The sequence below is a fragment of the Tiliqua scincoides genome, chromosome 5 (assembly GCF_035046505.1).
Source record: "Tiliqua scincoides isolate rTilSci1 chromosome 5, rTilSci1.hap2, whole genome shotgun sequence".
NCBI lineage: Eukaryota > Metazoa > Chordata > Lepidosauria > Squamata > Scincidae > Tiliqua > Tiliqua scincoides.
In genome coordinates this window covers 99,412,270-99,484,358 of record NC_089825.1, presented here as the reverse complement: position 1 = coordinate 99,484,358, position 72,089 = coordinate 99,412,270, and the positions used below count along the sequence as shown (strand labels likewise).

Sequence of the window (72,089 nt, the reverse complement as noted above, 5' to 3'; positions counted from 1 at the left end):
AGATCAGGCCTGGGAGGAGGCAGTATTGGCAGAGGAGACCTCTGCCATAACCTAATCCCTCTCCCGACCTGCCCAGCATTACATGGGGCTTGCCAGATTTGTGATAGCTAAATAGCTGGCACGGATCGAAGAAGCCCAAAAGGGTAGGCTGGGTCTTTACTTGGGCTAAGGGGACATGTAACCCCTTAGCCTGTGGAGACCTCCAGGAACCTCCTAAATTGCTTTGGGATTGGGATGCCCCTGTGCCAACATTCCAAGAGGAATTTTATAAAAGAAGTTTGATGCTTCCTGCAAATCATCCTTTGTTTGGTTCTAGAAGATTTCCAGTTGCTCCTTTTCTTGTATGTTGTGCACTTTATTTTGTTTGTGTAGTGGGTTCCCATCAGCAATATATTTGTTCTTCCATCCACCTAATTCCCACGGGGGGGACATACCATTCTTAAAATAATGAGATCACTGATATTGTTTGCACTAAAATCTAAACCTGTATTGTCAATAATTAAATCCCATCTGCCACAGCCCTAAGGAGGAGTTCATAAGTTAAGAAAATACATATAATTGATCATAAGAGATTTGTATCTCCTGGGGAAGGGAACTCATTTAATATATAACATGAATACTCAACTAGAACAACAACAGGTAACAGGTACCCCGTTAGATATTTGTAATAGTTAAATGAATGAGAAACTTGAAACAAATGGACTTGATAAAGAACAATCTGGAATCTACATCTCTCGTGTGACAGGCTGACGACGTAAGGAAGAACATGGTGCAATAGATTGGTGCAATAGCAAACAATAGATTTCTACCAGATCAAGGGAAGCTCAAAGTAGATCAAAATTGCCAATAGTCAGTAAAAACAATAATAGAGCTGGTGGGGTTGGGAGAAAAAACAAAAAAACAGTTGTCTCATCGTTTCTGCTCAGCAAAGGCCTTCACACCCATTTTTTTCCTGCTGAGATGGAGGGAGTGTTGTCTGAGATTAAGGTAGAACCTCCTTTTTTGCTTTCAGAAAAGCTATTTCCTCCCCTATAAGCAACTGCTGATTCACAAGAAAATGCTCTCTTAATAGATTATAACTAGCGTATCTAACTCAGATTCGCCCAGTGTGTTGTGCTGGGTTAGGATTTGATCCTTGATTATCCTTTTATTTGTATTATATTTGTGTTATTTATGCCCATAAAGGTTTTGAATTTGAATTTTGAATCTAACAAATGAAGCATAAGAAACAAAATTAGCCTTCCTAAATCTGCTGCTACAAAAAGTGGTGATGGCTACGAATTTGATGGGTTTACAAGGGGAAGAGACCATTTCATGGAGACCTGTTGATTGCTGCCAATCATGATAGCTTAGTGGAAGCTCTCAGTTGAGAGGCCACTGGATACCACATGCTTTTGCTTTGACACCTTGCTTCTGGGTTCCCCAGATGCCTTTGACTGGTCACTGCAAAAGATGCTGCTAGACTAACGGAGGCACTCTGATTATTTAGGGATTTCCTGGTAGTGCAATGACCCTATTGTGACATCACACTCTGACATCATAGTCCCATAGTCCCTATGTCAGCCCCTAACTGACATAGACCAACTGTCAGTTGATCAGAACATTGCCCTCACCAGACCACAAAGACCAGAGCTTGTGATTTACTGTTCAGATTTGCTGTGAGTGAATGTTGTTAGTTGTTAACAGGGAATTCAGAGAGGTTATTGCAAGTGGGGATAAGAATATCCCCTGGGGGCCGGGGATAAGAATAGGCCCTCAGTTTGGCTGTACTTGTCGTAAAAGGCGATTAAACAGCCACCGGGTAGATGGGACTGGATAGCCTGGGAAGGCAGCTCATCTGAGAGAAGGAAAACTCTGATCCCAAACCTCCACTGCCTTGTGGCTACATCCAGTTATGGAAAAGGCTTCAGGAGTCAACCTCAAGGCAAAATCCAGAGCCGGAGTCCCTCAGGCAGTTCATGGCTGAACACAGTCACGTTCTGGCAACTCCTGCGACACCGCTGGAACCAACCGTATTGGCTTCTGCCTTTCCATTGGATCATTTCAGCGATGTGGAGAGGGGGGATTTGCTGCATGGATAACAGCCTATCCTCCATACCTACTTTACCCAGGCTTCGCACACTGGAGAGGCCACTCTGTTCCAGAACCACCATGCAGAGCGTGACACCATAGTCTTCCGAGACTGAAGGAAGCCAACAAGTATTGCAAGTGATCCTTCAAGATCATTCAGGATAATGACATTGTTAGAGCTGACTCAATCAATCAGTCCCACACAAAGCAATGTTGAGTTGGTGAGGACTTTAATACAACAAGAAAGCTTCAGGCTTTGTAACACAGCTTGTACTACAGTTCAGGAAACCAAAAGCTAATAAGGAGGTGAGTTAGATAGAAGAAGAGAAGCTACCAACAAGTTATCACCAACTAACAAGATAGGTTACAGGCAGCAAACTGTACCCTTTGCAGCTATACCCTGGTGTGTCTCTATTCACCTGCTGTTACTTCTCCCAAGAAATCTCAAGATGACTGCAAAGAGCTCAAACGAACCTCTCCAAACTGGGTGAGTCATTCACATTGGGGGGGGGGGGGATCAAAATTCTATATGTACACTGATGGGGTCCAAACAGGCGCTGACTATGGAAGAAAAATAATTGGGGGTCAAAGTGGATATCTCAATGACAAAATTGATCGTGTGCAAGGGATGCTGTGAAGAAAGCACATTCCATGCTAGAGATTCATTAGGAAAAGGTTTCAAAACTATACTGCCAGTATTGCAATACCCTTAGGTATGGTACAGCCATACTCAGAATGCTGTATACTGTTCTGGTCTCCACATCTCAGAAAGGATAATTGTAGACTTGGAGAGGATGCAGAAAAAGGCAAATAAAATCATCAAGGGGCTGGAGCACCCTGCCTCTGAGGAAACTAAAGACTAAACTAAAGTCTCTTGATTTAGAAGAAAAGAGACCCTGCATGGAGGGGAACATGCCTGGGGTTTTTAAATTATGCTGACTGTCAAGGAAGAAGAGGGGACTCCCCAAGGGGCTTCAGGAGAAGAAGGGGCTCCCCAAGGTACTGCAGGGTGACCCAGGGAAGCTGTGCCTAGTGGTTAGCATGCTCATTCCCTACCTTTTCCCTTTTTGGACTCACAGCTAAATGGGGAAAAGCCTTGGTAGAATATGTCTGATTCCACCAGCCCAGACTATCAGACAAGGAAGAGGGGGACTTTCTGGCCAATACCCCCCTCCTAGAGAATGCTAGAGAATGTTAGTTGTTAACAGGAAATTCAGAGAGATTATTGCAAGTTATTCAGGATGATGAAACAGTTAGAGCCAACTCAGTTGATCAGTTCCACAAAAAGCAAAGTTGAGTTGGTGAAGACTTTAATACAAGAAAGTTTCAGACTTTGTTATACAGCCTGCACTACAGTACAGGAAACTAACAGCTAACAAGGAGGTTAATTAGATAGAAGAAGAGAAGCAGGCAAGAAGTTATAACCAAATAACAAGCGAGGTTACAGGCAACAAACTAACTGTAGTTAGATGTAAACAGGGAATTCAGAGAGGTTATAAAATAAATAGCAGACAAGAAATAAAATCATATTCTGGCATTTGCTGCTACAGAAAATGGTGATGGGTATCTGTTTAATGGCTTTAAAAGGGGACAATTTCATGGAGAAGGCCTAGCAATGGCTACTCATCATGACAGCCAAGTGGAACCTCTCAGTTCCGAGGCCACTGAATACACTTGCTGTTGCCTTGACACCTTGTTTCTGGGATTCCCAGATGCCTTTGACTGGTCACTGTGCAAAATGGAGTGCTGGATCAGTGGTTCCCAGAGTCCTCCCAGGACTTTGGGAACCCTGTAAGTATTTGCTGGACAGGAGAGGGGGAGAAGCAGGAGGCAGCAGCACAATCAGGATGAGGAAAGGATTTCAGGATTTCCAACTTACCTGGGGGTTGCTATGGTTCTCTGGAGGGTCTGGAGAGCCAGCGACCCCCTCTGCAACCTCCCTGGGGCTTCAAAGACCTGTAAAAAAGGGGGGGAAAAACCACTTCCTGTTTTGATTGCGAAACCAAGTGCATTTTTTTTCTGTTTTTTCAGGAGCCTGAAGCCTTAGGGGGGGCTGCAGAGAGGGTCACAGGTTACCCGGACCCTCCAGAGAGCCATAGCGATCCCCAAGTAACTTGAAAAAGCCCTCCACTCCCCGATTGTGCTGCTGCTGATTTCTGAGTCATTCCTTTTCTGGTTTCCCTGATGGGTCTTAACCCACCAGTTTGGGAACCAATGTGCTAGACTAATAATTATGCACTCTGATTATGCAGGGGTTTCCTGGCAGTGTGATGTCACAAGAGGGTCATCACACTATGACTTCATAGTCTCTTGTTCCAACTGTCAGAACATTGCCCTCACCAGACCAGAAAAACCAGATCAGACCAGACTAGTAAGTGCTTCTTAATTACCTGAATTTTTGCATTTTTCATCTTTACTATTATAAAGAGAGTTAGTGAGAGGAAGAGGGAGGGATGACGAATTAGTGATCTTATTGGTTATTGTGTAAAGGTATTAGTAATAATGTTGGTTCTGATGATCAGAGAGGGTGCATTTTTCTTATTCTCTTCCTCCTATCTATACTGATTGAAAGGTGATAACATATTGAAAGATCTAAGAAGGATTTAGTAGTCTCTGCTACTTCAGGCAATCTTAGGAAGTTGTCTCTGGCCAGCCAGGGGAGGTTACCTGAGAAATTACCTGATACTCAGGACCAGATTGAATGCTTCAAGTCAGCCAACCTTTTCCTTTGTGGGCATCTTCAAAATCCCACCAGATGAGGCATGGCAGCGGCAAAAGAGACTTCTTTGCTATGATGGGCCCCCCATTTTCTTGAGTAGTGAGAAGATTTGATGGCAAATCTGCTCTCACTCAGTTTATTTTGAAGGAGAGAGCACAGGAGATTTTGTGGCACAAAAGTCACAAATCCTGTAAGTATCTGCAAGGAAGATCAGGGTCCCCCCCCCCCAAGTAGTTTACCATCAAAATTGGGAGGGGGGCTGTCTCGAATTTGCAATTGCTTCCAGTTCTATCATCTCCAGGAAGAGAGGCCCCAATGATAGGTTGGTAACTGCTGGGCCTGCCACTGCCAGGACCACAAGGAATCGTACACTAACCATGAGGTCAAGATTGGACAAAGCCTCACCAAGTGCCTTTCACACTCCTTTTTGGGTCTCACGCTCCATTTGTAACAAAACTTCTGAATGCGATTTCAGGAACATTAACAGTGGAGCAGTAATTCAATTTGGAGGAGAAGTGACTGACAAGAAACCAGGGAATGGTGACATTTGGAGGAAAGAAAAATGCGGGGGGTGGGGAGGCTGAGCGACCCTATTGGACTCCACTGGGTGCCACCTCTCATCTTCTCTGTCTTCTCCTTGCTCTCTCTCAGGCAGTGATGAAAGATGCCCTGCTCAGATCCGAGTCTGTACTCACCTTCCTGGCTGAGAGGATCATCACATATGAATGAAGGTGAAATATCTCTTTTATAGAGACTGGGGAGTGGCTCATTATTTTCAGCTTTATACCAGGCCTTTCAATCAAAATTATCCCCCTGGCAGCTTATAATAGAACAAAGCAAGCCAAGAACTTTGAGTCCTCTGACCAATGACAGAGGCCAGAGCTTGCTGCTCTGTTGCATCCCCCTTACCAGTCACTGGGCAACTGGAAGTTAGGGCAGAGTTCTTTTCAGGCGGTGGGGTGTGTGTGAGTTGCCTGCAGTTGCAACATTCTCAGGCCAATGGTTGTGGGGCAGCTGACCTGGCCTGTACCATGATATTCATCCTGGGGGGACTGAGCGCAGTTTCTCAGGGGCCCTTAGTCCCTAGTGAACATCTCTTCACAGCAAATAGACATTCTCCTAATGGAGTGAATGATGAACCAGGGTAGCAATTCTTCGTTCTGCAGGCAAGGAAACAGAACAGTTCAAGCCATGGGAAAAGACACAGAGGAACTTGGTATTCTGTATGAAAGGAAGGGATGTCTCATTGCCTTGGTTTCTACACAGGCAGTTCAACAAGTAGCAGTAGCAATAGTGAAAAGAGTTTGGAAATGTTGATTTTGAGAGGGGCAAGAGAGGACCATTTAATTCCCCCACCCCTGAGCATCTAACTTTCCTCCCTTTTCATCTGCACCAGGGAATCCTCAGCTGTGGAAGAAGCTCCACTGCTGATCTAACCACTTGTTGGTGTTGGAGCCCAAAGTTCTCAGCCAAGGAGCAGCCTTCCAGCAGGTGAGGTTTCACAATCTCCTGCTCACTGCCAGATGCACAAGTGCCTGGATTGCGCTCCCTCTTCACACAATGTCCTCATTTTCTTTCCACCCAGACTTCCCTTGAATGGAAACAGAGCTTGCACTCCTCTGACCCACTCTAAGGATGCTCCTTCCTGTCCTCTCAAGGCCTGAGGGTGACCTTAGTCAGGACAACTGTCATCGGCACTGCAACAAATACTCCTGCTGGCCAGGTGGCATTTGTGCCCCAGACAGAGAAGGAAGAGGCTACGGAAAGCAGCCGTAGGATGGCCTCCTCTTTGGAACATTCAGCATCCTGCTGCAGGGCTGGTTGGAGCAGGACCCCATGATAGAACACCTCCTGGGAACTGACAAGGTAAGCTCATAGAGGAGAACCTGTGGCAAATGTGCCTTCCCTTTCTAGCAGGGATGCAGAAAGCCTCCCCAGGGAACACTGCCTTTCTGCATGTCATCAGCAGAATCATCTACTTTGCTCCTCTGTCTTGGCAGGTAAATTAAAGATGCAGGAACACCATCATGCCACATCTCTTGCCTTCTACTGTTGAGTGACTGTAAGCTCAATCTCCAGGCCCATGAAGAACTGCTTGAACAGAGAAAGACAGCTGGAGATTGCAAGACTCTGCACACAGGTTATTAAGATATTCAAAGAGAAGGGTTCACCCTCACCTTCTAGTCTTCTGCTCCTGCCTGGGATTGCAGAGGGGGCCGACCACCTTTAGCCTTTACTTCCCACTGTTATCCAGATCCAAACCAGGGGGCTCTATGCATGCCATTTACCCAGTGAAGTCAACAGAAGCTTCCTGCCCCGGACATGGAACATGCACAGGGAGGCCCTGATTGAAACTGCAATAGAATTTAGGCTTCAAACCTTCCTTCACTTTCACTGCAACCCTTATCTCAGTCGTCCTCAGACCATGTGGTCTTTATAGAAGAGAAAGATACCAATATATAAGGACCAATAAAATGGTCAAAGTTGTGTCTAATTGGGTCCAGATACCAATGTCTTTAATCACTGTCTCCCAAAATGACAGCTGTGCCTAGAACAAATACGACCCTTTCTGGAACAAAAGGCAAGTACAGAAATAGCCATTTACCATTTCCTATGGGAACCTCAGCACAACCCATCAAATCCAGCCTCCTCCATTTGTCTGCTGACCACCCTCCTAGCTCCTTTCCTAAATCAAATTTTAGAAACTTATAAGTAACACTTCTTTTCTATTCTCTTCTCCCCAGATGACATTATATTTAAAGATACTGATGAACAAGAAGAAGGAGGTGTGAGTCAACATCCAAAACCTGACTGCCATACCCCAGATGTCCCAGCTGGAGTAATATGAAGACTTTAAGTCTGCCAACTAGCAAGTAGGCAATGAGGATTTTTCTGAAACCAGGGAAGAATTGGGAGTTCCCACAGCCTGAGCATGGCAAGCTCAGGCATTGTTTTCCCTCTGCCGAAGAAACCAACTTCTCCCCCAAAGTAAGGCAAAAAACTAAAAAGAACATTGAATGAACTGGAGAACAACTTAAAAAAAACAGCAGGGAAATATTCAGAAAGAGTGAGGAAAAGCAAAACAGAATACAGTGATAGAAAAAGACAGATGGACAGAAAAACACACAGGGCTCTGGGAATAAAAGCAGGAGAGAGAGAGAGAGAGAGAGAAAGAGAGAGAGAGAGCATTTATAGGTGAATATATGGTAGGAAACTAAGACCTTGATCCTATGAAACATGAACAAAAGTACTTCTGTTTAGCTTAGTCTGAAAGGCACCCTGCTGGCCCCCATGAGGCTGCAAGGCTGTGGTACAAAGATTTTAACTAAATAAATACATAACAAGAAGGTATAAAGGGGATGCAGGTGGTAGGAGATTGAAGAAGGATTGATACAGAGGCAATCTGTGGCCAACTTGAACCTGAACATGTGAGAGAGAATAAAAGAGAGGTTGGAAGTGGGAAGTTGAAACAGTACTGAAGAAGGAAGGGGGGGAGAGAAAAGAATAGTAAAGAGTTAAGCAGTGGGAAGCAGAAGCAAAATTGAAGAAAAGGGCCAAAAGGAGAAATAAGAGAGACGTAAGCAGTGGCCAAAATGAGCCTGAGAATGTAAAAAAGAAAACATGGGACAAAGGTGAGCTAACAGATGGGAAAGAAAAAAAAGAATAAGACACAAGTAAGCAGTGGTCAATTAGAGCCTAATAATGTAAGAAGGAATGAAAGAGAGATAAGCATAGACATACTAAGTATATAATGCAAGAAAGAATAAAGTGCAGCTCAGTGTAGCCAACAAAGCCTGAAAACAGAGAGGGAAAAGGGAATTTTCAGTAGTTAGGAAAAAAAAAAAAGAAGAGTAACATATAGATATAGTTGTGGAGGTCAATCAGAACCTGATAGTGTAAGAAAGACAAGAAAAGAGACCTAAGTGCAGCCACATTGAGTGAGTCTGCTAATGATGAGGAAAAAAGGTGGAATAACGGGGAGTCTAGTGGGAAGCATCCAAAAGGAATCCAAGCATCCAAGTCACACATAAGTGGGGTCAAATTGATAAAGTACTGATAAAGTGACAAAGAAAGGGAGGAAGAAAAGAGCTTATTGCAGCCAAATTGTTGGCAATATAGAAAAGAAAAAGTTGGAATACAGAAGAACTCAGTTGGGGAGGGGAGAATAATACAAAGGAAATTTTAAAAAAAATTAAGGTATAAAAGAGAGCACATTGTGTCCCCCCTGAGCCTGATAATGTAGCAAGGCAAAAAAGACAGAAGAGCTCATTGATGGGAAAGAAAAAATGGAATAAGAGATAGGAAAACAGTAGTCAGTTTTAGCCTGGTGATGTAAGAATGAAAGGAAAGAATAAAGGGAGTTTAGTGTGCCCAAACCGAGCCCAATAATGTAGGAAAGAAACAAGGAATGAGGGAGAGCTCAGTTGTGAAGGAACAAGACACAGATGAGAAGTTGCCAAAATAAGACCAGTCATGCAAGACTGAAAAGAATTAGAGGCACTAGTAGTCAAATAGAGTCTCATAATGTAAAAAAAGAAAGGAATAAAAGAGATGAGTGTGACCCAGTTGAGCCTAATAATATAAGAAACAAGAAGGGAATAGAAGGGAGCTAAGAATGAATAAATGTGAGCTGGATAATGCAGGAAAAAGTAGAGCAATATTGGAGAGCTCAATAAGAAATAAAAGAATAAGACTTGTATAAGAAGTGGCCAAAATGAACCTCATAATATAAGAAAGAAAAGAAGGAATAAAAGGGAGCTAAGGGGGCCCAAAATGAATCTGATAATGTAGGAAAAAATGTGGGAGGAATAAGAGAGAGCTGAGTGGAGGGAAAAAAGAAAGAGGGCTAAGACAGAGGTACTGTTAAGTGGTACTTAGTGGCCAAATGGAGGGTTATAATTGAGGAATAAGAAAGAGCCATGTGTGGCCAAACCGAGCCTTATAACGAAAAGAAAGTATAAAAGAGCTAAGTGTGTCCAAATTGAGCTGGACAAAGTGGTGGGGGAGAAGAAGAGTGGAATAAAGGAGAGAGCAGTGGGAAGGAAAAACAGGAATAAGGCACAGGTAAGTAGTGGCAACATAAAGCCTGATATTGAAAGAAAAGCAGAAATAAAAGAGAGCTTTGTGTGGAGTACTTCAGCCTGATAAGGTGGGGGATTGGGGGGGGGGTAATAAGTGAGAACTCCATGGGAAAGAAAAAAAGCAATGAGGCAAAGGTAAGTAGTTACCAAGTGGAGCCTGATAACATATGATAGAAAAGAATGAATAAAATAGAGCCATGTGTGACCAAAATGAGACTGATAATGTGAAAAAGAAAATAAGGTAAAAAGGAGAGCTAAGTATAGCAAATTGACAGTGCAATCCAGAAATAAACCTTACTGAGTTTAAGGAGACTTACTCCTAGGTAAGCATGCATAGGATTGCAGCCTGAGCCTGATAATTTGGGAGGGGGGAAGCAGCAATACAGAGAGTTCAATGAGGGCACAATCCTAACAAGGTCTACTCAGAAGTAAGTTTTATTTTGTTCAATGGGGCTTACTCTGAGGAAAATGTGGTTAGGCCTGAGAAAGAATAAGAAGAAATCAGACACAGGTAAGTTTTGCTCAAAAGAGCAAAAAAAGATAAGACAGAAAGGAAGGAATAAAAGAGACCCACATGTGACCTAATTGAGCCTGATAGTGAAGGATAAAAAAGAAGAAATAATAGAGAACTTGGTGTGCTGAGAGCTCAAGGGTGAAAAACAAGGAATATGGCTGAGATCTTGAGGAAGAAAAAAGGAATAAGGCACAGATAGTAAGTGAATAAGTAAGAGAGCAAAGTGTAGCTGGAAGAAAAAGGAGGAATAAAGGAGAGCTCAGAGGTGGGAAAGGAAAAAAATGGAGTAAGATACAGGTAAGCAGTGGGCAAACTGGGTGTGTTTGGAGTGTTTGGAACAGGGCTGCTGTCCCGGGGACCTGGATTGTGTCTGGGCTCTGGTGCAGCACCTTCACTTCCTGTGTGCCAGGCCTTCCCCCTGCCCAAATCTGAGTCTGTTCACTCCCAATTTACAGTCCCTGGTTACAGCTCCTGCTCCAGTAAAATCAGGGAGTTTCGCCACTCATCCTCCACGACTGCTGCCAAGCCCAGTTCAGCCATTCTCCTCTTCACTCTGGCGCACAGCCCATTTTGAAAACTCCAAGGCTTATACTTTAGCTTTGCCCCTCTGGCCACCTCTCCCTCATGGCTCCCACAGAAGCAGTGGGCAGAGAATTAATGTGTTGCAGCTCCCATGTAGAGTCCCTGTCCCCTCCTGGGGAAGACCGGGTTGCCTGGAGTCGGGGCTGCTGTCTCAGGGACCTGGAGTTGAGTCTGGGCTGTGGCACAGCCCCTTCCCCTCCCGTGTATCTGGCCTTCCCTTCGAAGGGACTCAGGGTGGTTACTCTCCTATTCCAGACCCTAGTTACTTGTTCTGCAGTACCAAACTAAGGGACTTTCGCTGCACATCCTAAAGGTCAGGCCGGCAGCTGCCCAAACTTCCCAGTCCAAATCAGAAAGGCCATTTTCCTGTTTGTTTTGGCATGCTACCCATTTTGGCACACAGAGCCGTTACATTAAGCGCTGCCACTCCCATAACCTTTCTGCTCTGACTCCATAAAAAGCTCTGGGGATTGAATAAAAGGGTTGGAGCTTCATCTTGTTCCTTGTAGAGGCCCTTTCCCACCTAGGCAAAACCTGGTTGCCTGGGGTCAGGGCTGCTGTCCCATGGACCTGGAGTTGAGTCTGGGCTCTGGCGCAGCCCCTTCCCCTCTCGTGCGCTGGGCCTTCCCTGTGACAGGACCGAGAGTGATTACTCTCCAATTCCAGACCCTAGTTACTTGTTCTGCAACCCAGAAAGGCCATCTTCTTCTTTGTTCTGCCACACAACCCATCTTGGCACTCAGAATCATGAGATTAGCCCTGCCACTCTAAACAACTTTCTCCTCTGGTTCCATCAATACCTCTGGGGTTTGAATTTCATGTTTGTAGCTTCCTCCTGTTCGTTATAGAGGCCCTTTCCCCTCTAAGGAAGTCCTGGTTGCCTGGGGTCGGGGCTGCTGTCCCAGGGACCTGGAGTTGAGTCTGGGCTCTGCGCAGCCCCTTCCCTTCTCGTGCACTGGGCCTTCTTTCTGACAGGACTGAGAGTGGTTACTCTCCAATACCAGACCCTAGTTACTTGTTCTGCACTAGCAAAGTAAGGGACTTTCATGGCACATCCTAATAACCAGGCAGCCAGCCGCCCAAACTACCCACTGCAATGCAGAAAGGCCATCTTCTTTTTGTTCTGCCATGCAACCCATTTTGGCACTCAGAGCCATTAGATTAAGCCCTGCCACTCCCAAAAACTTTCTCCTCTAACTCCATCAAAAGCTCTGGGGACTGAATAAAAAGATTGGAGCTCCCTCCTGTTCCTTATTGAGGCCCTTTCCCCACCTAGGCAAGACCTGGTTGCCCGGTGTCGGGGCTGCTGTCCCAGGGACCTGGAGCTGAGTCTGGGCTCTGGCGCAGCCCCTACCCCTCTCTTGTGCCAGGCCTTACCTCTGAAAGAACTGAAGGTGGTTACTCTCCTATTCCAGAACCTAGTTACTTGATCTGCAGTAGCAAAATAAGGGACTTTCGCTGCACATCCTAAAGGTCAGGCAGGCAGCTGCCCAAACTGCCCAGTCCAACACAGAAAGGCCATCTTCTTCTTTGTTCTGCCATGCAACCCATCTTGGCACTCAGAATCATGATGGTTTCACACACACACACCCCGATGGTTATCGTGTTCTCTTCCCATTTGCTGGCAGTGGTTGCAGTTCCTCATCTCTCTCTCCCTCTCTTTCTCTCTCTCAGCTCCTGCAAAAGCAATGGGGAGAGATTTACTGTGTTGGAGCTCTCCCCCCCTCAGGTCTTTTTAGGGCACAATCCTAACCCCTTATGTCAGTGCTTTCCAGCCCTGGCATAGTGGTGCCAATGGGGTGTGTGCTGCATCATGCAGCTGGGTGTCACTCACGGAGGCCTCCTCAAAGTAAGGGAATGTTTGTTCCCTTACCTCAGAGCTGCATTGCCCTTATGTCAGTGATGGAAAGCATAAGGGGTTAGGATTGCGCCCTTAGAGTCTCTTTCACCTCCTGGGAAAAACCTGGTTTCCTGGTTGCCTTTCCCCCCTCAAGGCTGAGGCTGGTCACTTGCCTTTCTCACAGTCCCTGCTCTTGTCCGGGTGCTTTGCCACACATCCTGCTCTCCAGCCATCCGCCCAGCTCATTTAACCCTCAGAGCCCTATGCCAAAGTCCCGACCTCTCACTTCTTGCTCCCTGAAAAGCAATGCAGAGTGAATTAAAGTGTTGGAGCTCCCTCCTGTTCCTGATATTAGCCTATCCCCTCCTGGGGAAGACCTGGTGACCTCAGATTGGGACTACTATCCCAGGGACCTGGTCTTGCCTCTTAACTCTGGTGCATCCTTCTCCCCTCTTGTGCTTCAGGCCTTTATAAACAAGTAGGAATAAAAGAGAGAGGGAACTGTTATCAAACAATGCATGAAATCTCAGGTGTGTGGAAGGTGGTATGAGGTAGACATGATGGAGAAAGAAAGAAATGGAACAAGACACTGGTATGTAGTGACCACAAATCACAAAAAGAAGGAATACAAAAGAACTAAGTGTGACCATATGGAGCTCAATAATAGAAGCAACAACATACAGAATACAAAATTGAAAGTGTGTCTAAACTGAGTAGGTGAAAAAAGCAGAGGAATTGAGGACAGCATAGTGGGACGTTGAAAAGCAGAATATGACACTGGTCTGTAGTGGCCAAACGGAGCCTGATAATGTGTGGCCAAATTGAGCCTGATGTGGTGGGAGGGAAGGTGGAATAAGGGAGAGCTTACTGGAAAGGAGATAAAAGGAACAGGACATATGTAAGTAGTGACCAAAGAGAGCCTGAAAATGTAAGAAAGAAGACAATTGAGTAGCACTGTGGCCAGATTGAGCCTGATAACATGAATCAAATAGAAGGAATAGTGGGGAGCTTGGTGGTAAAGAAAGAAAATGGAATAAGACACTGGTAAGCATTGGCCCCACTGAGCCTTGTAGTATAAGAAGAGTTAAAAAAAAAAAAAAAAGGAAGTCTGGCAATATTGAGGCTGGAAATAAAAGAAAGGAAAGAAGGAATAAAAAAGATATAGGAGATGGCCAATTTTAACCATATACAGGTCCAATCTTGTTATACCTGGATTTTTTATACAAGGATTTGACTCAACACAAATGGCCCCTGCAAATGAGAAGGAATGTGCTGATCCCTGGAGAAGGGGAAAAATGCTCCCCTTTAAAATGCTTTTCTTACTCTTGTAGAGATTTTTATCTCAATATGATGAGAAGGGCCCTTTAAATTAAAGGAAAACAGTCCTTTACAATAGTTAGAGAGAGGGCAGCCAGCTGACAAACCATCAATCATTCTCTCTCCAAGTGACCCCCTCCCTTCCCCCTGAACACCTGAAAGAAAGGCAATCCTTTCTAAGGGCCTGGAGAGAGACTGATTGTTGAATTGTTGTCTTAATGACTCTATCTTAACATCACAAAGTTCAGCAAGGCTGTTTTTCAATCAGGGGAGCAAAGGGACTTTGTTTTTAAACTGATTTGCTATAGTACAATTTTTGCCATTCACTTGAGTTCTCTGAAAGGAGCCCTCTGGAATAATGAGGCTCAACATGTAAAGTAAGAAAAAAGAGGAGGAAAATGGGATCTCTCTGTGGGAAGGAAGAAAAGGAAAAAGGGAGAGAGCCTCATAATGTAAAAAGAAGAGAGGAATGAAAGAGACATAAGTGTGGAGAAATGGAGCCTCATAACATAGGAGAAAATGTGGAATGAGGGAGAGCTCAGTGGGAAGTAAAAGAAATAAGACCCAGGTAAGTGGTGACCTAATAATTGAGGCTGAAAAGAAAAGGAGGAATAAAAGAGAGCCAAATGTGACAAATTTGAGCCTGATCAATGGGGGTGGGGGTGAGTTGGAATCCGGAAAGCTCAGTGGGAAGGAAAAAAGGGGAATGAGGCACAGGTAATTCATGGCCCAAGAGAGTTTGACAATGAAAGCATGAAAACCAGGAATAAAACAGAGCTCACTGGTGGGAGAGGAAAAAAGTATAAAGGAGAGAGGATTATGGCCAAAATAGAGATTGCTAATATGACAATGAGGGAGAAAGAAGAGCTCAGTGTGGCCACTTTGACTCTGATAATGTAGGAAAAATGGAATAAGACACAAGGAAAGAGTGACCAAATTAAGCCTGTTAATGAAAGACAGAAGAACAAAGATAGAGCCATGTGGCACCAGACTGAGCCTGCTAATGTCAGAAAGAAAATGCTGAGAGCTCAGTGTGGCCAAATTTAATTCACCACAATGTGAAGAGAAATAAAAGAGAATGATGGTGGTTAATTCAGGGGGGCTGTTGGAAAGGAGTGGAGAAAGGGAATGAAAGGGTCAAGCGGTTGAAGAGTGTGATCACAGAAGAGAAATGGAATAAGAAAGAGGTGGTGAGAAACGGAATGGAAGAAATAAAACGGAGGTAGATACTCAGAAACTGCAGCGAAGGAAGGGGTGTTGGGGACAAACTGAGGCATAGGTCAGAAAGACAATAAAACATCTCAGACCTGTTTGCAATCTGAGGCAGAGACAGGAGAGTGAAATAGGGAGGAAAAGGCAGTGAGGACATTTTTTATATGCAGAGGAACTTTCACAGATCTTCAAATCAACATTTTCAACTCTTTCCAAACAAAAAGAGGAAGGTGGAAAAGAGAAGTAATAAACAAGTGCAGTATAAGAACAGAGCACTGTGGAAATGACTATATTGTGTTGCATTTTCAAAATTTCCTCCATCTTGCTGGGATGCTGTTGTTTTGATGGAGTCCTTGCGGCAATTGTGGGAAGGAGTTTGTGTCTGTTTAGACTCTGGCACTTTTCTTGGACAGAGGAAAACACAGCCAGGCTTGCAAGTTCTTCTTATTCTTGCCTTAAGTGCCCCAATTCTCCCTTGCCTGCAGCACAACTTTCTTATAGGGTGGCCTATAAGCTCCAGCTGGACAACATCAAGGATGGCAGTCTGAGTAGTCTCTGGTTGCTTCCACCCTCACCTCTTTCCTGGAAAGGTCCACGTAAAAGAGACAAGCAAGAGAAAATGTAGAGCACGTCTATGTGACCAAAGTCCGTATGGTTTCATTGGCCCATCCAGTCCAATTCAAGAAAGGCGTGGAGGGGACTATAAAAGTCCAGTTCTTCCCATTTGATTTGGAATCAATTCAACACAGACTTGTACAGATACAATATCATATTCTGCAGAGTCATTATTCCTGCAAGGGCAACTCTTGTGACATCACACAATCTTCTTGCTTCTCAAGTTGGCCTTCTATTAAAGTTACCAACAGTGTTGCCAGATGCAATGGACAAATGTACTTTGGATTCAAATGGAAGATTCTTTTATTAAATCTGAATAAAAATATTCATTTTTTCATTGCCTGTTGTCTTATTAGATGGTTTGTACCTTTGCATCACAGAACACTAAGCGTGCAATCCTAACCAACTTTCCAGCACTGGCATAGCTGTGCCAGTGGGGCATGTGCTGCATCCTGCAGTTGGGGGCACTCACGGAGGCCTCTACAAGGTAAGGCAATGTTTGTTCCCTTACCTCAGAGTTTCATTGCTACAAAGTTGGTTAGGATTGCGAAAAGATGCAATCCTAGGTCCCCCTTTGGCTGGTGCAAGTCCCTTATGCCAGCCCAGGAGGGCTGCAAAGATGCTATAAGGCACGTTTGCACCTCCTTGAGTGTCAGCTAGGCCAGCGTGCAGAGGTACGCTGGTCCATGGAGGCTGAATTCAGCCTCCGCGCAAACGGAGGGGCTGAGCCTTGCGTCTGTGTCTGGGGTGGGTGGGGAGGAGGTGGGAGGGAGGCATTCTGGGGCAGGTGGAGGGCAGTCCCATGGGCAGGTTCAAGGTTAATATTTCCTTCTGAGTGAGAGATAGCAGGACTCAATCCTTGAATGTGTGAGTATTAAGGGAAAGAGTGTGTCTCGGCTTGTACCAAGGAAAATACCAAAACAGCTATGTTGCCCCTCCCTCTCCTAAACACCAGGAAAAAAAAAATGGAATGTTAACCACACCTCTGAGTTTCTTTTATTGCATGGGATTTGCCTTGAAGACGAACTATTTCATTGAGGAAAGATGGGGGGAGGGTAAGAGCACACGTCAACAGGTGCACTCGGGGTTGGTAGATGCAAGTACCTTGTGGGTGAAGATACTGTGGATACACATTCCAAAAGGCAGTCCCTTAAGTTAATGGACAATCGACAGGACAAAACGTTGCTGGCTAAGCCACAGGAAGGATACAGACATAAAGCTTAGTTAGCTTTTTCTGGAGCATATGAACAAAGCTGCAAGGGGAAATCACTTTTTGTTGTCTGAGAGAAATGCAGAATCCTTATTTAAGCCATGGAGTTGAGGACCAAACTAGATGGGGTTCAACAGATACATGAACAGACACTTAACTGTGTGTATGTTTAGTGAAAAGCAACAATGGGGACTAGGAACTTGACTAGAACAGTGGAGGGTGGAAGGGTGCCTTAACTCATTTCCCCTGACTCATTTTTCCTATCAAAATTGCCTCTGCTCCACTGCTTTTCTCCCTTTAGGGCAAAATGTACAATAAATTATCCAATAGCATTTTAATTTCCCTAATTTATTCACAACTATTTATTTATACACTTATATCCCACCTTACTGAGCAAGGTGGCTTATTTCCTAGTGAATGACAATAAATAAGCTTCATGATTCTATCATATCTGCCCCTTACTAGTAACTACCAGTTGCCACAAAACTGAAAAGGTGGCAGAGAATGAAGAAATCAAAGTGTTCTGGGATTTTAGAATACATTTGCCAAACAACACACCAGTTGTGACCATCACTGATAAGAAGAATAAGAAAGTCAGAACAGTAGACAATGCAATACCTGGTAACAGTTGAGTAGAAAATAAAGAACTGGAGAAAATTGCCAAATATTAAAGACTTGCAAATGGAAATTGAAAGACTGTGGCACAAGAAAGCAATGGAGATCCTCCATTTTTCTGTGTGTTTCCACTTGTTAAAAGGTGGGGCCTGCCTTTGAGTGGGGCCCAACTCAAACCCCAGCTATCTATTTGATATTTTTCTCAATATAGGTATATTTATTTACCATCTTTTCCTCAATATAGATATTTGATTAATCAACATGAGAGGCTACGTGCCTTGCAAATATGTTTAAAATGATTTTATTCTGTGTCTGTAGAGGACAGAAATGACCCAGTACAAGTTTAGGTTAAAGTGGATGAGGATATTTACTTTAGGCATGTGTACTAATGGTGTAGTCGTAGCAATCCTACAAAACCAGGATAATACCGATCTGTGACTCCAAGGCTGCAGTCTTATTCAGTGTTTCTCAAACTGTTGGTCAGGACCCATTACGTGAGTCGCAAACCAATTTTGGATGGGTCCCCATTCATTTCAATGTGCATTTTATTTTTAATATATCAGACTTTATGCTACCATGGTATGTATGTTGGGGAAATGTTTCAGAACTGTACTTTTAACAAGATACTATGTATATGCTTTTAACAGTGATAGTCAATGGGTCTTACTCAAAGTAAGTGTGGATAGATTTACAGCTTCTGGGATGTTTGGGGAAAATAGAACAGTTAAAATAGAAAACAGAAACATTGCAGAGGTTAGGAATAACCCCATCATGCTACATACCGTTGGATGCTGAATTTCTATCTGAATGCAGTGGAAAAAAATGGGGTAAGGTATCTCCTTTCCATCAAATGTTATGGCCAAAAAACAGGAATCCCAAAAATGCATGAAGCCCTATGGAAAGTGAAATTGAGCCATCTTGCATGTTTACTCTTGACTTGGTGAACTTGCCTTAGTTCTTTCAAAAGGGCAGACTGAGAGGAATCCAAAGACACCAGGATGGTTCCTATCCAATGAAAACAACCCCCAAAAAACACCTAAGAAGGAAGTCCCTCCCTCCAAGCAGACAAATGTATTGAGCCCTATGGAAAGCAAAAGTAAGCCACATGTCATGTTTACTCACAAGTAAGCAACCGTGCCTTGGCTGCTGGTCAAGTCAGGCAAAGGGGAATGCAAGGCTAGCTACATGGTCCCAATCCGATGAAAGTGGAGCTCAACAAATGCTCCAGAAGGCAGCACCCCCCCAACCCCAAAATAATGGAACAGAGGCGTCACCTGGTAAGGTCAATTTTTATTTGTTTTTCAACTTGTAAAGCCAGGTGGGTCCTGATAGTGATATGCTTGAAATATTAAAACTTACACTGAACTGGGCACTGGGGAGGGCTGGAAATCTCACTATTGGGGGAGGGGATGTTATAGCAGACAGGCTACAGAGAATATTCACTTGGTGAAACAGGGCTGGCTTCCCCTTATTTAATTATTTGTTTTTCTTTAATTTTATTTTTAATTTTTTTTTTATTTTGCTTTATCATGCAACTTCCAGTCATGACAGCACTTCTGGTGGGTCCCGGACAGATTGTCATTCTAAAAAGTGGGTCCCAGTGTTAAAAGTTTGAGAATCACTGCCTTAACTCAAAACAGGTCAATGAGACACCCTCGGGGGGTGGGGGGTGGGTGACACCCAAGTGACCAAAATTCTAGAAATCATGACTTTGAGGAATAATACCATCATGTTATATAGCATTTGATGCAGAATTTCATGCGTTGCTTGTGGGGAAATATTCACTGCATTTATTTTCTGGCCATTATTATTATTCATTTCATGTCATGACCATTATTATCTCTCAGTCTCACCTACCTCACAGGGTTGTGCGGACAAAATAAGGAGAGGAACCATGCACACCACCCTGAGCTGCTTAGAGGAAAAGTGGTATAAAAATGTGAAGGAAGGAATGAATGAATGAGTGAATGAATGATGTTTTATGGGGTGACGACAATTGATGGGTCCTGGGTGTCAAATGACCTGCTTGTTAGGGCTCCTTTTTGTGTCAGGTTAAAGGGGGTGGAGACTCATAACTTAAGTCAATGATGGCAAAAGCCGATTGTCAGAGAATGCAGGACACCTTGCTAGGTTTGCCAAGGAAGAGAAGGGAGGAAAGGTAGCAAAGCAGGACTCTAAGGCTGCAGTCTTATTCAGTGTTGCTCAAACTGTTGGTCAGGACCCATTAGGTGAGTTGCGACGCAATTTCGAATGGGTCCCCATTCATTTCAATGTGCATTCTATTTTTAACATATTAGACTTTAGGTTACCATGGTATGTAAGTTGGGGAAATGTTTCAGATCTGTAATTTTAAAAGCATGTATATGCTTTTAACAGTGATAGTCAATGGGTCTTACTCGAGGTAAGTGTGGATAGATTTAGAGCTTCTGGGATGTTTGGGGAAAATAATCAGTTAAAATACATTTGGATAATAACTTTAGGTATATGTACTAATGGCTTGTTTCAGCATTCCTACAAGACTTGTACAATACCAACTGTGACTGTAAGGCTGCAATCCTATATACACTTTCCTGGCAGTAAGCCCAATTCAACCTAGTGAGACTTATTTCTGAGTAGTCATGTATACGATTGCGCTGCAGGGGTAAAATCCTTTGGTCAACCTGCACTGCTAGGACTCACATTGCAGCATTGCAGGACACATTCTGGCTGCCACAAATGGAGACGCAAGTAAGTTTTTGACAGGGTTGGGTATTGGGCAGAGAGGAGGAGGGCACTTCAGGGGAGGAACAGGGAGGGAAGGGGTTGATCTGGTGGGAGTCATGCATGTCAAATCCTATCCCCTAGTTTTCAAGCTTCCCCACCCTCTGGCTCTCCTCAGGCTGATACAAGTTATAGAGCTGGCATAGGTAAAAGGAGACCCCTAGGATGTCAGGGGGCCTGTACAGAGGTAAGGAGAAAGTATACTCCTTTACATCTCAAAGGCCTCTCCATCCTGCCCCCACCATAGCATGCAGTGCATGCCTCCAGGAATGCTCTCGTGTTCAGGAATGTTCCCAAGCAAAAGAAGAGGTGACCTTGCTGAAGGATTTTAGCCCTACCTGCTTAAATCTGCTATTCCACACAATGGCCTCATCATGGATGGTAAACTTTTGACTTGGAGAAAACTTTCCAGTTCGGCTCTTAAGGAAGGATTGATTGGGGAAAGTGACCCAGTCGATGACATCAAGTCCAGAAGACAGTTCCTCTTTGGCAAACCAGACTTCATGGCCAGCACCATTGTTAAAGTGGACATTGTTCAAAAAAGAGTGCATCTAGATTGGACAAAAATAAAAAACACCTGATACCTTCAATATATATTGCGCACTGTGTTACCAAACCCCTGGTCAGAAAAGGCACCTGTAAACCTGAGATGTTCAAGTTAAAAGAACTTTTTTCATTTATTGAAAAGTATTAGAATACGCTTGGCAGATCTTCCTCATCTTCCTCTCCTCTTAGCTCACCATCATATCCAACTTGTCCACGTCTATGGGCCCAATGCAAACTTTGCAGCACTGATGCAACTATGCCAATGGGGCCTGCTCTGCATCCTGCATTGTGAGGGTAGTCACAGAGGCCTTGTCAAGGTCAGGGAACAATTGTTCCTTTACTTGGGGCTATGTTGCAGCTCATTGGTGCTGGAAACTTGCCTGCTTACACCTTAGGAGCCTCTCCTTGCTTCTGCTTTCCGGTTGTAAAGAGAGCCTCCTCAGGTGGAAGCAGGCGGGACAGCTGTGGCACTTTTCCATGGGTTACAAAGGGGCAGTTCTGTCTCACCTGTGGTTTGAATCACACGTTCCTGTTATATTCCACTTTACTTACATTTTGGAACTTAAGGCTTCAACCCTATGTGGTTTCCTAGGAGTCAACCCCATGGAACGCAATGGGCTTACATCTGAGTAGACATGCATATGCTTGGGCTGTAAAGCAATGTGCATGGGATATCCAAGAGGTCTGTCATCAAAGTCCTGCAAGCTTCAGATCTGCTTAGCTTTAGCAATATGCCCCCCCCCATGTGCCTGGGAACATGATTTCACCCACACCACCCACTCAATCCACAGCAAGTTTACATAGAAGTGATTTCCACTGTGCTCCAATTATCTTCCTAGTACGTGTGCTTGGGATTGCACCATACATAACCATTTCAATACAGTGAGGAATGTACCTGCCAGGGTTCAATGTTCAAAGGTTTGCCTGTGTCTCTGTTCAGCATTGTTTTCAGCCTGGACGTATATATGGCATCCCACTGAGGGGATGTGATCCAAACCTTCCCTATAAGACGTTTACGTATAAATTCAGCTACGTATAAAACTACTGCCAATGGTTTCAGAGTCTGAGAGTCCCCGTCAACAATAACAACGTTGGCTGTAGTGAATAAAAGTGTGGAGCGTATCCTGTACATGTTTTGCAATAATGCATTTTGACTGGTATCAGAATTAATATCCTTGAAAATGACAGTCCTTTCTAAGAATGCAACACAAATGCTGTTCCGGGTCAGCAATGGTGTCAGCCTCTGCAGGAAGCCTTCTCCACTATCATCGTCTGAAACAATAAGACCAATCCATGTCCATTGGAAATGCAGCAGTAGCTGGATTATGCCGGTGTGCAGAGTACCTTCCCTTATTGCCATCCAGTATAGAGAAGGGAAATTATTTTTTGTGGCTGGTTTCTCATACGTGCCATAAGTAGTCTAATGGGGGAAAACATGGCTCAGAACACCTTAGAAAATTAAACACCGTTTTCCAAACCGAAGTATTTATTACAATCCAGACTTTTGCTTATCAATGATATGCTAAGTATACTGAACAATGTATCCTTGTATACATTCCCTTCAATAAATTACAGTAAGTCTGCAATCGTTTGCACACTTTCCTGGGAGGAAGCCCCATAGACAGTGGTTTAGCTAAGGGGGTACAGGGGGTAGCAGTTGCACTGGGCATCAATCTTTAGCGGGACAACAAGCTGAGCTTGACACTAGTGACCAAAATTGTGAAAATGTTGGTATGTATGAATAATACCATCATGTTATATATCATTGGAAAGGTAATTTAATGCAGAATGCAATGAAACAAAATGGCCTTGAAATATCTGCATTCTATCAAAAGTTGTGGCCAATTAACCAGAAAATAAAAACAACTGCCTTATGGAACAAAAAGTGGATTTTCTAACTCAAAACTGACCTATGACACTAATTGTTCTGAGAGCCAATGACATGTTATTATGTTACTGACAGCTCATGCAAGAGGTCAAACAGTCGCCCTCACACTAAGAGCGGTTGTGTCGGGCCAGTGCGGGCTCCAACAAATCTCCGGAGGGCCAGAGGCTCATTGGAGACTGAGGGTTCCCTGAGGGCTGCACTGAGAGGCTCGAGGGCCACATGTGGCGCCAGGGCCGGGGTTTGGGCAACCCTGGTTTCGATTAAAGTGGATTAAGATATTTAACATTATGCATGTGTACTAATGGTGTATTTGTAGCATTCCTACAAGACCTGAACAATATTGGTGGGGGTGGGCCATGGGCAGTGAAGAAGATAATGGGACACTTCAGGGAAGGAGCCGGGGTGTGTCAGGGAAGGAAGGGGTTGATCTGATGGCAGTCATGCATTTCGGATCGTATTCCCTATTTTTCAACCTGCTCCACTGTCTGGGTCTCTTTGGGCTTATACCAATTATATAGCTGGCATAGGCATGAGGAGACCCATAAGCTGTCAGCGGCCTATGCAGAGGCAAGTGAAAAATATGTTCCCTTACATTTCAAAGGTCTCTCAGTCATGCCTCCACCACTGTATGCAGTGCATGACTCCAGGTATGTTCAGTTGTTCAGGAATGCTTGGGTGGTGTGGGTAAAATCATGTTCCCAGGCAAATGAGGAGGTCACCTTGCTGAAGGATTTTAGCCCAACCTGCTTAAATCTGCTATTCCACACAATGGCATCATCGTGGATGGTAAACTCTTGACTTGGAGACATCTTTCCAACTTGAATCTTAAGGAAGGATTTATTGGGGAAAGTGACCCTGTTGATGACATCAAGTCCAGATGACAATTTCTCCTGGGCAAACCAGACTTCATGGCCAGCACCATTGTTAAAGTGGACATTTTTCAGAAAAGCGTGCATCTAGATTGGACAAAAATGGAAAATAAAAAACAGTTCATACATTCTTATTGTAACACTTGTATTGTATCAAATCCGGTAAAAAAAAAGGTACCTGTAAACCTGAGATGTACAAGTTAAAAGTTACAAGAACATTTTATTCATTCATTAAAAACATAATAGGCTTGGTAGATCTTCCTCTCAGCTCACCATCATATCCAACATTTCCATATCTATGGGCCCAATCCTATCCAACTTTCTGGCACTGATGCAGCTAAGCCAATGGGGCATGCACTACATCCTGCAGTTTGGGGGTAGTCACAGAGGCCTAGGGGCTACACTGCAGCTGCATTGGTGATAGAAAGCTGAATTGGTTGAGCCTTATTGAAGTATATAATTTGTTCCCCTACTCAAAGGTTTCCAGGGAGCTTTGTATTAACAATGCTAGTGGCTGGTTTGCACAATTAAATAAATATTTATATTCCACCTTTCTTTCATTTTGCAACTTAAAGCATTGCATCTGGGATACCCAGTTTGTCTGTCTTCAAAGTCCTGCAAGATCCAGATCTGCTTAGCTTCTGCAGTGTGTCCACCCCAAGTGCCCAGGGACATGATTTCACCTGCACCACCCATTGCATCCACAGCAATTTCATTTAGAAGAAATTTTCATTCTGCTCAGTAGCAAGTTTCTTCCTAGTAGCAGTATCATACATAACCATATCAATACAGTGAGGAATATACCTGCCACGGATCAATGTTCACCAGTTTGGATGTGTCTCTGTTCAGCATTGTTTTTGGTCTGGACATATATATGGCATTTAAAGCATGTGCTACAGCATAGAGACCATTGTAAATACGGTAGCTCACATCACTCATCTCCATCTCAAGTACAGTCTGAGGCAGGCTCTCCAGTTTCTCCTCTCCGGTACAGCGTTTACAAGTTTTAACTTCCCCATCATGGCAACACCTGAATGCATATTTGTAGAAAAAGCAGAGAAAACGTGTGAGTGACTTATCAGGCTTTAGAGTCTGAAGGAAGTCCTGGAATCCTGGCACGGGCCTTGTGGAGGTTGTTAAAGACAAAGTCCCATGGAATGTTTTTGCACAGCAGTCCTCAATATCGCTGGCGAAATCCCACTGAGGTGGTGTGATCCAAACCTTCCCTATAACAGCTCTTTGTTTAAATTCAGCAGTATGTAAAATGACTACCAATAGCAACAGAGTCTGAGTGTCCCCGTTAACAACAACGACATTGGTTGTCATGGACAAAAGTTTGGAGTGTATACTTAATATATTGTGCTTGACTGTATTTTTATTGGTGTCGAAATTAAGGTCCTTGGCAACGACAGTCCTTTCTAAGAAGGCAACACAAATGCTCTTCCGGGCCAGCAGCGGTGTCAGCCTCTGCAGGAAGCCTTCTCCACTATCATCATCTGAAACAATGAGACCAATCCATGTCCATTGGAAATGCAGCAGTAGCTGGACTATGCCGGTGTGCAGAGTACCTTCCCTTATTGCCATCCAGTATATAAAAGGAAAATTATTTCTTGTGACTGGTATTTCGTATGTTCCATAGGTAATCTAGCAGAGGGAAACATGGCTCATAACAGGTTTGAAAATTAACCACTGTTTTCCATACCAAAGTGTTTATTACAGTCCAGACTTTTGCTTATCGATGATACTTTAAGCATACTGAACAATGTGTCTTTGGACATTTCCACCTAGAATTTATAGCAAGTCTGCAACACTAAACATGCTTTCCTGGGAGTAAGCCCCATTGAGCATAGGGAGACTTGTAGACATGCATAGGGTTGTACTCTGAATTAGTTACATTTGCTTTCAACATGTCCACAAGCCATCACTTAATGTCCTGAAATGGGTAATGTATTTGATTCAGACCAAGCTATTGTTTTGACTGAGCTTCAAGTTTCCATTTTTTTAAAAGATTAAAATCACTTCTATGGTTTGTATCCCCAGAATATGAGACATGACTAAGCAGTATTGAAATCAGTGCGATAGGATTGGCTTGCTTAAGCTTAAGAACAGTGTATATAACTGGCTGCATTTATGACACATTTTCTGGGGATACAAGCCTGGGAGCTATACACTAAAAAGCATATTTAGGGAAGGAGGTCTGGCTCAGAGGTAGAGCTGCTGCCTTGTATGCCTGAAGATCTGGGGACACCAGTTCAAAACAACCAGAACTATCTGAGAGCTGTCGACATGCTGATAACGAGTGGACGATCAGTGGCAGGGAGGAGTTCCTATAAAGTTGGATGGGAGGCGAAGCGGCCAGAGGGAGGCCTGACTGGGAAGGAATTCAGCTGTAATGAGGCTTTCTTTTAATGAGGCTTTCTTTGTAATGAGGCTATCCTTCTATAAAAATTCTGACGGAGGTTTAGAAAACCTTACTATGCAAACTGCCTTGAATTAAAGTCTGAGGAGAAATCTGATGGCCAAGAAAGGCGGCATATAAATACCATTATTATTATTATTATTATTATTATTATTATTATTATTATTATTATTATTATTATTTTGAGCTGAAGGTCTCTCTGCCCACACCTGGGTTGCTGGTCAGTCATTTTATGTCCTCCTATACAACTGAGATCTCAAGAACCTCCTCAAATGGTCACTTCTTTTGAAAAAAACAATTTACTTATTGCATTGCATTGCCCCTTTGCAATTCTTTTCAAGCTAAAAAAAGGGCATTCACTGATAAAGTCCCAAATAATATACAAAGTGAAGAGCGGTTTTATGCCACCCATTCATGCATCTGAATGTACATACCTGTGGAAACTTGTAGCGACTAAGAATGTTGGCTATTTGGATGACATACTCTACCGTGAATCCCCCAATGACAGACAAGACATCACCTTTCTTACCACACTTGTAATTGGGCTCATTCCTTTGCTGTTTGAAAAGTAGATCCAGGATGGACTTATATGTGGCCATTCCTTCAAAAAAGTTGTCATAGATTTTAAAGCCCAAGGTCATGTTGGGCAAGAGGTTGGGATTCCTGTTGATCTCATGAATGGCAAAAATGAAGGCCAGGACATGCTGATAATGTTTGTACTGCATTCTGAAATTAGATTGACATTGAGGCAGAAATAAAGTCTATCATAAGAACATAAGAGCATACGAAGAGCCCTGCTGGATCAGGCCATAGACCCATCAAGTCCAGCTTCCTGTATCTCACAGTGGCCTACCAGATGCCTCAGGGAGCACACAAGACACACCCGCCTTGGGTGCCCTTTGGGGACAAAGGCGGATTACAAGTCCAATAAATAATAAATAATAATAATAAATAAGACAACAGGAGACCTGCATCTTGGTGCCCTCCCTTGTATCTCATGTGCATCACATGTACGTGTACAGTAATTCCATCTGCAATAGCATTTTCTTGAGGGTTTTACTACAGTGTTGTTCATCCTGGGCATGACTGACAGCTGTTGTCATTGTGAGCAGTGCATTCTGGCCAATCAGTGTCAAGAACAATGTCGTTTTTAGTGCTGAATCACACAGCACTCGATTTTAGGGGACAATGACTCCCCTGCTATTGGATATACACTTCTACAGTGAAAAGCTCATTCCAAGTACAATTAGAAAAGGAAACAAAACTAAATAGGTGTAAGAAAGAGGGGTGCAGGAATGGAGTTGTTCATCTGAGCAGAACAAAAATGTTTAGGTAAGGGAACATTTCTTCCTTTGTCCTGAAGTAAGTCTTAACTGCTACAATGCACCTACTGTGCCTATGATTTTGCTGGTGCAAGTCCAAGTGGACATATGTAGGTAGTCTGTGGCCAGGAAAGGGGTAGGATATAAACAGAGCTGCTTTCAATGCTCTCCGCTCCCTTCCTGGCCATGGCACAGCCCCATCCCCAAACTGTTCTTCCCAACAAGCTGCACCTGTTGAAATATCACCCCAATGCTGTTGTTTGATCCCTAGTCTTCATATTTCAAATAGCATGATGGGTACCAAACAAGAAATAACTTACGTGAAATTGACTCCCTCCATTGCTGGTAGTCTCTGAAAATTGATTGCAGTGTGTACAGGACATATAAGAGATAAGACCCCACCAATGACAGCATCACCTAGCCTAGTATCCCCATAGCTTTCTTCAAATTCACATTTACTGGGCACATCCTCCCAACAGACAAGTGAAGGGAGAAGCAGCAGCAAGAAGAGCAAAAACAACCACAGGGCTGCAAATGCATGTCTAACCCAGTTGCATCTGAATGTCTGCATCCTGAACTACAGTTCCAGCTACAATGATATATCTATGGCAGGCACCTCGCTAGAGCCTCACTCTGGAGCCACATGGAAGCAGCATATGTGCCCACAGAGATTCCTCCTAAAAGTATTTCTCCAAAGAAGAGATGCTTGGTGATCTCTGTTCCACCATGGGGCACTGATACAGTTCAGGATATATCCAACTCCTTTTGAAATATGGATGTATTTCTTACCAACTGCACAAGGAAGGAAATGACAGTATTCTGGATAATTACAGAGTACCTAAACATCTCCCTGATTGTCTTTGTGAAATGAAAAACATATATGTTTATGAAGATCAAACGGTATGCAATTTTACGGAGCGCAGTCTGTACTTAGATCATGGTGAGATGTGAGATGTGTGTTGCCTTTGCTGTGATTCGAGTTCAGATTTCACCCCACATTACAGATCAGCTACTCTATGGTAAATAAAACTGTTAAGGGAATGTTACACAGGTGGGCCAAATCATATTATACATGGTGTACACATAAAACATGGTGTTTTTTTCAATAGCAGTGGGGCAACATTTAACAAAGCAGAATAATGGTGGAGGGTGGGGTGGGGGCTTTAGGATTTTAGGACATATGGTTACACTTCCCATCATGCCCCTATGTGAAAATTTAAACAGAAAGAAGCACCAAATGGTTTGTCAAGGCAAACATCGTTCTGTTTCAAATCGTGCAGCAGTTCCCAAACTGTGAGTCTGAAACCCACCAGTGGGACATGACCCCATTTTTGTTCGGTTGCAAAACTAACAGGGCAGATTGTTCATCAAGGGTTAAACAAACTGCAAATTGGGGGGGGGTACTGCTGCCCAACCACCATTATAGCCACACACCTTAGTGTTTATAAATCAGACAGCAGCCTCTAGGGCCTGTAAAAAGTTTGCAACCACTGGAATATTGTATAGCAGTGAGATCAGGAGTAAGCCAGAGCAAAGTTCTAAAGAACTGTGGCCACATCCTCAAAGTTCTGCTCCAATTGCCAGGTCCTCCAACTGCTCTTTTACTTATTAAATAAATGAAAAAAGAAGGCAAAGCAGCCACCCCATGCTATGACTTTAGTGGTATATATTATTTACTCTGGCACTGACTCGGGTCTGAGGCCACTGACTCGGAAACGAGTCCCCACGCGGGCAGAATCAAGTGTCTCTGTCTGGGTGTGCTTGCTTACTTTTTTTGAGGCATGAAAGGCATTGTGGGGCCATCATTCAGACCAGGTAAGCAGTAGGGCATTTCCAGCCAGAGGCAAGGAAGACTGAATGTCTTGGTTTTGCATTGAGAAGGAGCTGGGGGGAGGCAGGTGAGCTCTCTTGGCCATCTCTAAAGGAACCAGTGATAATTGGAAGAAGGTTTTTTTTTCCCTGGATGAGTGAGGGAAGAAGGCGGCAGGGGTGGTGGTGGTAGTAATTCACAGCCATCCAGAAGTCATGGCATGGTTTCAGCAGGCTCAGTGAATGAGTGGTCACAATGAAACTACTTATGTGTAGAGCTGCAAAGGAGTGGGTCATACTGGTAAGCCTGCCCACTGATGCATGTGACCCTCCTCCCTCGTGCCACTTCTGTCTGCGCACTCAGTTTGCTCCACTCCTCCCACCTTGTTTACAGATATGATGGGGACATCAGGGGAGTATTAAATGAGAATTCCAACATAAACACACACCCTGGCAGCAGCTCCATTTTTGTCCACAGAGCTGGAGTTTAGCCTTCTGTGAGCATTCTGTGGATTTTTTTTTAATATTGATTATGGAAGACCGAAAAACGCTGGATGGAAGTTTGCAGAAGTACATTCAAAGACTAATGAGTGAATCCATGCAACTGGACTTTGGTGCCTTCTCAGGTTTTGTATTGGTGGATTCAGCTAAGACGTTGAGCTCCACAATCCTACAGTGTTTTAGGTAGCTGACTTTTCCAAATCTATAAACTAAGACTCTGTAAAACCCAGGCATGCATGACATTTACAGTACCACATTGTCGAATTTCTTAGGCTGCCATGACAGCAGTCAAAGCACTGATAGAAGCCTCTAGCAAGGTCCATGCTTGGTTATGACAAAGTTCACTCACTTCACTTCAAACTTGAACTCTTGGACAGATGTTTTTGGGTGTTGCCCTCTGCTTTATGACTGGGGCAGAGAGGAAGGGTCAATTACAAGGACGTTCTAGATGTGGGTTGCTGTGATTGCATAGTTTATTATTATTATTATTATTATTATTATTATTATTATTATTATTATTATTATAGTGATTGCATAATTATTGAATCTGTGGTCTATCTGTGTGTTTTAGTACATGTTAATCCTTTCTAACTCGAGGGGTAAGGCAGAATAAGGATAGGTCACTGTTATAATCATCTCCTTACATTGCAATTGCAACTGATGTGCATGAAATTTTCCAATTGCAACTGAGCCCATTTTTTTCCACATTGTTTTGCATGATTTTCAAGACCTACTTTCAACTCCTAGCAGTAGCAGATCTGCCTAAATGGGGCCAATGCCCCAGGTACAGCGCCCATGTATTTCCCTTTGGTGCTCAAGTAGGTGGGAATGAATGAGATCCACACACTGCAGAACGTCAGCATACTAAAAGTGACCAGCTTGGCATCATTGAGAACATCAGGTATGATTTACTCTGGCAAGGTACTTGAGTCCAGGCCACTGACTTGAAAATGAGTCCCCACGCATGCAGAATTGAGTCTGCCTTGAGTCTGCAGGGAAATTCCAGCCAGGAGACAGGGAAGGGTTAATGTTTTGGTTTTGCACTGAGATGCGGGGGAGGTGGGAGCAGGCTTTCTTGTCCATCTCTGAAGGAACTGGTAATCATTGGATGGTTTTTCCCCTAACAAGTATGGGAAGGGTAGTTGGCCCAAGTTGGCCAAGGGTAGTGGTGGTTGATAGTCATCCAGAAGAAATGGCATGGTTTCAGCAGACTCATTGAATGACTGGCCACAGTGGAACTACTGTGTCAAGCTGCAAAGGAGTGGGTCGTACTGGTAAACCTGCCAGCTGCTGCATGTGACCCTCCTGCCTCTCACCGCTTCTGTCCCCACTCTCACACAGTTTGTTCCACCCCCTCCCACCTTGTTTACAGATGGGATGGGGATACCAGGGGAGTATCAAATGAGAACTCCAACATACACACACACACCCTGCCAGCAGCTCCATTTTTGTCCACAGAGCTGCAGTTGCCTTTTTTACCTAAAAAGTCAGGACTTGAGTCTTTTAGAGTCCCCAGAATGCTCTAGGCAACTCGGAAAGTCCACTTGTTTGGGCTTGTTTTTGAGTCAAGTTAAAGGGGGTGGAGACTCATAACTTGACTCAAGTCAAGCTGCACTGGTTTTGTTCATCTCTGCATTTGTACACCTTTTTGGTTGCCTGCTGTGTCACAATAACACATCATTGGTTCTTGGAACTATCAGTGTTATTGGTGAGTTTTGAGTTCAGCAAATTCACTTTTTGTTACATAAGGCAGTTGTGTTTTCCTTTGGGGGGTTAAATGGCCCAATGTGTGATAGAATGCAGATAATTCAACATGGTTTGTTTCATTTATGTTCTGCATGCAATTACTATTCCCATATAGAACATTTAAATCCCATATAACTTGATGCTATTATTCATAAATACAGAGAGTCTAAAATGTTTCCAAAACGTCGGCCACTAGTGGTTCCAGTGGTATGGCAAGAACTAACGGACATTACATTGATCCCTTGTGGCTCTGCATCATCTAAGAGCTTACCTCCTTCACGAGACCATACAACTTCTGTTCCAGATGCAGCCCCGCCTCAGAGGTGATCCATCCAGGCAGAGATTCATCAGGAGCCTCCAGCTGGAGGTAGTTTGTCCTCCTCTCTAGGTCTATCATCTGTCAACATGGCTCAGATCTCTGAGACTATGGAACTGCCTTTGAATAATCTGGACTCACCATATACAGAGACCATTGTCAGTGGCCTTTGCCAATCAATGGTAGTGTTGGAGAAAGCAGCGGCAGAGACATGTAATTTTCTTCCACCAACTAAACAACAGACAGTATTTGCTAATCTAGAGGAAGCTACAGCACAACTACCACAGCTCTCATCAGAGGATATTCAATCTAGCCAATTGGTGCAGATACCTTCTACACCTGATTACACTCATCCTCTTCCAGAAACCAAAACAACCTCAGAAGGGGCAAAGCTGCTGAACAACCTAGATGCCAAGTCAAGACTGTCTGAGGACACTACCCCTGAAAAAGGGACACGGCATTCTCTTATAAGAAATCAGAGGGATTCAGATACTCAAATTCTCTCAGCGTCAACTTCATTAGATTGACTTCCACCTACCCGCTCCCAGAGCATTCCACAGGGCCAGCTGAAAATCCTTTCTTGGAATATCGCTGGTTGGTTTGCAAAGACTCGTGGAAAAGAGCTAGATACTGTTTTAAGAGACCGAGACATTATTTTACTGCAGGAAACTTGGGCAATTAGACCTATTGAGTTTGATGGGTTTCTTTCTATATGTTTACCCGCACGGAAGAATGCAGTAAAAGGCCGCCCAGTTGGAGGCCTTGCCATATTAGTGAAACCTGCTTTCAAACATGAATTGCTATTTATGGCTGACAGTTTTTGCAAAATACAAGCGATCAAGGTGAAGCTAATGCCCCAAAGCAGAATGATAATTAATATATATATATGCCTCCTTTAAAAGATAAATCTGCTACTGAAAAGCAATGTGCATATCTTAGTGGTATAATTAATGACCTGACTGGTAATAATAATAATAATAATAATAATAATAATAATAATAATAATAATAATAATAATAATAACTTTATTTTTATCCCGCCTTTCTCCCCAAAGGGACTCAAGGTGGCTTACAACATATAAAAACAGAATTTAAAAACAAATAAAAACATATTAACACATCATAAAAAACAGCAGTCAGAGTAAAAAATAGGTGAAAAGAGCATAGAGCAGCAGCAAGTCATAAAAGAAACAGGCCTGTAAAAATATTAAAAGATGTTAAAAAGATGTTAAAAGGCCGAGAACTCAGAAGGCCTGTTTAAACAGAAGGGTCTTCAGGCCTTGCCGAAAGGTCTCAAGAGAGGGAGCCATTCTTAAGTCAGGGGGAAGGGAGTTCCATAGCGTTTGTGCCACTACTGAGAAGGCCCTATTTCTTGCAGCCGCCCCACGTACCTCCCTAGGCGGCGGCACTTGTAAAAAGGCCTTCTCTGATGACCTAAGAGGACGAGCCGGATTGTACGGGAGCAGGCGATCTCTAAGATACCCTGGTCCAGAGCAGTATAGGGCTTTAAAGGTCAATACCAGCACCTTGAATTGGGCCCAGAAACGAATGGGCAGCCAATGCAGCCGATGGAGAAGCGGACTGACAGAGTCGAACCGCCTACCTCCAGTAACCACACGGGCCGCCGCATTCTGCACTAGTTGCAGTTTCCGAACCGTCTTCAAGGGCAGCCCCACATAGAGCGCGTTACAGTAATCTAATCTCGATGTCACAGAGGCATGGATCACTGTGGCCAGGTCTGCACAATCAAAGTACGGCCGCAGCTGGCGCACCAGCCGAAGCTGAGCGAAGGCCCCCCTAGCCACAGCCGCCACCTGGGAATCCAGGAGCAGCTGCGAGTCCAGGTGGAGCCCCAAGCTGCGGACCTGCTCCTTCAGAGAGAGTGCAACCCCATTCAGCGCAAGCCGATAGTCCAGCACCTGCATCAAGGATTTCCGAACCAGGAGAGCCTCTGTCTTATCCGGATTTAATTTCGGTAAATCCGGTAAATTTCCCTCTTATAAGATTCTAATTGCAGGAGATTTCAATTCCAGGGTGGGGCACAATTCTGACATCTTTCATCAACTTTGGGACTTACCTACTGACACGATATTGCCAGAGACCTGTCTATTCGAAAGGCAATCGAAAGATAGAACAATTAATGCTGCGGGGCTGCTTATGTGTAATGTATTGAACAAAGCAAGGCTGGCCTTTGCTGCAGCTTCACAGATGTAAAACAGCAAGCAGCGGAGGAAGCTCTTGGCCTGCAACTCACGCAAGAGGTCAAACAGTGGACCCTTTCACTGAGAGTAGTCACATCCGGCCAGCACAGGCTCCAACAAGTCTCTGGAGGGCCAGAGGCTCACTGGAGACTGAGGATGCTCTGTGGGCTGGTTTGGGGGTCCCCAAGGGCCACAAATGGCCTCCGGGCTGGGGTTTGGGCAAGGCTGTTTTAGAGGATGGAAACCCTTGGGTTCTTCTGGTAACCTGTGTTGCCTTAGCATCATGCCTTTAATATGAACTTGATATTTCCTTGTTTCAACATTTTGACTTCTGGGTTGTATCTTGCATTATTAACATTATCCGTGGATAGCTACCCAGGAGGTGCAATTATTGCTTCTGAAATGATTTCTCACCCCACATTGTGGATTCTAAAGAATCAGGACGATTAAAAATGTGAAATGCTGTGATCCTGTATTCATACTGTATGGAAACATATAGAGAGAAAAACATGCAAAACAACTATCATCTTAGAATCCAATTTAATTACTTCTCTTCTCTGTTAGCAGCTGCTTGGAGTTGAGATCTGGTTTTAGCACAATAACATAGCATTTAGGGAGAAAAATGCAAGTCAGGAGGCCAGTGTTGGAGGCCAAGATGGCAAAGACCTCCACGGCCACCACGTCTTTCCCTTTGGTGCTCAGGTAAGCAGGAATGAAGGAGATCCACACACTGCAGAAGACCAGCATGCTGAAGGTGATGAATTTGGCTTCATTGAAAGTATCTGGCAGTTTTCGGGCAAAGAAAGCGACTGTGAAGCTGGTGAGGGCCAGAAAACCAACGTAGCCCAGGACAGAATAGAGCATGATGATTGACCCTTCATTACACTCCACTATGATATGCTCAGTCTGGGAGTGCATGTCAACATCTGGAAAAGGAGGAGAGGTGGACAGCCATACAGTGCAAATCCCCACTTGAATGAGGGAACAGGAAAGGACAATGGAGTGGGCCACTTTTTTCCCCAGCCATTTCCTCATCCTGTTCCCTGGCTGGGTGGCCATGAAGGCCAGGACCACAGTGATGGTTTTTGCCAAAACAGAAGAAACAGCCACAGAGAAAATGATGCCAAAAGCCGATTGTCGGAGAAGGCAGGACACCTTGCTAGGTTTGCCGAGGAAGAGCAGGGAGGAAAGGTAGCAAAGCAGGATGGAGCTGAGAAGAATGCAGGTGAGGTTTTGATTGTTGGCTTTGACAATGGGAGTGTTCCAGTTCTTTAAAAAGATCAGTATCACCATAACTGTTATTGCTGTAAAGGAAAAAGCAATAGAAACCAAACTGATTCCTAAGGGTTCCTCGTAGTTTAGGAAGGCTGTCTGTTTGGGGATACATTGGTCTTGGTTCTTGTTTGGGTACTGATCTTCTGGGCATTTGATGCAATGAGCTGCATCTGAAAAGGACAAAGAGAATTTCAGTAGCTGTATGAATCCAGAGGAATGATGGAAGGTTGAAAGCAAACGTTGGACAAGAATTCCTCATTTTCCTGGAGAACAATGCTTAGTATCAGGGGAATGACAAAACGCAGCAAGTGACAGGCACCAGTGGAGTTAAGTGCACTGAACTGTGTAATGGACTGCTTCTGAAATCTTTCAAGGTTCCTCCCTTGTTATAGTTGCAACCAGTTTCCTTTTAAGAATCTGTGCATCATAATTTAAGTGTTTGGAGAAGGACAGACCATACCTAGGCATATGTGATGATGTTAGGGTGGACAAATATTTGCAAATATTTCCTGGAAAATCAGCAACTGTCAGTCACCTGTCTGGTTAGATATCATGTCATCTGGACACGAAGTACAATCATAGCAACAGATTGCTTCTCCCTCTCGAACCGTCTTGCTGTGTCCAACACGGCAGCTCTCAACACAGGTTGAACCAGGCTGATTCTAAGAAGAAAGAAGGGGAAGAAACGCTGAAGCAAACATTGGATGCCCACCACCACGACCATCCTTCTCTTCCAGTGCACTTCAGCTTATCAAGAACAGGAGATCAACTTGATCCTGACCAGCAACAGAGAACTCCCCTGTTGCCAGCGACCTGCTGTGGACTCCTGTGGTATTTGACTTCAGGGAGAGTCGGCAGAGAGATCTGTTTTTCCTACTGGGATTCAAAACAGTTCAGAGCACAGTCCAAAAGAAGTAGGAAATACACCAAGATTTGGTTTTAATTCCAAAGTGTCTTTCTGCTAGTAGAAAACTCAGCGTGATTTTATTCATCAGGGAATTGGCAATTGCACTGGCATTCCTGGCCCTTGTGCCATCCAGGGCAAGGATCACAGAATACTGCCCCCCCCTCACCGGTTGCCACCCCTTACCATCGCGTCCAGGCCACACGTGGTCTCCTCTGGTCCTCTGGAGGTCTTATAAGGCTTTAAACAAAAGGGCTTTTAGAAGCCTTCCAGAGGATTCAGAAGGCCTTCGGAGGCAGGAGGAGGCCATATGCAACTTCCCCGGCCCCCAGAAGGTCTCTGAAGGGCAGCTGAAAGTGGTGAAAGTGGTGTTTGAGAGGATGGAGGCATGGATGCTGGCAGGGGGGCAGAGGGGTGGAATCCTGGGACATGTGTCCCCCTTTACCCTCTGTGGTACGCAAGTGCACAATAGCAATTAGATTCTGAATGGGGTAGCATCTAAGAATAAAAAGAATGGGACATAAGAGAAAGCTGTCTTTTAATACTCAACACTAGGGACATCCTCCTTTTTTCTGTGTGTTTCAACTTGTTAAAAGGTGGGGCCCACCTTGGAGTGGGGCCCAACTCAAACCCCAGCTATCTATTTGATATTTTTCTCAATATAGGTATATTTATTTACCATCTTTTCCTCAATATAGATATTTGATTAATCAACTTGATAGGCTATGTGCCTTGCAAATATGTTTAAAATGATTTTATTCTGTGTCTGTAGAGGACAGGAATGACCCAGTATAAGTTTAGGTTAAAGTGCTTGAGGATATTTTCTTTAGGCAAGTGTACTAATGGTGTAGTCGTAGCAATCCTACAAAACCTGGATAATACCGATCTGTGACTCTTGCAGTCGTATTCAGTGTTTCTCAAACTGTTGGTCAGGACCCATTAGGTGAGTTGCGAACCAATTTTGGATGGTCCCCATTCATTTCAATGTGCATTATATTTTTAATGTATTTGACTTTATGCTACCATGGTATGTATGTTGGGGAAATGTTTCAGATCTGTACTTTTAACAGGCTACTATGTATATGCTTTTAACAGTGATAGTCAATGGGTCTTACTCGAGGTAAGCGTGGTTAGATTTACAGCTTCTGGGATGTTTGGGGAAAATAGATCAGTTAAAATTCATTTACATGTACTAATGGTTTGTTTCAGCATTCCTACAAGACTTGTACAATACCAGCTGTGACTGTAAGGCTGCAATCCTATATACACTTTCCTGGCAGTAAGCCCAATTCAACATAGTGAGACTTATTTCTGAGTAGTCAGGCAAACGATTGCACCACAGGAGTAAAATCCTTTGGTCACCCTGCACTGCTATTACTCACATTCCAGCATTGCAGGACACTTTCTGGCTGCCACAATTGGAGACTCAAGTAAGTTGTTGGCAGGGTTGGGTTTTGGGCAGAGAGGAGGAGTAATAGTGCACTTCAGGGGAGGAACCGGGGTCGGTCAGGGAGGGGAGGGGTTTGATCTGGCGGGAGTCATGCATGTCGAATCCTATCCCCTAGTTTACAAGCTTCCCCACCCTCAGGCTCTCCTCAGGCTTATATCAGTTATAGAGCTGGCATAGGTACAAGGAGACCCCTAGGCTGTCAGGGGGCCTATACGGAGGTCAGGGGAAAGTATGCTCCTTTACATTCTCAAAGGCCTCTCAATCCTGCCCCCACCATAGCTTGCAGTGCATGCCTCCAGGAATGCTCTCATGTTCAGGAATGTTCCCAAGCAAATGAAGAGGTGACCTTGCTGAAGGATTTTAGCCCTACCTGCTGAAATCTGCTATTCCACACAATGGCCTCGTCATGGATGGTAAACTCTTGACTTGGAGAAATCTTTCCAGCTCGGATCTTAAGGAAGGATTGATTGGGGAAAGTGACCCAGTCGATGACATCAAGTCCAGAAGACAGTCCCTGATTGGCAAACCATACTTCATGGCCAGCACCATTGTTAAAGTGGACATTCTTCAAAAAAGAGTGCATCTAGATTGGACACAAACAGAATACAGCTGATAGCTTAAATGTATATTGCGCACTGTATTGCCAATCCCCTGGTCAGAAAAGACACCTGTAAACCTTAGAAGTACAGGTTAAAAGAACATTTTTCATTTATTAAAAACTATAAGAATACACCTGGCAGATCTTCCTCATCTTCAGCTCCTCTCAGCTCACCATCATATCCAACATTTCCACATCTATGGGCCCAATCCAAACTTTGCCGCACTGATGCAACTGTGTCAATGGGGCCTGCTCTGCATTCTGCTATACCCTGTGGGGTAGTCACAGAGGCCTTGTCAAGGTCAGGGAATAATTTTTCCTTTACTTGGGGCTACGGTGCAGCTCATTGGTGCTGGAAATTGGGTAGGATTGGGCCCTATTGAAGTATTCAATTTGCTCCTCTACTCAAAGGTTTCCAGGGAGCTTTGTGGATGCTTTCACAATGAAAATTAATATTTCAGGGTTGTGTGGTTCAGAGCAATAGGTGTGGCAGAACTGCCCTGTCTTTGTCCTTGGAAAAGCACTGCAGTTGCCCTGCCTGCTTACACCCGAGGAGGCTCTCCTCGCCCCTACTTTCTCGAATGTAAAGAGAGCCTCCTCAGGTGTAAGCAGGCGGGAAAGCTGTGGCACTTTTCCATGGGCTACAAAGGGAAAGTTCTGTCTTGCCCGCAGCCTGAATCACACATTCCTGTTATATTCTGCTTTTCTTACATTTTGGAACTTAAGGCTTCAGCCCTATGCGGTTTCCTAGGAGTAAACCCCATTGAACACAATGGACTTATATCTGAGTAGACAAGCATAGGCTTGGGCTATAAAGCAATGTGCCTGGAATATACAAGAGGTCTGTCATCAAAGTCCTGCAAGGTTCAGATGTGCTTATCTTTAGCAATATGCCCCCCCCATGTGCCTGGGAACATGATTTCACCCACACCACCCATTCAATCCACAGCAAGTTTACATAGAAGTGATTTCCACTGTGCTCCAATTATCTTCCTAGTAAGTGTGCTTGGGATTGCACCATACATAAGCGTTTCAATACAGTGAGTAATATACCTGCCAGGGTTCAATGTTCAAAGGTTTGCATGTATCTCTGTTCAGCATTGTTTTTGACCTGGACGTATATATGGCATTTAAAGCATGTGCTACAGCATAGAGACCATTGTAAATTCGGTAGCTCTCATCACTCATCTCCATCTCAAATAGAGTCTGAGGCAGGCTCTCCAGTTTCTCCTCTCCGGTACAGTGTTTACAAGTTTTAATTTTCCTATTACTGCAACACCCGAATGCAGATTTGTAGAAAAGGCAGAGAAAACGTACAAGCGACTTTTTAGGTTTTAGAGTCTGAAGGAAGTCCTGGAATCCTGGCACGGCCTTCACGGAGGTTGCGAAAGACAAAGTCCCATGGAATGTTTTTGCAAAGAAGCCCTCAGTGTAAACAGTGCTGACGAAATCCCACTGAGGTGACGTGATCCAAACCTTCCCTATATGACGTCTATCTAAAAATTCAGCTACGTATAAAATGGCTTCCAATGGTTCCAGAGTCTGAGCATCTCCGTCAACAATAACAACGTTGACTGTAGTGGATAAAAGTGTGGAGCGTATCTTGAATATGTTTTGCCTTAATGCATTTTGAGTGTTATCTAAATTAAGATCCTTGACAACAATAGTCCTTTCTAAGAATGCAACACAAATGCTGTTCTGGGTTAGCAGTGGTGTCAGCCTCTGCAGGAAGCCTTCTCCACTATCAGCCTCTGAAACAATGAGACCAATCCATGTCCATTGGAAATGCAGCAGTAGCTGGACTATGCTGGTGTGCAGAGTACCTTCCCTTATTGTCATCCAGTATAGAGAAGGGAAATTATTTTTTGTGGCTGGTTTCTCATAGGTACCATAAGTAATCTAATGGGGAAAACATGGCTCATAACCGCTTTGAAAATTAAGAACCATTTTCCAAACCAAAATATTTATTACAATCCAGACTTTTGCTTATCAATGATATGCTAAGTATACTGAACAATGCATCTTTGTAAACATTTCCATCAATAAATTATAATAAGTCTGCAATCGTCTGCACACTTTCCTGGGAGGAAGCCCCGTAGACAGTGGCTTAGCTAAGGGGGTACAGGGGGTAGCAGTTGCACCGGGCATCAAGCTTTAGTGGGAGAACTAGCTGAGCTTGACACTAGTGACCAATATTGTGAAAATATTGGTATGAAAATATTGGTATTTATGAATAATACCATCATGTTATATATCATTGGACAGGTAATGTAATGCAGAATGCAATGAAACAAAATGGCATTGGAATATCTGTATTCTATCAAAAGTTATGGCCAATTAACCAGAAAATAAAAACAACCACCTTATGGAACAAAAGGTGGATTATCTTAACTCAAAACCGACCTATGAGACTCATTGTTCTGAGAGTCAATGACATGTAATTATGTTATTGACTTGTTGCAATGACATATTATCATGATACAGCATGAAACCAAGAAGGTGTAAATATGAGTCAGCTCTCATTTCCATGCATCATAATACAGTTACCCCTGCTAGCCGGGTAAAAAGGCACTTTTTCAAGTGATGCCCCTCTTATATTTAGCAAGGGGAGAAAAACCATCCCTCTTCACCCCATCACAGTATCTTGAACCAATCAGGGGCACACTTTTCATTTATTTTATCGGGGGGGGGGGGGTACAAATCTTCTTTGAACCCAGGTAGCAGATAGATGCCTTAGCTATGCCACTGAGGCAGCAGAGCAAGTGGGTGGTGAGCTGCTGGGAGGAGGAGGTGTGTTCTTCCCTGTATTTAAAAGCCCGGGTGTGACGTCACTTCCAGTTGTGACATCACTTCCCGAGCAACATTTTGAGCTTAGCACTGGGCTACACAATCATTCGGTATGCCACTGCCCATAGAACATAATGAGACTGACTTCTGAGTAGTCATGCATAGGGTTGTGCTCCAAATGAGTTACAAAACATTTCCTTTCACCTTGTCCACAAGCCATCACTTAATGTCCTGAAACGGGTAATATATTTGATTCAGACCAAGCTATTGTTTTGCCGAGCTTCAAGTTTCCTTTTTTTAAAAGATTAAAATCACTTCTATGGTTTGTATCCCCAGAATATGAGACATGACTAAGCAGTATTGAAATCAGTGCGACAAGATTGGCTTGCTTAAGCTGAAGAACACTGTATATAACTGTCTGCAATTATGACACATTTTCTTGGGATACAAACCTGGGTGCTATGCACTGAAAAGCATATTTAGGGCAGGAGGTCTGGCTCAGTGGTAGAGCTGCTGCCTTGTATGCCTGAAGATCTGGGGACACCAGTTCGGAACAACCAGAAGTATCTGGGAGCTCTCGACATGCTGATAACGAGTGCATGATCAGTGGCAGGGAGGAGTTGCTGTCAAGGCACATGGGAGGAGAATCGGCCAGACTGGGAAGGAATTCAGCTGTAATGAGGCTTTGTATGAAAGATCAGAACTATTCTATTATAAAGGTTCCTGCGGGGTTTGGAAAGCCTTGCTATGCAAACCACCTTGAATTAAAGTCTGAGGAGAAATCTGATGCCCAAGAAAAGCGGTATATAAATACCAACATTAGTATTGTCAGGCTTCGTGTTGGGGCGAGGCGGATGTCATCCGTGGAGCTTGGTTCCCTTCCTCCCAGACCTTCCCAGCAAGGGAGAGGAGGCCTAACGAAGGGTGGAGGGAAGTGCCTCAGGAGCCTCAGCTTAGTGACCAGAGGGAGGGGGTCACAGCACCCTTCTCCTCCTTGCTGTCTCTTAAGGGTGGTGTTCACCAGCGGGGCAGCAGGAACCGCTCCACACCTTGCCCTCCTCACCCTCATCACAGGCCTCCGTTATGAAGCCCTCTCTGCTCCCCCCTTCCTCCCTCACCCTCCTCCCACTTCCTTACAGGGGCCTGGGGCTCTGGTCCCTGCCTCCCTTCTTTCCCTCGTGTTTGGTGGAACAGGCAGCTGGGCGGGTGCACCCAGGGTCCAGGCAGCCTCTCCTCCTCCTCCCGAGGCTTTTGCTGCCAGTGGGGTCTCCCTCCCCCTGCCTCTCCAGGTCAGTCGGGGTGGGAGGGAGGCAGCGACCCCGACAAACATTATTATTATTATTATTATTATTATTATTATTATTATTATTATTATTATTATTATTTAGAACTGAAGGTCTCTCTACCCACACATCTGGATTACAGATCAGTCCTGTTATGTCCTCCTATACAACTTGAGATCTCAGGAACCTTCTCAAATGGTTATTTCTTCTGAATAAACAGTTTACTTGTTGCATTGCATTACCCCTTTGCAATACTTTTCAAGCTAAAAAAAGGCATTCACTGATAAAGTCCCAAATAATATAATAAGTGAAGAGTGGTTTTATGCCACCCATTCATGCATCTGAATGTACATACCTGTGGAAACTTGTAGTGGCTAAGAATGTTGGCCATTTGGATGACATACTCTACCATGAATCCCCCAATGACGGACAAGGCATCACCTTTCTTATCACACTTGTAATTGGGCACATACCTTTGTTGTTTGAAGAGTAGATCCAGGATGGACTTATATGTGTACTTATTAGCTACACCACTGCCCATAGAACACAATGAGACGTGCTTTTGAGTAGTCATGCATAGGGTTGGGCTCTCAATGAGTTACAACACATTTCCTTTCACCATGTCCACAAACCATCACTTAATGTCCTGTAATGTGTAATGTATTTGATACAAACCAAGTTATATTTTGCCGAGCTTCAATCTTCCATTTTTTGAAAGATTAAAATCACCTCTATGGTTTGTATCCCTAGAATATGAGACATGACTTAGCAGTATTATAATCAGTGCGACAAGATTGGTGTGCTAAAAAAGGCATTCACTTATAAAGTCTCAAATAATTTAACAAGTGAAGAGCAGTTTTATGCCACCCATTCATGCATATGAATGTACATACCTGTGGAAACTTGTAGTGACTAAGAATGTTGGCCATTTGGATGACATACTCTACCGTGAATCCCCCAATGACAGACAAGACATCACCTTTCTTACCACACTTGTAATTGGGTACATTCCTTTGCTGTTTGAAGAATAGATCCAGGATGGACTTATATGTGGTCATTCCTTCAAAAAAGTTGTCATAGATTTTAAAGCCCAAGGTCACATTGGGTAAGAGATTGGGATTCCTGTTGATCTCATGAATGGCAAAAAGGAAGGCCAGGACATGCTGATTATGTTTGTACCCTATTCTGAAATTAGATTGACATTGTGGCAGAGATAAGGTCTAGCGCATTGTCATGTGCACCACATATACATTTATAGTAGTACGACCCACAATGGCATTTCCTTGAGCACTGTTTTGCTACAGTGTTGTTCATCCTTGGCATGACTGACAGCTATTGTCAATCAGAGCAGTGTATTCTGGCCAATCAGTGTCAGGTTCTTGTCCCATCAAGAACAGTGTGCTTTTTTAGTGCTGATTTGCACAGCACTCAATTTTAGAGGACAGTGACACCCACACTACTGGATATATGCTTGTACAGTGAAAAACGCATCCCAAGTACAATGAGAAAAGGAAACAAAACTAAAGAGGTGTAAGGAAGAGGGGTGCAGGAATGGAGTTGTTCATCTGACCAGAACAAAAATGATTACGTAAGGGAACATTTCTTCCTTTGTCCTGAAGTAAGTCTTAGCTGCTGCAATGGATCTACTGTGCCTGTGATTTTGCTGCTGCAAGTCCAAGTGGATATGTGTAGGTAGTTTGTGGCCAGGAAGGGAGATAGGATATAAACAAAGGTGCGTTCAAAGATATCCGCTCCCTTCCTGACCATGGCACAGCCCCAACCCCACCCTGTTCTTCCCAACAAGCTGCACCTGTTGAAATTCCACCCCAGTGCAGTTGTTTGATCTCTAGTCTTCATATTTCAAATAGCATGATGGGTACCAAACAAGAAATAACTTACAAGAATTTGTTTGTCTTCATTGCTGGTAGTCTCTGAAAATCGATTGCAGAGTGTACAGGACGTATAAGAGAGAGGACCCCACCAATGACAGCATCTCCTAGCCTAGTATCCCCATAGCTTTCTTCAAATTCACATTCACTGGGCACATCCTCCCAACAGGCAAGAGAAGGGAGAAGCAGCAGCAGGAAGAGCAGAAACAGCCACAGGGCTGCAAATGCATGTCTAACCAAGCTGCATCTGAACTTCTGCATCCTGAACTACAGTTCCAGCTACAATGATATCTCTGTGGCTGGCATCCTGATGGAACCTCACAGGAACCTCACTCAGCAGCATGTGTGGTCACAGAGATGTCTCCCCAAAATGTTTTGAAGAAGAAATGTTTGGTGATCTCTGTTCCTCCATGGGGCACTGATACAGTTCAGAATAGATCCACCTCCTTTTGAAATATGGATGCATTTCTTACCAACTGCACAAGGAAGGAAATAACCATACTTTGGATAATTACAGAGTATCTAAACATCTCCCTGATCGTCTTTGTGAAATGAAAAACATACATGTTTACAAAGATCAAACGGTATGCAATTTTGTGGAAGGGAGTCTGAACTGGGATCATGGTGAGATGTGGGATGCCTTCCTTGTGATCCCCATTCAGATTTCACCCCTTTCCATAGATGAGTTGCTATATGTTAGATAAATCTGATAAAGGAGTGCTAGGCAGATGGGCCAAATTTTATTATACTACATATGAAAAATGGTCTGTTGGAATTTTTTTTAAAAACTGTGGGGATAGTATTTAATGTAACAAAACAATGGTGGATGGTAGGGGGGTTTAGGACTTTTGGACATATGGTTACATTTCCAGTCATGCTCCTGTGTGAAAATTTAAACAGAAAGAAGCACCAAATGGTTTGTCAATGCAAACGTTGTTCTGTTTCAAATCGTGTAGCAGTTTCCAAACTGTGAGTCTGAAACCCACTAGTGGGACTTGACCCCATATTTGTTTGGGTGTGAAACTGACAGGGCAGACTGTGCATCAAGGGTGCAACAAGCTGCTAATCGGGAGGGGGGAGAGCACTCCTGCCCAATCACCATTATAGCCACATTCCTTGGCATTTAGAAATCAGGCTGCAGCCTCTCGGGCCTCTACAAAGTTTGCAAACTGCTGGAATATTGTATAGTGGTGAGATCAGGAGTGGAACCAAAGCAAAGTCCAAAAGAACTGCAGCGACATCCTGAAACTTTTTCTCCATATGGCAGGTCCTCCAACTGCTATTTGACTTATAAAAAAATAAAAAAGAAGGCAAAGCAGCCATCCCATGCTATGAATTTAGTGCTATATATTATTTACTCTGGCACTGACTCGGGTCTGAGGTCACTCGGAAAGGAGTTCCCACACATGCAGAATCAAGTCTGTCTCTGTCTGGGTGTGCTTGCTTCCCTTTTTTGAGATGTGAAAAACATTGTGGGGCCATCATTCAGACCGGGCAAGCAGCAGGGCATTTCTAGCTGGGAGGCAGGGAAGACTTAATGTTTTGGATTTGCATTGAGAAGCAGGTGGGTGGGCTCCCTTGTCCATCTCTAAAGGAACTAGTGATAATTGGAAGAAGATTTTTTTCCCTGGACGAGTGAGGGAAGAAGGCGGCGGGGGTGGTGGTGGTGGTAATTCATAGCCATCCAGGAGTCATGGCATGGTTTCAGCAGGCTCCTTGAATGACTGGTCACAATGAAACTACTTATGAGTAGAGCTGCAAAGGAGTGGGTCATACTGGTAAGCCTGCCTGCTGCTGCATGTGACCCTCCTCCCTCTTGCCACTTCTGTCTGCGCACTCACAGTTTGTTCCACCCCCTCCCACCTTGTTTACAGATATGATGGGGACATCAGGGGAGTATTAAATGAGAACTCCAACATACACATAAACACACACCCTGCCAGCAGCTCCGTTTTTGTCCACAGAGCTGCAGTTGCCTTTTTTACCTAAAAACTCAGGACTTAAGTCTTTTAGAGTCCCCAGAATGCTCTAGGGAAGTAGGAAAGTCCGCTTGTTCGGGCTCCTTTTCAAGTCAAGTTAAAGGGGGTGGAGACTCATAACTTGAGTCAAGTCAAGCTGCGCTTAATTTGCTGATCCTTGCATACGAACACCGTATTGGTTGCCTGCTGTGTCACAATAACACATCATTGGTACTTGGAACAATCAGTGTTACTGGTGAGTTTTGAGTTTAGCAAATTCACTTTTTGTTACATAAGGAAGGCAGTTGTGTTTTCTTTTTTGGGGTTAAATGGCCCAATGTGTGATGGAATGCAGATAATTCAACATGGTTGTTTCATTTATGTTCTGCATGCAATTACTATTCCCATATATAACATTCAAGTTCCATATAACATGATGGTATTATTCATAAATTCAAATAGTCTAAAAGGTTTCCAAAATGTCGACCACTAGTGGTTCCATCTCCCTGAGGGTGTCAGCCGATGCAGTACGCAACTTCCACACCCCTTCATGATACCACAGAAGGCATATCGCAATTTTTCTCTTTCCGACCCAGTGACCGCACCAGTGCAGCAGTGTTGGGTGCTTATTCTGGTCTAATGCATCAACCTGGAGTTCATTATGACTGTGTGGCTGAGATCTAGATGATAAACATTGAAAGAAAAGGGCCCGTTATAAGTGTACTGTGGTAAAAGTACTGAGAAGCAGCACTTTATAATGCTGAGAAGAAATTGGGTTATTGGATCATGACCAGAAATATCCATGATTAGAAAAAAAACTCAGAACTATAGAAAATTTCCAATAGTTTGGACTACAGAGATTCCCTTCCTCTACTCAGATAAAGTGTTCTTCCTGTGAAAGAAGGACTTCTTGGAGGAAGATACTACTCTTAGAACAGGGGTACCCAAACCCCTGCCATGGGGTCACTTTTACACCCCTGTCTTAAAGGATGGAAACCTTTGAGTTGTTTTGGTGACCCTGTGCTGCCTCGGTATCATGCATTTATATGAAGTTTCTATTTCCTTGTTTCATCATTTTGACTTCTGGGTTGTGTCTTTATCCTGCATTATTAACATTATCCTTGGATAGCTGCCAAGGAGATGCAACTATTGATGCTGAAATGATTTCTCATCCCTTCGTGTACATTCCATACCAAAGAATCTGATCTGAGTTAAAAATGTGATATGCTGTGCCCTAGTATTCTTGCTGTATGGAAACATAGAGAGAGAGAAACATGCAAAACAACTATCATCTTGGAATCGGATTTAATTACTTCTTTTCTCTGTTAGCAGCTGCTTGGAGTTGAGAGCTGGTTTTAGCACAATAACATAGCATTTAGGGAGAAAAATGCAAATCAGAAGGCCAGTGTTGGAAGCCAAGATGGCAAAGACCTCCACAGCCACCACGTCTTTCCCCTTGGTGCTCAGGTAAGCAGGAATGAAGGAGATCCACACACTGCAGAAGACCAGCATGCTGAAGGTGATGAATTTGGCTTCATTGAAAGTATCTGGCAGTTTTCGGGCAAGGAAAGCGACTGTGAAGCTGGTGAAGGCCAGAAAACCAACGTAACCCAGGACAGAATAGAGCATGATGATCGACCCTTCATTACACTCCACTATGATGTGCTCAGTCTGGGAGTGCATGTCAACATCTGGAAATGGAGGAGAGGTGGACAGCCATACAGTGCAGATCCCCACTTGAATGAGGGAACAGGAAAGAACAATGGAGTGGGCCACTTTTTTCCCCAGCCATTTCCTCATCCTGTTCCCTGGCTGGGTGGCCATGAAGGCCAGGACTACAGTGATGGTTTTAGCCAAAACAGAAGAAACAGCCACAGAGAAAATGATGCCAAAAGCCAATTGTCGGAGAAGGCAGGAGACCTTTCCAGGTTTGCCGATGAAGAGCAGGGAGGAAAGGTAGCAAAGCAGGATGGAGGTGAGAAGAATGCAGGTGAGGTTTTGATTGTTGGCTTTGACAATGGGAGTGTTCCAGTTCTTTAAAAAGATCAGTATCACCATAACTGTTGTTGCTGTAAAGGAAACAGCAATAGAAACCAAACTGATTCCTAAGGGTTCCTCGTAGTTTAGGAAGGCTGTCTGTTTGGGGATACATTGATCTTGATTCTTGTTTGGGTACTGATCTTCTGGGCATTTGTCACAATGAGCTGCATCTGAAAAGGACAAAGAGAGTGTCAGTAGCTGCATGAATCCAGAAGAATGATGGAGGTTTGAAAGCAAATGCTGGACAAGATTTCCTCATTTTCCTGGTGAAAAATGCTTAGTATCAGGGGAGTGACAAAATTCAGAAAGTGACAGGCAGCAGTGGAGTTAAGTGCACTGAACTGTATAATGGACTGCCTCTGAAGTTTCCTCCCTTATTTATTTATTTATTTATTTATTTATTTATTTATTTATTTATAATTAACACACACAGACATACAAACATATAACATACATTTAGGAGTGCTCCATACCATATACCATTAATCATACTATATCTCCTAATCTACTACTCATCTACTTCTGCCTCTTATTAGTTTATCCATTAATTTATATAATATATACTAAATTTTCCCTATTGCCCTGTACTATATTTTCTAAATTTTCACTTTCTATCAAACATAAACTTACTTCAATTACTCATTAATATTAAAACAAAATAATCTAATTATCAAAGTATAACAACATATAAAACAATTTTTCCATCTACTTCTAACTCTTCTACTCATTTATATATTTCGTATATCAAATATATTGGATTTTTCCTAATTTCCTATAATATCTTTTCTAAATATTCACTTTTTATCATCTCAACTAGTTCAATTACTCATTAAAATCAAATGATAATAATCTAATTTCCAAATTTTAATAAAAGCAACAATCTCTTCTAATATGTTCATTACCATTCTCCAATCTAATTCTCCAATCGGAATACATTTTTTCTCTTTAACACAATAATTACCTATAAATCAATTCATCAACACGCTACCATTTCCAGCTATTTTTTTCTAATTCATTTTAATTCATATATATCAATTTCGTATACATTTATTTTTAAGTAAATTTAAACCAGTTGTTAACTAAATAGAATCCTCCAATTTTCTTTAATCCTCAGGTTAACCCTCAGGTTTCTTTTTCTTTGTTTCTTTCCATTTTTTTTCTTTGTAATATCTTTAATAATTTATTTCCATTGCAGAATCCAATAAGCCCACATTTTCTTGCATAAGGTATGTTCATTCTTCCAGTTAACTGGGATATGTTTTCTTCTTCTTGTTCCAACATATTTGTATTTTGTGCACCCATGTTACTCTGTCCATCTTCTCTATTTCAATCTCCATTAGTGTCCCCTCTAGATCCTGTTGATTTTCCACTCTTCTAATTTCTGTAACCACTCTTCTGACGATGATTTCATTCCTCACCATCATCTTTTCCGCTTTCTCCTTCTGTTTATCTTCTGTTTTCTTTACATCTTCCAATTGCTCCTTGCACACATCTATCTGTTGAGAGAGAGTCTTTAAACTGGCTTGAATCTGCAAGGACTAACTCAAGTGCTGTCTTCTGATTGTGAGCAATTTATCCAAATTTTTGAGGATCATTGGAGTCCAAATATCTGGAACAGGCTCCATCTTACAATTTCTCTCTAATCCACAAGATGTCCACAGCGTATTATTCTCCTTACTTCCACCACATGTATTTTCAGTCAGGCATTTTTCAAATTTTTCTTACAGATAACAGTGTGATTAAAGGAGAAAAACAAAATGAAAGAAACAGTCTCAAGGAGACAAAACTCTTTCAAGTCTAATAAAAATTATGTCCACAAGTAATTCTGGACTTTAGTCCACACACCAAATTATATTTATAATTATAATCCATGACCAATTTATTCCACACAAAGATAAAGAGCACATTCAACATCCTTAAAACATTTCTCATTAACGCCTTCAGTGTATCCAGGGCTTTTAGCCAAATCAGTCAATCAAAGCCGGAGACAATATTAACACATACTTATCTTAAATTTCCAACTTAAAATTAACGCTTCATGCTTTTTATTCCATATGGTATATTAGCACGTAGTTAGCAGCTAGATTGCAGACACTGCACCTCCCCCAATACTGTCCCAGACAATTAGGTTTTGGAGAAGAAAGCCCCCCCCACCCCGGTCGGGCTTTCAAAATCTCTGGTACCTGTACCATGGAAAGATCTTACCTCTTCTGATAAAGGAGAGAGGAGGAGGAGCCAACAGTGGATGAACAGACATGTCTTCAGGGGCTCCTGAGAGACAGTCTGTTCCCCCCACCCCCAAAAACTGCAGGTCTGAAGAGGATATGAAGATCATTACCAAGGTTCCTCCCTTATTATAGTTGTAACCAGTTTACCTTTAAGAATCCTTGCATCATGATTTAAGTGTTTGGAGAAAAACAGACCATACCTAGGCATATGTTATGGTGTTAGAGTGGACAAATAATTGCAAATATTTCCTGGGAAATCAACAACTGTCAATCACCTGTCTGGTTAGATATCATGTCATCTGGACATGGAGTACAATCATAGCAACAGATTGCTTTCTCTTCTCGAACCGTCTTGCTGTGTCCGACATGGCAGCTCTCAACACAGGTTGAACCAGGAGGATTCTAAGAAGAAAGAACGGAAGAAACACTGAAGCAAACATTGGATGCCCACCACCATGACCATCCTTCTCTTTCAGTGCACTTCAGCAGATAAAGAACAGGAGATCAACTTGATCCTGACCAGCAACAGAGGACTCCTGTTGCCAGTGACCTGCTGTAGACTCCTGTGGTATTTGACTTCAGGGAGAGTCGGTAGAGAGATTTGTTTTTCCTACTGGGATTCAAAACAGTTCAGAGCACAGTCCCAAAGAAGTAGGAAATTCACTAGGATTTGGTTTTAATCCCAAAGTGCCTTTCTGCTAGCAGAAAACTCAGCGTGCTTTTATTTCATCAGGGAATTGGCAATTGCACTGGCAATCCTGGCCCCTGTGCCGACTGGGGCCAGGATCACAGAATACTGCTCCCCCCCCACTGGTTGCCACCCCTTACCATCACATCCAGGCCACACGTGGTTTCCTCTGGTCCTCTGGAGTTCTTATAATGGCTTTTAAACATGAGGGCTTTCAAAAGCCTTCCAGAGGTTACAGAAGGCCTCCGGAGGGCAGGAGGAGGCCATATGCAACTTCCCCGGCCCCCAGAAGGTCTCACAAGGGCAGCTGAAAGTGGCGAAAGTGGTGGTTGGGAGGCATGGATGGAGGCATGGATGCTGGCAGGGGGGCAGAGGTGTGGAACCCTGGGACATCTGTCCCCCTTTACCCTCCATGGTACGCGAGTGCCCAGTAGCAATTAGATTCTGAATGGGGTAGCATCTAAGAATAAAAAAAATGGGACATAAGAGGAAGCTGTCTTTTAATACTCAACACTAGGGACATCCTCCTTTTTTCTGTGTGTTTCAACTTGTTAAAAGGTGGGGCCCAACTCAAAACCCAGCTATCTATTTGAAATTTTTTCTTCAATATAGATATTTGAGTAATCAGCATGATAGGCTACCTGCCTTGCAAATATGTTTAAAATGATTTTATTCTGTGTCTGTAGAGGACAGGAATGACCCAGTAGAAGTTTAGGATAAAGTGGATGAGGATATTTACTTTAGTTGTGTGTACTAATGGTGTAGTCGTAGCAATCCTACAAAACCTGGATAATACTGATCTGTGATTCTAAGGCTGCAGTCTTATTCACTGTTTCTCTAACTGTTGGTCAGGACCCATTAGGTGAGTCACGAACTAATTTTGGATGGATCCCCATTCATTTCAATGTGCATTTTATTTTTAATATATTAGCATGGTATGTATGTTGGGGAAATGTTTCAGATTCGTACTTTTAACAAGATAATATGTATAAGCTTTTAACAGTGATAGTCAATGGGACTTACTCGAGGTAAGTGTGGATAGATTTACAGCTTCTTGGATGTTTGGGGAAAATAGAACAGAATAATATTCATAATAACAATATTATGAATAATATTCATTTGGATATTAACTTTAGGTATATGTAGTAATGGATTTTTTCAGCATTCCTACAATACTTGTACAATACCAGCTGTGACTGTAAGGCTGCAATCCTATATACACTTTCCCGGCAGTAAGCCCAATTCAACCTAGTCAGACTTATTTCTGAGTAGTCAGGTATACGATTGCGCTGCAGGGGCAAAATCCTTTGGTCGCCCGGCACTGCTAGGACTCACATTCCAGCATTGCAGGACACTTTCTGGCTGCCATAAATGGAGACTCAAGTAAGTTGTTGGCAGGGTTGGGTATTGGGCAGAGGAGGAGGAGTAATAGGGCACTTCAGGGGAGGAACAGGGGTCTGTCAGGGAGGGGAGGGATTGATATGGTGGGAGTCATGCATGTCGAATCCTATCCCCTAGTTTTCAAGCTTCCCCACCCTCTGGCTCTCCTCAAGCTTATACCAGTTATAGAGCTGGCATAGGTACAAGGAGACCCCTAGGCTGTCAGGGGGCCTATACAGAGGTCAGGGGAAAGTATGCTCCTTTACATCTCAAAGGCCTCTCAATCCTGCCCCCACCATAGCATGCAGTGCATGCCTCCAGGAATGCTCTCATGTTCAGGAATGTTCCCAACAAATGAAGAGGTGACCTTGCTGAAGGATTTTAGCCCTACCTGCTGAAATCTGCTATTCCACACAATGGCCTCGTCATGGATGGTAAACTCTTGACTTGGAGAAATCTTTCCAGCTCGGATCTTAAGGAAGGATTGATTGGGGAAAGTGACCCAGTTGATGACATCAAGTCCAGAAGACAGTTCCTGATTGGCAAACCAGACTTCATGGCCAGCACCATTGTTAAAGTGGACATTCTTCAAAAAAGAGTGCATCTAGATTGGACAAAAACAGAAAACAGCTGATAGCTTCAATGTATATTGCGCACAGTATTACCAAATCCCTGTTCAGAAAAGGCACCTGTAAACCTGGGATGTTCAAGTTAAAAGAACTTTTTTCTTTTATTAAAAACTATTAGAATACACTTGGCAGATCTTCCTCATCTTCCTCTCCTCTCAGCTCACCATCAAATCCAACATTTCCACATCTATGGGCCCAGTCCCAACTTTGCAGCACTGATGCAACTATGCCAAAGGGGCATGCTCTGCATCCTGCAGTGTGGGGGAAGTCACAGAGGCCTTGTCAAGGTCAGGGAACAATTGTTCCTTTACTTGGGGCTACGGTGCAGCTCATTCATGCTGGAAACTTGGATAGGATTGGGCCCTAGTGAAGTATTCAATTTGTTCCTCTACTCAAAGGTTTCCAGGGAGCTTTGTGGATGCTTTCAGAATTAAAATTAATATTTCAGGGACGTGCGGTTCAGGGCAGCAGGTGTGGCAGAACTGCCCTGTCATTGTCCTTGGAAAAGCACTGCAGTTGCCCTGCCTGCTTACACCCGAGGAGGCTTTCCTTGCCCCTGCTTTCTTGGTGTAGAGAGCCTCCTCAGGTGTAAGCAGGCGGGACAGCTGTGGCACTTTTGCATGGGGTACAAAGGGGCAGTTCTGTCTCACCTGCAACCTGAATCGCACGTTCCTGTTACATTCCACTTTTCTTACATTTTGGAACTTAAAAATTCAACCCTATGCGGTTTCATAGGAGTCAACCCCATTGAACACAATGGACTTACATCTGAGTAGATATGCATAGGCTTGGGCTATAAAGCAATGTGCATGGGATATCCAAGAGGTCTGTCATCAAAGTCCTGCAAGTTTCAGATCTGCTTAGCTTTAGCAATATCCCCCCCCCCCCCCCGTGTGCCTGGGAACATGATTTCACCCACACCACCTATTCAATCCACAGCAAGTTTACATAGAAGTGATTTCCACTGTGCTCCAATTATCTTCCTAGTAAGTGGGATTGCATCATACATAACTGTTTCAATACAGTGAGGAATATACCTGCCAGGGTTCAATGTTCAAAGGTTTGTCTGTGTCTCTGTTCAGCATTGTTTTTGGCCTGGACGTATATATGGCATTTAAAGCATATGCTACAGCATAGAGACCATTGTAAATATGGTAGCTCGTATCACTCATCTCCATCTCAAATAGAGTCTGAGGCAGGCTCTCCAGCTTCTCCTCTCCGGTACAGTGTTTACAAGTTTTAATTTTCCCATCACCGCAACACCCGAATGCAAATTTGTAAAAAAAGCAGAGAAAACGTGTGAGTGACTTTTTAGGCTTTAGAGTCTGAAGGAAATCCTGGAATCCTGGCACGGACTTCATGGAGGTTGTGAAAGACAAAGTCCCATGGAATGTTTTTGCACAGAAGCCCTCAGCGACAACAGTGCTGACGAAATCCCACTGAGGTGACGTGATCCAAACCTTCCCTATAAGACGTCTATGTATAAATTCAGCTACATATAAAATGACTGCCAATGGTTCCAGAGTGTGAATGGCTCCGTCAACAATAACAACATTGACTGTAGTGGATAAAAGTGTGGAGTTTATCCTGTTTATATTTTGCCAGAATGTATTTTCAGTGGTATCTAAATTAAGATCCTTGACACCGCCACTCCTTTCTAAGAATGCAACACAAATGCTGTTCCGGGCCAGCAATGGTGTCAGCCTCTGCAGAAAGCCTTCTCCACTCTCATTGTCTGAAACAATGAGACCAATCCATGTCCATTGGAAATGCAGCAGTAGCTGGACTATGCCGGTGTGCAGAGTACCTTCCCTTATTGCCATCCAGTATACAGAAGGGAAATTATTTTTTGTGACTGGTTTCTCATATGTACCATAGGTAATCTAATGGGGAAAAACATGGCTCAGAACTGCTTTGAAAATTAACCACCCTTTTCCAAACTAAAATATTTATTACAATCCAGACTTTTGCTTATCAATCATATGCCAAGTATACTGAAGAATGTATCTTTGTAAACATTCCCATCAATAAATTATAGTAATTCTGCAATTGTATGCACACTTTCCTGGGAGGAAGCCCCGTAGACAGTGGCTTAGCTAAGGGGGTGCAAGGGGTAGCACTTGCACTTTAGCGGGACAACAAGCTTTAGTTGTCAAGCTTTAGCGGGACAACAAGCTGAGCTTGACACTAGTGACCAAAATTGTGAAAATATTGGTATGTATGAATAATACCATCGTGTTATATATCATTGGAAAGGTAATTTAATGCAGAATGCAATGAAATAAAATGGAATTGGAATATCTGTATTCTATCAAAAGTTATGGCCAATTAACTAGAAAATAAAAACTGCCTTATGGAACAAAAAGTGGATTTTCTTAACTCAAAACTGACCTATGACACTAATTGTTCTGTAATTATGTTATTGACTTGTTGCAATGACATATTATCATGATACAGCATGAAACCAAGAAGGTGTTAATATGAGTCCGCTCTCATTTCCATGTATCATAATACAGTTACCCCTGCTAGCTGGGTAAAAAGGCACTTTTTCAAGTGGTGCCCCTCTTATATTTAGCAAGGGGAGAAAAACCATCCCTCTTCACCCCATCACAGTATCTTGAACCAATCAGGGGCACACTTTTCATTTATTTTATCTGGGGGGCGGGGCTGCAAATCTTCTTTGACCCCAGGTAGCAGATAGATGCCTTAGCTATGCTACTTAGAAAGCAGAGCAAGTGGGTGGTGAGCTGCTAGGAGGAGGAGGTGTGAATGAATGAATGAATGAATAAACCTTTATTAGGCATAGATAGAGAAATCATAAAAGCAAACATAATTAGTCCTAATCCCGTTTGTCAAAAATGGAGTTAAGATACTAAATTACTAATAAAACATTTACAGTTTAACATAAAATATCAACATTTTTGACAAATTACATTAAGAAGGCTTAGAAATCACCAAAAGTAAAAATTTAGAAATTCCCTCTAGCACATCTGGTGAGCAGTCATTTAGGAGACACTTCAGTTTTACCTCATCCAAAAGCCCATTCATTTTGCTGAGAAGTGGAGTCATGTAAGTGTGGCGGGATCTAGTGTGCCGAGGACAATAAAAAAGAATGTGTATGATTGATTCAACATTTCCCAAATTACAAGGGCAGAGGCGTTCTTTATATGGTATTTGCCTATATCTGCCTTCTGTGACCTTGGATGGAAACACATTGAATCTTGCCAAAGAGATTGCACGACGTTCAGAAGGGTTGATCAGAATACTCAGATAAGGAGCCATTTGCCCATACTTTAGCGGGATAGAGAAATTAAGAGGGGAGCAAATTCTAGAAGCAAGTTCAAAGAGGTTTTGTGCCTCAATGTCTAGCATTCTTTGCTTTACCCTTTGATAAACTCCAGGGAATGGATAGAAACTTAAAAAATCCAATGAAAAACCAATTGATTTGATTTTTGATTTAATTTGGCTATACCATTTAGAAGAACCAGACTCAGATAGCATTCTGGATAGGAGACTGCCTGGTTTCACGTTATAATGTAATTGGAGCCAATAGCGTATGGTTAAAAGCCATGCTCTTGATACTAAGAGCAATTGTCGGGTCTCCAAACATAATGCAGAGTATGGTACAGATTTAGGTAAACCCAGGATAGCCCTCAAAAATTTAGCTTGGATACTCTCAAGGGTGTGATTTATAGAGCTAATCCAGATAGGGCACCCATACAGGAGCTGTGCCGATACCTTGGCATTAAATACCTTGAGAGCAGCTAGTATATAACGATTGCCCTGACTAAAAAAGAATCAATTGGTGCTCTGCAAAGTGACACGGGCCAAGTTGTTAACCAATTTTTGATGAGTACCCCAGCAAAGATTGTAGTGGAAGTGAATTCCAAGGTATTTAAAGCTTTTGACCTGTTCCAGTTTCTCCCCTCCAATAGACCAAGTACCTGGGCTCCATGATTTTGAAAAGACCATAACTTTGGTTTTCTGAGAGTTCAGTTCAAGTTTGTTACATTTCAGATAGTCAGAAGTTCTATTTAAAAGTCGCTTAAGTCCAATAGGTGTACAGGATACTAGCACTGCATCATCTGCATAAAGCAATGCTGGAATATGCATTGAACCTAGTTTGGAAAAATGTCCATCTATCTGAAGCAAAAAGGGGGTAAAATCATGTAGAAAAAGATTAAAAAGCGTGGGTGCTAAAATGCACCCCTGTTTCACTCCCCTTTCGACCTGAATTTTGGGGGTCAATTTCCCCGAAGATGTAAATTTAATTTGGCAGGTGGTGCCTGTATAAAGTTTCTGAATAAGATTTAGAAGTCTAGGGTCTATATTGAGTTTAACTAGTTTGTCCCATAGCAGCGATCTATTAACAGAGTCAAAGGCTCCTTTAAGATCAGAAAAGCAACATATAATTTTTGATTTTTTTATCCTTGTGTGCTTGTCAATTAGATGAGCTAAAACAGCACAGTGATCAATTGGTGAGGATCCTTTTCAAAATCCTATCTGATCCCACCCTGGACGGCCCAGATCTTCCATCCAGGATAGCAGCTTGTTTAAAAGTTGTTTTGCATAAAGTTTCCCCCCCACTGATAAAAGGCTTATAGGTCTAAAATTGGAGGGATCACGATAGTCGCCTTTTTTGTAAATAGGCACTATAGTAGCATTTGTCCATTCAGCTGATATGTTCTTCCCAGTTTTCACTTTTTTAAAAGCCCAGGTGTGATGTCACTTCCGGTTGTGACATCACTTCCAGGGCAACATTTTGAGCTTAGCACTGGACTACTCAATCATTAGCTATGCCACTGCCCATAGAACACAATGAGACTTACTTCTGAGTAGTCATGCATAGGGTTGTGCTCCAAATGAGTTACAACACATTTCCTTTCACCTTGTCCATAAGCCATCACTTAATGTCCTGAAATGGCTAACGTATTTGATTCAGACCAAGCTATTGTTTTGCCTATCTTCAAGTTTCCATTTTTTAAAAGATTAAAATCACTTCTATGGTTTGTATCCCCAGAATATGAGACATGACTAAGCAGTATTGAAATCAGTGCGATAGGATTGGCTTGCTTAAGCTGAAGAACACTGTATATAACTGGCTGCAATTATGACACATTTTCTTGGGATACAAACCTGGGTGCTATGCACTGAAAAGCATATTTAGGGCAGGAGGTCTGGCTCAGTGGTAGAGCTGCTGCCTTGTATGCCTGAAGATCTGGGGACACCAGTTCGGAACAAGCAGAAGTATCTGGGAGCTCTCGACATGCTGATAACGAGTAGACCATCAGTGGCAGGGAGGAGTTGCTGTCAAGTTGGATGGGAGGCGAAGCAGCCAGAGGGAGGCCTGACTGGGAAGGAATTCAGCTGTAATGAGGCTTTCTATGAAAGATTAGAACTATTCTATTATATAAGAGGTTTGGAAAACCTTGCTATGCAAACTGCCTTGAATTAAAGTCTGAGGAGAAATCTGATGACCAAGAAAGGCGGTGTATAAGTACCAACATTAGTATTGTCAGGCTTCGTGTGGGGGCGAAGTGGCTGTCATCTGTGGAGCTTGGTTCCCTGCCTCCCAGGCCTTCCCAGCAAGGGAGAGGAGGCCTAACGAAGGGTGGAGGGGAGTGCCTCAGGAGACTTAGCTGGGTGCCCAAAGGGAGGGGGTCACAGCACCCTTCTCCTCCTCTCTTCCTCTTGAGGGTGGTGAACACCAGTGGGGCTGCAGGAACCGCTCCACACCTTGCCCCCCTCACCCTCATCACAGTCCTCCATTATGAAGCCCTCTCTGCTCCCCCCTTCCTCCCTCCCCCTCCTCCCACTTCCTTACAGGGGCCTGGGGCTCTGGTCCCTGCCTCCCTTCTTTCCCTCGTGTTTGGTGGAACAGGCAGCTGGGCGGGCGCGCCCAGGGTCCAGGCAGCCTCTCCTCCTGCTCCCGAGGCATTTGCTGCCAGTGGGGGCTCCCTCCCCTGGCCTCTCCAGGTCAGTCGGGGCGGGAGGGAGGCAGCGACCCCGACAAATATTATTATTATTATTATTATTATTATTTAGAACTGGAGGTCTCTCTGCCCACATCTGGGTTGCTGATCAGTCATGTTATGTCCTCCTATACAACTGAGATCTCAAGGACCTCCTCAAATGGTTATTTCTTCTGAATAAATGATATACTTATTGCATTGCATTGCCCCTTTGCAATACTTTTCAAGCTAAAAAAAGGCATTCACTGATAAAGTCCCAAATAATATAAGAAGTGAAGAGCAGTTTTATGCCATCCATTCATGCATCTGAATGTACTTACCTGTGGAAACTTGTAGTGACTAAGAATGTTGGCCATTTGGATGACATACTCTACCGTGAATCCCCCAATGACAGACAAGACATAAACTTTCTTACCACACTTGTAATTGGGTACATTCCTTTGTTGTGTGAAGAGTAGATCCAGGATGGACTTATACGTGTCCATTCCTTCAAAAAAGTTGTCATAGATTTTAAAGCCCAAGGTCACGTTGGGCAAGAGGTTGGGATTCCTATTGATCTCATGAATGGCAAAAAGGAAGGTCAGGACATGCTGATAATGTTTGCACATTATTCTGAAATTAGATTGACATTGTGGCAGAGATAATGTCTAGAACATTGTCATGTGCACCACATATACATTTCAGTAGTACCACCCACAATGGCATTTCCTTGAACAATGTTTTGCTACAGTGTTGTTCATCCTGGGCATGACTGACAGCTATTGTCAATCAGAGCAGTGTATTCTGGCCAATCAGTGTCAGGTTCTTGTCCCATCAAGAACAATGTCTTCTTCAGTGCTTGTTTGAACAGCACTCAATTTTAGGGGAAAATGACACCCACACTATTGGATATTTGCTTGTATAGTGAAAAACATCATTCCAAGTACAATGATAAAAGGAAACAAAACTAAAGAGGTGTAAGGAAGAGGGATGCAGGAATGGAGTTGTTCATCTGACCAGAACAAAAATGATTACGTAAGGGAACATTTCTTCCTTTGTCCTGAAGTAAGTCTTAGCTGCTGCAATGGATCTACTGTGCCTTTGATTTTGCTGCTGCAAGTCCAAGTGGATATGTGTAGGTAGTTTGGGGCCAGGAGGGGAGATAGGATATAAACAGAGGTGCTTTCAAAGATATCCGCTCTCTTCCTGACCATGGCATTGCCCCAACCCCACCCTGTTCTTCCCAACAAGCTGCACCTGTTGAAATTCCACCCCAGTGCTGTTGTTTGATCTCTAGTCTTCATATTTCAAATAGCATGATGGGTACCAAACAAGAAATAACTTACGTTAATCTTCCTTTCTTCATTGCTGGTAGTCTCTGAAAATTGATTGCAGGGTATAGAGGATGCAAAAGAGAGAGGACCCCACCAATGACAGCATCTGCTAGCCTAGTATCCCCATAGCTTCCTTCAAATTCACATTTACTGGGCACATTCTCCCAACAGACAAGAGAAGGGAGAAGCAGCAGCAAGAAGAGCAAAAACAACCACTGGGCTGCAAATGCATGTCTAACCCAGCTGCATCTGAACTTCTGCATCCTGAACTACAGTTCCAGCTACAATGATATCTCTGTGGCTGGCATCCTGATGGAACCTCACAGGAACCTCACTCAGCAGCATGTGTGGTCACAGAGATTTCTCCCCAAAATGTTTTGAAGAAGAAATGTTTGGTGATCTCTGTTCCTCCGTGGGGCACTGATACAATTCAGAATAGATCCACCTCCTTTTGAAATATGGATGCATTTCTTACCAACTGCTCAAGGAAGGAAATAACAGTACTTTGGATAATTACAGAGTATCTAAACATCTCCCTGAATGTCTTTGTAAAATGAAAAACATAAATGTTTACAAAGGTCAAACGGTATGCAATTTTGTGGAAGGGAGTCTGAACTGGGATCATGGTGAGATGTGGGCTGCATTTGTTGTGATCCCCATTCAGATTTCACCTCTTTCCAAAGATTAATTGCTATATGTTAGATAAATCTGATAAAGGAGTGCTAGGCAGATGGGCCAAATTTTATTATAGTACATATGAAAAATGGTCTGTTGTAATTTTTTTTAAAAACAGTGGGGATAGTATTGTATTAATATAACAAAACAATGGTGGATGGTAGGGGGGTTTAGGACTTTAGGACATATGGTTACATTTCCAATCATGCTCCTGTGTGAAAATTTAAACAGAAAGAAGCACCAAATGTTTTGTCAATGCAAACATCATTCTGATTAAAATTGTGCAACAGTTCACAAACTGTGAGACTGAAACCCACCAGTGGGACTTGACCCCATTTTTGTTTGGTTGTGAAACTGAGAGGGCAGACTGTGCATCAATGGTGCAACAAGCTGCTAATCGGGAGGGGGGAGAGCACTCCTGCCCAATCACCATTATAGCCACATTCCTTGGCATTTAGAATCAGGCTGTAGCCTCTAGGGCCTCTAAAAAGTTTGCAAATCACTGGAATATTGTATAGTGGTGAGATCAGGAGTGGAACCAAAGCAAAGTTATAAAGAACTGCGGCCACATCCTCAAACTTTTTCTCCATTTGCCAGGCCCTCCAACTGCAATTTGACTTATAAAAAAATAAAAAAGAAGGAAAGCAGCCATCCCATACTATGAATTTAGTGTTATATATTATTTACTGTGGCACTGACTCGGGTCTGAGGCCACTGACTCAGAAACGAGTCCCCACGCAGGCAGAATCAAGTCTGTCTCTGTCTGGGTGTGCTTGCTGACTTTTTTTGAGTTGTGAAAGACTTTGTGGGGCCATCATTCAGAGCGGGCAAGCAGCAGGGCATTTCCAGCTGGGAGGCAGGGAAGACTTAATGTTTTGGTTTTGCATTGAGAAGGAGGTGGGGGGGAGGCAGGTGGGCTCTCTTGTCCATCTCTAAAGGAACCAGTGATAATTGGAAGAAGGTTTTTTCCATGGACAAATGAGGGAAGAAGGCGGCGGGGGTGGTGGGGGTGGTAATTCATAGCCACCCAGGAGTCATGGCATGGTTTCAGCAGGCTCATTGAATGACTGGTCACAAGGAAACTACTTATGAGTAGAGCTGCAAAGGAGTGGGTCATACTGGTAAGCCTGCCTGCTGCTGCATGTGACGCTCCTCCTCGTGCCACTTCTGTCTGCGCACTCACAGTTTGTTCCACCCCCTCCCGCCTTCTTTACAGATATGATGGGGACATCAGGGAGTATTAAACGAGAACTCCAACATACACATAAACACACACCCTGGCAGCAGCTCCATTTTTGTCCACAGAGATGCAGTTGCCTTTTTTACCATAAAAGTCAAGACTTGAGTCTTTTAGAGTCATAAGAACATAAGAACATAAGAACATAAGAACATAAGAACAGCCCCACTGGATCAGGCCATAGGCCCATCTAGTCCAGCTTCCTGTATCTCACAGCGGCCCACCAAATGCCCCAGGGAGCACACCAGATAACAAGAGACCTCATCCTGGTGCCCTCCCCTACATCTGGCATTCTGACTTAACCCATTTCTAAAATCAGGAGGTTGCGCATACACATCATGGCTTGTACCCCATAATGGATTTTTCCTCCAGAAACTCGTCCAATCCCCTTTTAAAGGCGTATAGGCTAGATGCCAGCACCACATCCTGTGGCAAGGAGTTCCACAGACCGACCACATGCTGAGTAAAGAAATATTTTCTTTTGTCTGTCTTAACCCGCCCAACACTCAATTTTAGTGGATGTCCCCTTGTTCTGGTATTATGTGAGAGTGTAAAGAGCATCTCCCTATCCACTCTGTCCATCCCCTGCATAATTTTGTATGTCTCAATCATGTCCCCCCTCAAGCGTCTCTTTTCTAGGCTGAAGAGGCCCAAACGCCATAGCCTTTCCTCATAAGGAAGGTGCCCCAGCCCCGTAATCATCTTAGTTGCTCTCTTTTGCACCTTTTCCATTTCCACTATGTCTTTTTTGAGATGCGGCAACCAGAACTGGACACAATACTCCAGGTGTGGCCTTACCATCGATTTGTACAACGGCATTATAATACTAGCCGTTTTGTTCTCAATACCCTTCCTAATGATCCCAAGCATAGAATTGGCCTTCTTCACTGCCGCCGCGCATTGGGTCAACACTTTCATCGACCTGTCCACCACCACCCCAAGATCTCTCTCCTGATCTGTCACAGACAGCTCAGAACCCATCAGCCTATATCTAAAGTTTTGATTTTTTGCCCCAATGTGCATGACTTTACACTTACTGACATTGAAGCGCATCTGCCATTTTGCTGCCCATTCTGCCAGTCTGGAGAGATCTTTCTGGAGCTCCTCACAATCACTTCTGGTCTTTACCACTCGAAAAAGTTTGGTGTCGTCTGCAAACTTAGCCACTTCACTGCTCAACCCTGTCTCCAGGTCATTTATGAAGAGGTTGAAAAGCACCGGTCCCAGGACAGATCCTTGGGGCACACCGCTTTTCACCTCTCTCCATTGTGAAAATTGCCCATTGACACCCACTCTCTGCTTCCTGGCCTCCAACCAGTTCTCAATCCACGAGAGGACCTGTCCTCTAATTCCCTGATTGTGGAGTTTTTTCAGTAGCCTTTGGTGAGGGACCGTGTCAAACGCCTTCTGAAAGTCCAGATATATAATGTCCACGGGTTCTCCCGCATCCACATGCCTGTTGACCTTTTCAAAGAATTCTATAAGGTTCGTGAGGCAAGACTTACCCTTACAGAAGCCATGCTGACTCTCCCTCAGCAAGGCCTGTTTGTCTATGTGTTTTGAGATCCTATCTTTGATGAGGCATTCCACCATCTTACCCGGTATGGATGTTAGGCTGACCGGCCTATAGTTTCCCGGGTCCCCCCTCTTTCCCTTTTTAAAAATAGGCGTGACATTTGCTATCCTCCAATCTTCTGGCACCGTGGCCGTTTTGAGGGACAAGTTGCATACCTTAGTCAAGAGATCTGCAACTTCATTCTTCAATTCCTTAATAACCCTTGGGTGGATGCCATGTGGGCCCGGTGACTTATTGATCTTTAATTTATCAATGAGGTCTGAAACATCTTCTCTTTTCACCTCTATCTGACTTAACTCCTCGGTTAGGAGGGGCCGTTCGGGCAGCGGTATCTGCCCGAGGTCTTCTGCCGTGAAGACAGATGCAAAGAACTCGTTTAATTTCTCTGCCATCTCTAAGTCTCCTTTTATCTCCCCTTTCCCTCCCTCACCATCCAGAGGGCCAACCGCTTCTCTGGCGGGTTTCCTGCTTCTAACATATTTGAAGAAGCTTTTATTATTCCCCTTAATGTTGCTGGCCATGCGTTCCTCATAGTCTCTCTTGGCCTCCCATATCACCTTCTTACATTTCTTTTGCCACAGTATATGTTCCTTTTTATTCTCCTCATTAGGGCAAGACTTCCATTTACGGAAGGAAGCTTCCTTGCCCTTCACAGCCTCTCTAACTTGGCTGGTTAGCCATGTGGGCACCCTCCTGGATTTAGTGGAACCCTTCTTTCTTTGCGGTATACACCTCTGCTGGGCCTCTATTACTGTTGTTTTAAGCAGCCTCCATGCACTCTGGAGAGATTGGATTCTTTTTACCCTCCCTTTCAACCTCCTTCTAACCAGCCTCCTCATTTGAGGGAAGTCCGCCCATCGGAAGTCCCCAGAATGCTCTAGGTAACTCGGAAAGTCCACTTGTTCGGACTCCTTTTCAAGTCAAGTTAAAGGGGATGGAGACTCATAACCTGACTCAAGTCAAGCTGCACTGGTTTTGCCCATCTCTGCATTTGTGCACCTTATTGGTTGCCTGCTGTGTCACAATAACACATTATTGGTTCTTGGAACAATCAGTGTTATTGGTGAGTTTTGAGTTCAGCAAATTCACTTTTTGTTACATAAGGCAGTTGTGTTTTCTTTTTGGGGTTTAAATGGCCCAATGTGTGATAGAATACAGATAATTCAACATTTATTTATTTATTTATTTATTTATTTATTTATTTATTTATTTATTGGATTTGTATTCCACCTTTCTCCCCGAAGGTCACCCAAGGCGGACAACAATCAAGTTAAAAAATACAGATAAACATTAAAAATACAAACATTTAAAAACAATTAAAAAGATAAAATACATAGCAGCAGACTGAAAGTACACAGTAAAAGACATAAGTTTTAAATTTATAAAAACAGCCCTTATAAGTGCCTCAAAGGCTTTCTTGAATAAAAAAGTCTTCAGGCCCCGCCGGAATGTTAATAATGAGGAAGCTGCTCTCAATTCCAAGGGGAGGGAATTCCATAGTGCAGGTGCCACCACCAAAAAGGCCCTGTTTCTGTCCGCCCTTCCCTTCACCACTTTTAATGATGGCACAACCAAGAGGGCCCCTTCTGATGACCTTAGAGAGCGGACCGGATTATACGGAAGAAGGCGGTCTCTCAAATACGCTGGTCCCAAGCCGTTTAGGGCTTTAAATCTCATAACCAGCACCTTGAATTCAGCTCGGAAACGAATGGGCAACCAGTGCCGCCGCCGGAGTAGCGGCGTGACGGAGTCAAACTGCTGAACCCCAGCAACTACCTGAGCCGCTGCATTCTGCATTAGTTGTAGCTTCCGGACCGTCTTCAGGGGCAGCCCCACGTAGAGCGCGTTAGAATAATTAATCTTGATGTCACTATGGCATGGACCACCGTGGCCAGATCCGCCTGAGACAGGTACGGCCGCAGCTGGCGCACCAGCCAAAGTTGGTTTGTTTCATTTATGTTCTGCATGCAATTACTATTCCCACATATAACATTCAAATCCCATATAACATGATGCTGTTATTCATAAATACGAAGAGTCTAAAAGGTTTCCAAAATGTCAGCCACTAGTGGTTCCATCCCCCTGAGGGTGTCAGCCGATGCAGTACGCACCTTCCACACCCCTTCATGATACCACAGATGGCATATTGCAATTTCTCTCATTCCGACCCAGTGACTATTGTGCTGCGTCACAATAACACCTCACAGGCTGAGAGGTTGAGAGCCATGCAACACAAATTCCCACTTGAATGACGGAGAAGAAAAGAACAATGAAGTTGACCACTCTTTTCCCCAGCCATTTCCTCATCCTGCTATCCGGCTGAGTGGCCATGAAGGCCAGGATTACCATGGTAGTTTTTGCCAACACACAGGAAACTGCCACAGAGAATATGATGCCGAAAGCCGACTGCCTGAAAAGGCAGGACCCTGTGCCAGGTTTGCCAACGAAGAGCAGGGACGAAAGGTAGCAAAGCAGGATGGAGCTCAGAAGTGTGCATGTGAGATTTCGATTGTTGGCTTTGACAATGGGGGCATTCCAGTTCTTCAGAAAGATGAATATCACCAAACCAGCCATCACTGAAAAGGAAAAGTCAATGGAAACCAAACAGATTCCTAGGGGTTCCTCGTAGGTTAGGAAGGCTGTGCTTTTGGGGATACATTGAGCTTGGTTCTTGTTTGGATACTGATCTTCGGGGCATTTGGCACAATCAACTGCATCTGAAAATGATAAACTTATGAATGTATGATTGCCTTTTTAGTGACTTAATTTTTTCTTTTTAATATTTTGGTTTCTGACAGCTCTTTCTCTTTTCTTTTTAAAATTATATTATTAATTATGGGCCCAATCCAAAACAGTGCGTGCCAGCTTACCGCCAGTGTGCACTGTCGCAAACATGCCATAAAGCACATTCACAAGGCCCTAGCGCCGGCGGAACTGCCAGGCGGCGGCAACGTTGGTGGGGATGTAGGCGGAGGCAGGAAGGAGGTGTTCCAGGGCGAGGGGAGGCAGGGAGATGGCGGGGAGAGGGTGAGGAGGAGGGACTTACTCTCTGGTAAATGTGGATAGAATTGCAGACTGGGTCTGCTAAATTTACCTGATCTTCCTCTCGGCTCACGATCATATCAATATTTTCAAATTGGTGTGAAGATTTGTTTTTCTTCCTCAGTGGTTACCAAACTCGTGACCGCTGCCTAATGAAACACGAGTCCCCATTTGGACTGGAGCTTACTGTTCCTCCAGGCTGCCACTGACTTCTAGCTGGACTGGGGGACAGGGACACTCTGGGCAGTTCCTTCTGTTCCCTGGTGTCCCAGCAGGCTGCGCAACCGGACATTTCAGTAGATGTAACTACTCAGAGCATCCTTGTCCCCTGATCTAGCTAGAAGTCGTGCAACGACCTGGCGGAACAGTAAACTCTGCTCACGGAGCAGAAGGGTTACTCCAAACCCCAAATCTGGCCCCCAAACTGGGGTTTAGAAAGCCCTGTTGTACCCAATACTTTCAGAGAGTTTTGTGCTAACAGTGTTGGTGCATGGTTTGAACAACTAAGTATCCAGATCTGCTTAGCTTCAGCTACGGCAGTGGTTCTCAAATTTTTTAGCACTGGGACCCACTTTTTAGAATGACAATCTGTCAGGACCCACCAGAAGTGATGTCATGATCAGAAATGTCATCATCAAGCAGGAAAATTTTTAACAATTGTAGGCTGCAATCCTACCCACACTTACTCAGGAGTAAATCCCATTTACTATCATTGTGAAAATAATATATAGTAGCTTGTTAAAAGTACAAGTCTGTTACATTTCCCCAAATGCAGTCACATTCCATGGTAGCATTAAGTCTAATATATTAAAAATAAAATATTGAAATAAATGGGGACCCACATGAAATTGGCTCACGACCCACCTCGTGGGTCCCAACCCACAGTTTGAGAAGCACTGAGCTGAGGTTTTTCCCCTCTGTGAATATCTGGGAACATGATTTCACCCACATCATCCCATGCAAGCCATCTTTACTTACAGGCAATTTGAGCTCAGCAGCAACTGTCTCCCTAGTAAACATGCTTGGGATGGCACTGTACATAATCTTTTTTTCATACAGTAGAGATATACCTGCCAAGGTTCAATGTTCAAAGATTTGAATGTTTCTCTGTTGAGCATTGTTTTTGGTCTGGACATATATATGGCATTTAAAGCATATGCTACAGCATAGAGGGCATTGTAAATAGGATAGGTCTGTCCAGTCATCTCCATTTCAAACCGAGGCAGATTCTCCAATTTCTCCTCTCCTGTACAGTGTGGACAATTTGTGAGTTTCTTCTCATGGCAGTACCCGAATGCACTTTTGTAGAAAACACAGAGAAAATGCGTGAGTGACTTATCAGGCTTGAACGTCTGGTGAAGTCCTGGAATCCTGGCATGGCATTGGTAGAGGATGAGATGGACAAAGTCCTATGGAATGATTTTGCACAGAAGCCATTAGTATCAATAGCACTGGTGAAATCCCATTGAGGAGGTGTTATCCAAACCTTCCCTATATGGAGCTTGTCTTTAAATTCAGCAACATATAAGACTATTGCTAAAGCATCCAACGAGTGAGAATCCCCATTGACGATAACTACATTGGCTTCAGGCAATTGAATTGTGGATTTCATATGGTATACATTCTGAATGAAAGGTTGCAAATTAAGATTCTTGACTATCACTGTCCTTTCCAAGAAGGCCACACAAATGTCATTTGGAGCACGTAGTGGTGTCAGCATCTGCAGAAAGCTTTCTCCATCATCATCATCTGAAACAATGAGGCCGATCCATGTCCATTTGAAATGTCGCAGTAGCCAGACTATTCCTTTGTTGGCCTCCTGCAATGGGTGATGCAAGCCCTAGGAACACCAATGCTACCACATCATCATGCAGACCGCAAATACAATTTTGCAATACCTCCCAAAATCTGTTTCCTTTATCACAATATTACTACAGTTCTGTTCATCCTGGGTGCAACTGCCAGCTATTGCAGGCAAGGGGAGCAGTGTATTAAAGCCAATCTGCACTAGTTTCATTCCCCAATGGCAACACTTTCTCATACGCAAGACAGTTCTCCTTCCTTACAAACCGAAAGACTTAGTTCTGTCTTACAAAATGGAAAATTTGTGTGCAATCTTATGTACTCATTGTAAACAAAACAGTTTACTCATCGCTCCTTAGTTAATATATATAGCAGTGGTTCCCAAATTCCCAACTACAGGGGAGTTGGGAACCAGGGGCTTGTGTGGACAGGGAGGGAGGTGGGGAGCGACAGTTCTGCAGAAATTGCAGCACTGCCACTACCAAGGAACTTCTTGCGAACCTGAGGGGCAGCGCTGGCATCCTGCAGGGGATTGGAGGCTCGCAGCCCCCTCTGATCTCCTCTGAAGCTTGTTTTCAAAGCCCCTATTCCCCCAAAACTAGAAGTAACTTTAGATCAGAGTTTCTCAACCAGTGGTACAGGTAACACCAGCGGTACTTGAGTTGGTGTCTGGTGGTATTCACAGGACCTCTGGACACCTGCTGCTGGAGAGACTAAGAACAGGACAAAACAAACAGTGGTGGGAGGCTCAGCTCAGTGGGCAGAGCACCAAAGCTTGCTTTCTGTGCCCAAAAAAATCCTCCTGTCCGTCCACCCTGAGCATCTTACAGGTGTTTGCCGTGTCCCATCTGGCCTCCCAACCCAGAACTGATGACATCATTGTCAGTTATTTCCAGTGGTACTTTGAAAAGGTGGGCCATGTGAAGTGGTATGGCAGAGGACAAACATTGAGAAACACTGCTTTAGATTGAAGATAAGGACTTTGTAAACAAACTGCAGAGGAGATCAGAGGGAGCTGCAAGCCTCTGAGCCCCTACGGGAGGCCAGCTCTGCCCCCCAGGTAAGTAAAAAAGCCCCTTGGCAGCAGTGGCGTAGCTAATGATCATGTAGCCCAGTGCCAAGTTCAAAGTGTTGCCCCGGAAGTGATGTCACAAACAGAAGTGACATCACACCCGGGCTTTTAAAAAAGTGAAAATTGGGAGGAACCCACCTCCTCCCCACAGCAGCTCACCACCCACTTGCTCTGCTGTCTCCCCCCAGTCAGTGGCATAGCTAAAGCATATATCTGCTACCTGGAGTCAAAGAAGATTTTGTAGCCCCCCCCCCGCATGACAAAATCAAATTTAATTAAGTAAATAAATAAAAAGCTATTGGATCCATGCTGAATCATAATAACATCTCATTGGCACTCAGAACAATCAGTCTCATAGGTCAGTTTGGAGTTAAGCAAATTCACTTTTTGTTCCACAAGGCAGTTGTGTTTTCATTTTCTGGTTAATTGCCCATAACTTTTGATAGAATACAGATATTCCAGTGCAGTCTGTTGAATTTCATTCTGCATTAAATTACCTTTCCAATGATATATAACATGATGGTATTATTCATACATACCAAGATTTTCACAATTTTGGTAACTAGTGACAAGCTCAGCTAGTTTCTCCCCTAAAGTTTGATGCCCCTGCTACCCCCTGCACCTCCTTAGCCCTGCTTCCAGTTCCCCTGGTGGGTCTCAACCCAAAAGTTTGGGAAACACTGAATGTATAGGATTATGTTGGCATACTCTCAAATCTGAACAAAAACCAACAAAGAACAAATGCAATTCTATCCCAGGTTACCAAACAGCAAATGTCCTTGAGCTTATAAAGGCTAAGTTCTGAATAAATATGCATAGAATTGCAATGCAAGTATTTAAAATTAGATTTATTCATTTTTACAGACCTTTCCAAATTCAGAATTCTCCATGCACCACACTTTGTAGAGGACATTTGCTTCTGAACACATGCAGATGATCTTTCCCTCATTCATTATTACCTGGCAGCAACATCCTCCTGCTTAGACAATAATACCTTGAGGCAGATTTTCCTTTCTAAAACCCAAAAGGATGGAGAAAAGGTTTTCTTTTAACTTCTTGCAATCACAGCTGCATAGCACCATTGCAGGGGCAGCCAGGCAGCAGAAAAGGTACCCCACAAACATTCATGAGTGATGCGAGAACCTCTGGTCATTTCTTCATCAGAAGAGCCAAGGTTTGGCAAAAATAGGGTGATTGTGCCCCCTCCACACATGCAAAACTCCTTCAACATGTACAAGCCACAATACACAGCACTGGTACCAGAAATATGAGAGGAGACCTCATTATAGAAGGAGGCAGAGAAGTGGGAGAGGGGCTAGTGGAACACAGAAGAATGAAGTTAGAGCTGAAGTGAAAATCTGCACCTCCACGCCAGTCAGCGGCCTGCAAGTACTGAATTTGCACTTATGAGAAAACAGAGAAGGGAGGATCATGGAGTAGGAAGCCAGCCCTGCCCATCCCACCATCCCATCCCACCATTCAGCAGGCTACAAAGAGAAGGGGAGATATTGAAGAAACCAACCTTCTTCCACCAAGTGAATTTAGGCTACAAACCACTGACAATAAGCCCCCACTACAAAAAAATAAAAATAAAAAAAATAAAAAATGAAAGAGTGTTCTTTTACCTCTTTTTGGAGGTCTCCTGAAACTGGTTCAAAAGCGCACCATTGGCTGTGGTGCAGAAACACATCATAAGTAGAATATGGGTAAGTTCATGCCCAGTGCCCCCCTTCAAGTGATGCCCAGGGCAGATTCCTCCACTTGCCACCCCCTAGATATGCCACTGACCCCAGTGCAGTGGTTAGATCCCTAGTCATCATGCATCAAATAGCACAATGGCCAGCAAACAATAAAAGACTTACACATAATTGCCTCTCTTCTTTACTGGTGGTTTCTGAAAATTGATTGCAGTGTTTATAGGACGTAAAAGAGAGAGGACCCCGCCGATTACAGCATTTCTTAGCTTAGTATCCCCATAGCTTCTTTCAAAACTACATTCACGAGCCACATCCTCCCAACAGACAAGTACAGGGAGAAGCAGCAGCAAGAAGAGCAAGAACAGCCATTGGGATGCAAATGTACGTTGCCTCTGCAAGTCTGCATCCTGAACTGCACTTCCTGCTGTAGTAAGAGCGCTAT

General features: G+C 43.6%; 2 protein-coding genes across 2 annotated transcripts; both read right to left on the bottom strand.

The window, feature by feature from the left end:
- Positions 1–23,622: 23,622 nt before the first annotated feature.
- LOC136652572 (vomeronasal type-2 receptor 26-like) lies at positions 23,623–36,031 on the bottom strand (the record flags this gene model as incomplete). The annotated part of the gene is made up of 4 exons (XM_066629507.1): positions 23,623–23,925; positions 24,769–25,334; positions 34,700–35,596; positions 35,962–36,031. Coding segments are annotated over 4 exons (1,836 nt in total), but the record flags the coding sequence as incomplete, so codon positions are not given.
- Positions 36,032–39,410: 3,379 nt separating this feature from the next.
- Positions 39,411–54,438, bottom strand: LOC136652571 (vomeronasal type-2 receptor 26-like). Its single transcript, XM_066629506.1, has 4 exons — positions 54,298–54,438; positions 50,839–50,965; positions 47,609–48,505; positions 39,411–39,952 (listed from the first exon to the last, which is right to left on the bottom strand). Exons 1-4 carry the CDS (start codon positions 54,436–54,438, stop codon positions 39,411–39,413), a joined length of 1,707 nt encoding a protein of 568 aa, XP_066485603.1.
- Between the last annotated feature and the right edge of the window lie 17,651 nt (positions 54,439–72,089).

Coding starts and splice junctions, on each gene's coding strand:
- LOC136652571 (XM_066629506.1), bottom strand. CDS start 54,438: ATGGAGATGAGTGATACGAGCTACCATATTTACAATGGTCTCTATGCT. Junction 50,966..54,297: donor TGAACATTGAACCCTGGCAG/GTATATTCCTCA, acceptor CTTTCTTCTTAG/AATCCTCCTGGTTCAACCTG. Junction 39,953..47,608: donor GCTGCTAACAGAGAAAAGAA/GTAATTAAATCC, acceptor TATCCACTACAG/TCAACGTTGTTATTGTTGAC.